The sequence below is a fragment of the Notechis scutatus genome, chromosome Z (genome assembly GCF_049901735.1).
Source record: "Notechis scutatus isolate UNSWTSFEM ecotype Mainland chromosome Z, rNotScu1.2, whole genome shotgun sequence".
Taxonomy (NCBI): domain Eukaryota; kingdom Metazoa; phylum Chordata; class Lepidosauria; order Squamata; family Elapidae; genus Notechis; species Notechis scutatus.
This window is the reverse complement of record NC_142025.1, coordinates 105,753,459-105,825,547: the sequence shown is the minus strand read 5'-3', so window position 1 is coordinate 105,825,547 and position 72,089 is coordinate 105,753,459. Positions and strand designations below refer to the sequence as shown.

General features: G+C 36.5%; 2 protein-coding genes and 1 pseudogene across 2 annotated transcripts; 1 reads left to right on the top strand and 2 right to left on the bottom strand.

Annotated features, from left to right (window-relative positions):
- Window positions 1-7,758: 7,758 nt before the first annotated feature.
- Window positions 7,759-8,594, bottom strand: LOC148129055 (olfactory receptor 5V1-like). Its single transcript, XM_087945931.1, is given in 2 exon segments — window positions 7,759-8,501; window positions 8,504-8,594. Coding segments are annotated over 2 exon segments (834 nt in total).
- Window positions 8,595-23,697: 15,103 nt separating this feature from the next.
- On the top strand, window positions 23,698-24,640 carry LOC148129054 (olfactory receptor 10A3-like; annotated as a pseudogene).
- Window positions 24,641-43,608: 18,968 nt separating this feature from the next.
- Window positions 43,609-61,548, bottom strand: LOC113426288 (cytosolic phospholipase A2 gamma). The gene is made up of 13 exons (XM_087945930.1): window positions 61,515-61,548; window positions 60,807-60,939; window positions 59,968-60,166; window positions 58,238-58,358; window positions 57,594-57,734; window positions 55,633-55,686; window positions 53,533-53,721; window positions 52,418-52,543; window positions 51,994-52,035; window positions 48,912-48,998; window positions 47,911-48,065; window positions 45,452-45,623; window positions 43,609-44,832 (listed from the first exon to the last, which is right to left on the bottom strand). The coding sequence occupies exons 1-13, from the start codon at window positions 61,546-61,548 to the stop codon at window positions 44,681-44,683; spliced, it is 1,605 nt and encodes a 534-aa protein (XP_087802056.1). The 3' UTR covers window positions 43,609-44,680.
- Window positions 61,549-72,089: the final 10,541 nt, after the last annotated feature.

Genomic DNA, 72,089 nt, shown 5'->3' with positions numbered 1-72,089 from the left:
AGACGTGTTGAGCCGCTCCCCCCTGCCCAACCTGGAGGACGACCCGGCACCCACAACATCAGCGCTGCACATAGAGACACTACCCAACCCACCCCTGACCGCGTCAGACATTGCCTGAGAAACTAATAAAGACAAATGTCTGGCGCGGGTCTTGAACTGGGTGGAAAAAGGGTCTTGAACTGGCCGGAAAACGATGGCGGCAAACAATTTAGAACTTTTCAAAACCGGCAAACCGAACTCTTTACACAGAAGGGTTGCATACTTTGGGGGACAGGGTTGTGATACCTGAAACTCTACAACTCTATGTTGCATGAGGGGCACCCGGGCATAGTTAAGATGAAAGCCCTGGCCAGGAGATACGCCTGGAGGCCAGGAATGGACAAACAGATTGAGACTTGGGTAGCCTCATGCAGGAAATGCCAGGAAACCAGACCAAGCCCTCCCTCCGGCCCAATCCTGGAATGGGAAATCCCCAGGGGACCATGGTCCAGGATCCATATAGATTTCGCCGGACCTACCAAGGGACACACATTCCTGATAATGGCCGACGCTTACTCCAACTGGCTGGAGGTAAGCACCATGAAATCCACCACTACGGAGGCCGTTATCAAAAAGCTAAACAAACTATTCACCAAGATCTTGTACAGATCTTAACATAAAATAAAGAGCTTGAAGTGCACTGATCTTGCGTCTCTTTTGTACCCGATCTAACAATTAACAAACATTTTAATGTGCATAATGTGATGTACTCAATGCAGCATGACTTTACTAAGAGCAGATTATGTCAAACTAACCTCTTTGACTTTTTTTTTTATCTATGCCAGAATTTTTTGGGACAAAAGTGAAACTGTGGATATAGCTTTTTTGGATTTTAGCAAAGCATTTGATACAATTCCACATGATGAACTCATAAAAAAGTTCTATAGGGTTTAACCACTGGGTGGTTAAATCAATAGGAAGTTGGCTCTTAGTGTGTGATTGTTAATGGGACGCTGCCTGAAGAGAGACTGAAGAGAGACCAGTCACAAGTGATGTACCACAAAGCTCAGTCCTGGGTCCTGCTGTGTTCAATGTGTTGGTTGTAACTGATGTAACAGAAAGGTTCAAAATTTTACTGATGACATAAAGATTTGTAATAGAGGTGACATTCTTCACTTTTTGTGTAATATGGAAAATGATTTGGCACAATGGGAAAATTGGTTAAAAATGTGAAAACTGAATTTTAATGTTTCTAAATATAAGATCATGCACTTATAATAATTATCTGGCAAATAACCTTCTAATGCTATATCCCCAATGCCTGTATAGTGTTAGATGGAACAAGAGAAGAAAAAAAAGATTAGCTGTGCACAAAGTAGATGACTGCAAAATGAGCAAACAATGTGGCCAGGCAGTTGTGAAGGCAAACAAAATTCTGCAATGCATAGGCTTCCAGTTTGGGTCTCTTCAGCGACAGACCAAAATCCACAATTGTGCACGGCTTCAATCTGTGCTCGCCGTTGGAGTGCCCCAATCCTTTGGATTCGGGGCTGAAGCCACCCTGTAGAGGTGGTGAAGAGGGGGGAGATTGCTAGCCGAGTGGAGGGGAGCCGCATCTCTCCTCCTTGGCTGGTCTAAACTTCCTTCCCTGAAGGCAGTTGCAGCGGTGGTCAGAAATGGCCATCTCAATGAAGAACCTGACAGGATAAGATTGTGCAGGAGGAAGACAAAGAAGAAAGCAGGACAGACTGGGCTAAACAACAGAGAACATCTAAGCAAGGTAACCCTGAATCTAAAAGTACCTAGAGGGATACTTCTGAAAGAAGATCTTTTAGAGAAGATCTTTTAGATCTTCCTTTTTAACCTTTATATTAACTCCTTTTTAACCTTTATATCTATTTTGACACTAATAGGCAACCTTAAGCTGAAATCTAAGTGTCAAAAGGAGAATAAAGATTTTTTTTCTTGGTCATTTTAAAGCCCTAAAAAGGTGAAGCATGGAGGCAAAAGGGTGGGACTTGGAATAATGGAAAAATGGAGCGCCACCTGGAAAAATAAAGAGGATTAACAGTGAAACTTTGAAAAGACTCCCGAGGATACATTGTAACTGAAATCTTATTAAAAGATACAATAATCCATGGAAAGGAAAAGTAAAGGAAAGAAACAAGAAGGAACAGTCTGGGATCATTGGGAGATTTAAAAAATAAGTTTTTGGCATTGGTTTTTTCTTTCTTTTTCTGTTTTTACTTAAAGTCAATTGGGTGGTTGTTCAAAAGTGTTTAAAATGCCATCACTCCTGGAGGAATTGGAGATGAGTCTTAAAAAACAGAAAGAAGATGCAAAAAGGGGAGGAAGATCCTTTGGCTTCGTATTTGAATTTTTTGACATGGAGATCATGAACTATGAAAAGCAAAAGGAAAAGCTTCAAGAGCAAGAAGAAGGGCGGGATGAAGAAGAAGCCATTTTCAATGATCAAATAATGCAAAGTGTGGTAATAAGGGGAAAAGGAGGGAAAGGAGTTAAAAATTTGAAATCAAAGGGAACAGCCAAAAAGAAAAATAGTCTGAAAAGGAAGTATAACAGCAAGGAGAAGCAGAAAAGAAAACCACAGAAGGGAAAATTAGTGAGAGAAGGGTATTAAAAAAGGGATGAGAAAAAGGGGGGAAAGATAGAAAGGGAAAGAACACATGAGGGACAAAAACAGGAAATAAAGAAAAAGGGGAAATATACTAGGATTAAAGGTATTTGCTCAGCTAGAAAACACAGAGACAATGGTTAAATTAAGTTAAGAGTGAGGATTCTGCAAAGGTACAAAAGATAGTGTTGTGACAGTAGAATACTGTAATGAGTTAGAAATGAAATAAGTAAATAATCTATGAGATAAAACTGTATTGTTATGACAAATTCCGGTTTGCTAGGCTTCAGCGGCGGCAGGAATCCGCGATCGTGCACGGTTCCTGCTGCGCTCGCTGCTGGAGTGCCCCCGATCCAGTTGGATTTGGAGGCTATGGTTACCCCGTAGAGGCAACCGAAGACAGGGGAGATCCGGGTAGGGGCTGGAGGGTATTGCAAACCCCTTCCTCAGCTGGCACAACTCCCTTTTCCAAAGGCAGTGGAGCGGCGGTCAGCAATGGCCGCCACAAAGAAGCTTGCAGCCGGACAAGATCGTGCAGGAGGAAGTCAGAGAAAGTAAAAGTTTTTGGCTGAACCGGGACAATAAGGAACTTCTAAATACCCTGGCAATTTAATCTTTTATATGACACACAGTTTCCCAAGAAGACCGTAAAAGCGGCGGAAGAAAGCAGAAAGGGAAAGTTATTTTTCTCACTCTCCTTCCCTACGGAAATAGCAGATGGAAATCCAAAAAACCTGCCCTGGCACAGAAGGTAACTAAACTTGAAAGCTAAGGGGATATTAAAGATCTTTGAACATTGGAATTAAAAACTAAAATTCTTTTGCTATAAGTAGGAAAGGAGAGGTAAAGAACTTATATTAAGATTTTACTGGAGGAGACGGCTTGGAGCTTATAAGACCAGAAATAAATGGCAATAAGACTTCTAAAAAATTATTTTGGAACTGTGTAATTGAATTTTACCCCAGGAAGAGAAAAAATAAAAAGAAGAAAGTGCTAAATGAAACAGTTTGTCCTGATTTGGATTGCTTTGTGATTTTGTGACTTTTGGAAACTATTCCTTGAAAGACTAAAAACATTTGGGTTGTTTTAAAAACATTCTTTTTCTTTATAATGGCATTATCTGTTGAAGAATTGCAAATGGAATTCCAAAAGTTAAAAGAAGAGGAACAAGAAGGCAAGGGCTCTTCTGGATCTATTTTTCACTTTTTAGAAATGGCGATTTCTACCTATCAGGAACTACAACAACAAGAAAGTTGGGATGATGAAGAAGAAGCCATCTTTAATGGACAAATAATCTTAGTTGAGGAAGAAAAGAGAAAGAGGGGGGAAAGTAAATGGAGAATTCAGAACTTTAAAAAGCAACCAAGAAAGGGAAAAATAAGGTGAAAAATAAGGTGAAAAATCGATATAATGTCAGAAAGCAACAGAAAAGAGGAATACATCAGAGAGGGGAGACTAAGAGAGCGGAGATTGAGAGACGGGGTGGTGGTAAAAAGGCTAGAACCGACAAGAAAGGAAGGGAAAAGGGAAGAGAAGTCACAAAGGCTTGAAACAAGATGTTAAAAAACAGGTTTTTTTAAGAGATAAAGGGTAAAATATAATTAAAAAAAAGATTCTGCAAAAGTACATAAGACTGTATTGTAGATATTAGTATTTGAAATAGAGTTAGAAAATTGGAATATTATATGAGTTAACAATATATTAAAGGGAATGTATAAAATGTCTAAGATTTAATAATAGAGTTTTTTGAACATTGTTTTTACTACATTATAAGCATAATTTCTCTTTTTTCATTATTTTAAAATGTAGCATTTAGAATGTACTAAGCATAATCAATATGGAAAGTATGTATTATTTTAAGTGTTAAATATAGGGGAAAGATAAAAAGGCGTTATACTTCAACCAGTATTACAGGAGAAATATTGTATTAGAAAGAAAAGATAAATAGATAATTGAAAAAGAACGAACAAAAGATGCAAGTATAACTATCTAAATTGAGATGAAATAAATAAAATAGAATTAAGAGAGTGAATAGAGGAGAGAAAACATATAGAAAATATAGAATGTTAAATAAGATATGAAATAGTATATAAGGTGAGCATGAATTTGATTTATGTCTGTATAAAAAGATGTAACCCGGGGTTAAGCCGCTTTCCAAAAAGAAGTTTTATGTATTTATGTTTTGTGTTTTGTTTGTCTATGTTTGAAAATTCTAGAAAAATGTTGGAAGAGAACAATGAAATTGTAAATAAGACAGATGGAAGTATATAATGAATAAAAAGATATAGAAATCAAGACAAAAGAAATATAATTGAATAGAAGGAAAGGGAGAAATAGAGAGAAGTTGGAAAAAGATATGAAGTTGAATATATAAGATAAATATCTATATCAAATTGTGTTTGTATGGAAATGTGATAATCAGGAACTATGCTGTTTCTAAACAAGATGTCTTATGTTCTTATATTTTATGTTTTGTTTGTTTGTGTATTGTTTTTTAAAAATTAATAAAATTTGTTTTTTTTAAAAAAAAAAACCTGTATTGTTATGTAATGGTATGTTTATTTATAATTAATGCAATAATAAAGAAGAGAGGGAAACATTGCAATTGTTTCTAAAGATTGATAAAATATTGAAAAGAAGTGTGAAAGATTTATAAGGAAATTTATACCAGTTATTAGAATGAATTTGAATAATTATTTTGTTTATTAATAGTAAATAATTTGTAAGATAAAACTGTATGACTATCCAATGGTATGCTTATTAACAGTTAAGTAATAATGAAGAAGGGAGGGAAACATTTCAATTGTTCTCAAAGATTGATAGATATTGAAAAGAAACATGAAAGATTTACAAGATTCATATCAGTACTAGAATGATTTTGAATAACTATTTTGTTTACTAATGTTTATATATATATATATATTGTTTTTGCTATGTTTTTAGAATTTTTCTTTTTACATTTTCAAGGGAAAGTACCAAGCAGAGTCTGATTGATGAGATCGACATGATATAAAATAGATATTAGAAATGTGAATGTTATAATTTTAGAATGCACAAATTCAATGTTTAATGACATTTCATATGATAATAATAATAAGATCTAAAGGTGTTGCAGTTCGATTGGCAATCATAGGGGGAATTTTGCTTCTTAAGAATGTTGGAAGAGAACATATGAAATTGTAAACAAGAAAGTATAAGTACAATGAATAAAAAGATATAGAAATTTAGGTAAAAGAAATACAATTGAATAAGAAGAAAATGAGATAACCATAAAAGAAAATTAAGAGAAGGGAGAAATAGTGAGAAGTTGGAAAAAGAGTAATAAGATATGAAGTTGAATACATAAGATGAATATGCATATGAAATTGTGTCTGTATGGAAATGTGATAACCCTGTACTCAAATAAGATGTTTTATTTGTTTTGTTAAAACTCAATAAAACTTTATTTAAAAAAATTCTGCAATGCATAATTTACAAAGATCACCAGTCTAATCCCTCTATATAGTGCTTTAATTAGACACGATTTGGAATACTGTGTCCAGTTCTGGAGACTTCACTTAAAATGATAAGATTGAGTGGTTCCAATGATAGGCAATAAAAATGGTGTAAGGTCTGAGGGAAAACATGTCAGGAAAAGTTGGAGGAACTGAATATATGCAGGCTGGAGGACAGAAGGGAAAGGGCAGACTTGATTTAAACCCTTAAATATATTTACTGTTTGAATAATGTTCTAGCAGGCAGTATTTTCAAAATTAAGCAAAAATCAGGAACACGGGGGCATAGCCTCAAACTGACAGGAGAGCACTTATAAAGTAATGTTAGAAAATATTACTTCACGAAAAGAAAAATGGCAACTTTAAAACAACTTTCAATAGTGGGTCAGTTATCAGTAACTGCGTTTAAACATGCTTGGAATAAACACATGCCCATAATCCAACTAAAATAAAATAAAAATAAATTAAAACAATAAATAAATAAGAAAATAAATAACTCAAATAAGTAAACTCAAAGGGCAGACTCAATGGACCACCAGATATTTTTCTGTTGTCAGGTTTCTGTGTTTGCATATCGACCAATATCATCTTGATCCCCTCAAAATGATAGGGTAAGGCCCAGGGGTTGGATGCAAATATTTTTACTACTGGTTCTGTGGGCATGGCTAGGTGGGAGTGGCTTCTTCTTCTTTTTTTCAGCACCCCCTGCTCTCCATTTTTTTGCCTCCTGGGCCTCAGGGAAGCCGCCTGGGTGAAGCAGTAAGACAGCAAGGGGGATCCCAGCACAGCTGATCATCATCAGGAGGGGGAAAAAAGAAATACCTTAAGGAGTGAATGGGTGGGGAGAATGCAATCAGCAATGTCGGGCATGCATGCAATGTCTTGCATGTATGATAAAGACTGACTGAGGGGAGGGGGAGGGCAGGCAGAGAGGGGAGCAGCTGGACAGGGCACAATTTGCCAGTTCTCTGAACTGTGCAGAATCATAACAACTAGTTCTATAGAACCTGTCCAAACCAGTAGAATCCCACCCCTGGTAAGGCAATCCTAATCAACCCAACCTCTCTGCTGAAAAAAAGTCATGCCTTTATGAATCCTTGAAAGCTCAATATGGTGGTGGTGATTTTTGAGAAAAACAATTGATCTCATAACAATTACTATATCCAACTTGTGAAAATAACTGTACTTGTTTAAGAAATATTTCATCCTTTTTTGCCAACTTTTTAAAATGTTTATATTTTTCTTTTTTAAAAAATAAAAAAGTGCCTCTAGCTTGGAATATAAAAAATTGCCAAATGAGATAATTAAAAAGTATACAAACAACTGGAATTAGAATATCTGATATTTGGACACATATTGAAGATTATTTTGTCATCTGATGTCATGTTTCTAATACTGAAAAAAATATCCTTCATTCAACCTACATATCATTTTTGGGAAAATATCTTTTAAGTAATTGAAATTGAGAGGTTCAGGTAATAGTTGGAGAATCTTGCATAACACAAGTTCTAATAAATAAAATACATTTCACTACAAATATAGGCAAAACTTACACATTTGTTGACATATGTGACATTTTAACAAAAATAAGAACCTAAAAAATGTAATTACCATAAAATAATTTCTCTGGATTAACTTTGTGACTTTTAATCATCTTCTATAAGGGGACAATTTTGAAGCAAACCTTCTCTTCAGAGAGTCATTTATCTCTTTGTTTCTCCAACTATAGATAATAGGATTCAAAGTTGGTGTTACAATGGAGTAAAGTAAAAATAGAAATTTATCTGTTTCAAAAGCATAGGTAGATCTGGGCCTCAGGTACATTGCACTAGCAGATCCATAGAACAAAGTGATGACAATAATGTGTGAGGAGCATAATGTGTGCCTCTCCTTGGCAGATGCAATTTTCAGCACAGTGTTGATTATGTGGCTATAGGAGAACAGGATTAACAATAATGGGATCAGAGTGATTAGCAGCCCAGCCATAAAGACTGTGATTTCATTGAGATAGATATTTCCATAGGCTAGCTTCAAGCGTGCTGGGATGTCACAAAAGAAATAGTTGATCCAATGTTCATCACAAAAAGGCAAAGAAAATATCAGAGTTGTCTGGCCTAGTGAAACTAAAATCCCACTAGCCCATGACCCAGCCACCAGACAGGCACAAAGCTGTTTGTTCATGATTAAAGGATAGCGCAATGGATTACAGATGGCCAAGAAGTTATCATAAGCCATAGCTGCAAGAAGAAAGCAGTCTGTAGTACCTAGTGAGAGAAGAAAATATAGCTGGGCAGCACATCCAACAAAGAAGATAGATTTGTCCTCTGAAAGGAAGTTTACTAGCATTTTAGGAGTAGTGACAGATGTATAGCAAATATCCACCAAAGACAGACTGCAATGAAATAGCACATTGGCATGTGAAGAGAAGGATCAAGTCTGATGACAGTGCTTATTAATGCATTCCCCAACAATGACATGACATACATGGTCAAAAACAGTATAAAAAGCAAGACATGCATTTCCAAATTACCAGAAAATCCCCAAATAATAAATCTGGTGCTTATATTCTGGTTTTCCATAGATGATTTTATCTGGGTGACGATCACAATAACAATAATATTTTTTTAAAAAAAATGTATAAGTCCACAATAAACAAGGGTCTCCAACCAAATGCTTATCCTGTCCCTATCATTCAGCACCTGCTCCATTCCCTGGGGAAAAGCTCCATGACTCAAGCATACCAGCAATTCCCAGTGGACAATGAGACTGCAGAGACCCAAACAATCATTACGCATAGGGGCACTTTCAAATGTAAGCATTTACAATTCGGTGTCAGTGTTGTCCCTGGCATATTCCAATCCATTATGGAATGTTTGTTATACAATATCAAGGGTGTCATTCCATATTTCGATGACATCCTCATTTCTGCTGACAACCCACAGGACCATTTGCACAAATTAAAAAAGTTCTCCAGTGTTTTAAACAGGCTGGGCTAAAATTGAACAGGAAAAAAATGCATCTTCGCAGTTTCACAGATAGATTTCCTTGGATATCATATTGACCATAAGGAAATTCACCCTATAGAATCCAAAGTACGGGCCATCCAGGAGGCCCCGGTCCCTCAGAAGAAAACTGAGTTGCAAGACTTTTTAGGACTTCTTAATTTCTACAGCTCCTTCCTGCCCCACAAGGCCACTTTAGCAGAACCATTGCACAGGCTATTAGACTCTTAGATGCAGTGGCATTGGGGATCCAAGGAACAGGCATCTTTCTCTGCAGTGAAATCCCTCCTCACCTCAACCAAGGTCCTCATTCAGTTTAGCAATGCTCTCCCCCTTTTCCTAGTTTGCGATGCTTCCCCTTATGGAATTGGGGCAGTCCTTGGTCATAAATTGCCAAATGGCCAAGAAGCCCCCATAGCTTATTTTTCTAGGACTCTCTCAAAGGCTGAGCGCAACTACAGCCAGATAGATAAAGAGGCATTGGCTGCTGTGGCCTCAGTCAAAAGTTTCCATGAATACCTCTATGGACACCAATTTGAGCTCATCATGGACCACCAAACTTTGTTAGGCATCCTGGCAGGGGACAAGCCCAGCCCACAAATCCTCTCCCCTAGAATGACCTGATGGACAATCTTTCTAGCCACTTACAGCTATAAGTTGACTTACAGGCCTAGCAAGAATGTAGCTCATGCTGATGCCCTTAGCAGGTGCCCTTTACCCCTTCTGGTCGCTGATCCTGCCTCTTCAGCCTCTGTGTTCCTGCTGGAAGATCTGCATTTGCCTCTGACAGCTGATGACATCACCTATGCCACCGGCAGAGATGTACAACTGTCTAAAGTCATGGACTGGGTGTGAAGGGGATGGCCCAGGGAAACCACCACAGTGGAATTCCGTCCATGCAAAACACACCAAACCGAACTGAGTGTGCTAAAAGGGTGTTTATTGTGGGGTCCCTGAGTAATTATTCCCAAACTACTAAGACCACGCATTATTGAAGTTCTGCATGAGGGTCACCCAGGGATCAACAGGATGAAGGCTCTGGCCAGGAGCTATGTGTGGTGGCCGGGTCTGGATGAGGCAGTCACCAATAAAGTTCAGAATTGCTCCATCTGCCAGATGTCCAGACCAGCCCCACCAGCTGCCTCTTCTGGAGCGTGGGAAGATACCAAAAGACCATGGTCTAGGGTACATGTGGACCTGGCAGGTCCCATGCAAGGGAAAAACTTCCTAATTGTGGTAGTTGCATTTTCAAAGTGGGTAGAGCTGGTTCTCCTCCAATCAACCACTTCAGATGCTGTAAGCAGAGCTTTAGACAAGATTTTCACTTCCCATAGGTACCCTGACATCCTGGTTTCTGATAATGGGCCCCAATTCACCTCATCCCTTTTGAATTGTTCATGGCCCAAAGAGGAATCAGACATGCCCTAGTTTCCCCATTTCATCCAGTCTCCAATGGCCTTGCAGAATGAGCTGTAAGATCTGCAAAAGACTCCCTGGGAAGGATGACAGAAGGGGACTGGTCTACCAGGGTAGCCCGGTACCTACTTACCCAACACACCATCCCAAGCGCAGCCACCAACCTCTCCCCTGCCGAACTATTAATGGGAAGGAGACTCCATACCACCCTAGAGGGGCTGTACCCTAATTATGCCCCCAGGGCACCCCTTGACTTGTCTAGCAAGACAAGGGAATTTAGGCCTCGGGAACCAGTCTACTCCCAAAATTATGCAGGGAATCCCTTATGGTTGCCCTGGTGGGTTGAGCAGAAAACAGACCCCAAATCCTACAAGGTGAGATTGTTGGATGGACCAACATGTGGACCAACTAAGAAGTTGTTGGAGTACCCCAACAGGTCCAGCTCAGAGGGAAACCGAGGTCACAGACTACGAATGGGGCAAAACTGAGGCCCCTAGCCGACTGACTCCCGACCAGCAATCTCTCATGGAAGATGTTGTGAATCAATAATAGTTACTAGCATAAATGCAAATCAGGGTTTGGGAACCTGCAGACCTGATTTGTCCTTATACAACAACTAGGGATTGGTCCATAAGTAGTCCCTGATTGGCCACTATTTGGACACTTCTCATTGGTTATAAGTTTGAACTTATTGCACATATCATTGGTTAACAAGGTAGCAGATAACCCTATAAAAGGGTTGCTGTTGCCCATAGCCTTGCTCTGTTCTATTCTATTTACAATTATTAAAGAGTTGAAGTCACTGGTCAGATGTCTGGTCTCCATTATTTCCCAAACTTAACACTGGCGACGAGGGTGGGATTCGGAGACCGAAGAGCTGACTGAGTTACAGAGCAACCAACAGAGCACGTGGTCAAACACGCACCATCAACGGCAACATGGCCAGCGGTGCCGTACCACCCGCTCCATTCAACCCAGAGACCGAAGACTGGGAGGCATACATGGACCGGTTCCAGATGTTTCTGGAGACCAACAATTTAAAAGATGCAACAACCGGCAAAAAAAGAGCTATCTTTCTAACTCACTGCGGGCCTACCGTGTTTAAAATGGCAAAATCACTTGCCAAGCCAGCAGAGGTAAAAGAAATGGACTGGGACGTCCTCGAGCCCTTACTACGGGCTCACTACGCGCCCACCGTGCCAACCTTAGTCAGAAGACACGAATATTACCAGAGGGACCAACGGAAGGCGAAAGCCTTGCCAATTACATCGCGGACCTCCGCAACCTTGGAGGCCTCTGCGGATTTGCCGACTTAGAAGAAGCCCTCCGGGACCGCCTGGTTCTAGGCCTAGAAGACGGCACGATCCAGAGCAAAATTATGGCTAAGGGGGACATGCCCTTAAAGAAGCCTCGGCAGCGGAGGCGACCAAGAAGTCGGCAGCCCGAATGCGCCGCACCAATGCACCGCTACATAAACTAGCCAATGATACCTCGCCTCGCTCAGAGAGACACCCGGTATCGACTCACCACGAAGACCTAGAATCCCCATCAGAAAGCGATGAGGAAGAGGTCAACCGACTCCGAACAGAACGAGACCAGTTCACACAACCCTCATTCCGACCGTGTGCAGGATGTGGGCGAATCACCCACGATCCAGCTGCAAATTCCTCGACGCACTCTGCCGAAATTGCGGGAGACGAGGTCACATCGCAAAGGTTTGCAGAAGCAAACAAAACTCCAAACCCCGACAGGCCGAATGCCAATCTTCAGGATTCTTCAGCACACACCGAGAAAAACTGAACCACCAATGGGGAAACCACTCCTACAGAAACAAGCCGTCCACCACTTCCACCAGGCGGGAAGAACCCAGGCGGGAAGAGACCCACCAAACAATCACCATTGGCCACGCTACATCCCTTGATGCCGGAAAATCCGAATAAAGGTCGCCATCGAAAACAAACCTTGCGTGATGGAGGTAGACTCAGGTTCTTCCCTCTCGATGGTGTCGTGGAAAACGCTCCAACAGCTCATTCCAACGATTCGCCGCCAAGACATTAACCCTCAAAGGGTTATACTCAAAGACTATCAGGGCAACCGAATTCCCGTCGTCGGGTCCCGCAGATTCCAGATCTCTTTCAAGGACCGTGCCGTCGCTCTGCCACTGACTGTCATGGACCGCGACAGGCCTAGTCTTTTAGGCCTTCAATGGTTCAGGCCACTCGGAATTACTGTAGCCGGAGTCCACCGAGCCGAGAGCAACGATTGGGAGGAGGCACTCGCAAGAATTCCAAGACGCTGCGAACGGACTAGGCAAGTACAAGGGGACCCCGATTTCGTTTAACTTGAACCCGGAGATAGCACCCATCCGCCTTAAGCCACGTCGGGTGCCATTCGCCTTGAAGCCTAAAATCGACGAACAACTCGATAAGCTAATAGCGCAGGGCGTGCTGGAACCCACCGACCACGCCCGCTGGGAAACCCCTATAGTGACGCCTATCAAGCCTGATGGGTCACTGAGAATTTGCGGAGACTACCGGGCCACCTTAAACCACGCACTACAGCAAAGTGCATATCCAGTGCCGGTAGTGCAACACTTGCTCCATTCCCTGGGTGGCGGGAAAGTTTTCACTAAACTAGATCTAGCCCAGGCGTATCAGCAATTGCCTGTAGACCCTACCACGGCAGAAGCGCAAACTATCGTAACGCATAGGGGCGCATTTAAATGCAACCGGCTCCAGTTCGGGGTAAGCGTTGCCCCCAGAATCTTTCAGAGTTTAATGGAAAGGTTGTTACAAGGGATCAGAGGGGTCGTACCATATTTTGACGATGTACTCATCGCTGCCCCTAACAAAGACATCCTAGAAAAACGACTCAGAGAGGTTTTACGAAGATTCCAAAACACAGGCCTCAGAGTTAAAAAAGATAAATGCCAGTTATGTACCGAAAAAGTAGAATTTTTGGGATACCTCCTGGACAGCCAAGGAATCCATCCCACCGAAGACAAATTAAGGGCGATTAAAAAGGCCCCCACTCCAAGGAACAAGGCAGACTTACAGGCGTTCCTTGGACTTATTAATTTCTATAATGTCTTTTTACCACACAAAGCAACGGTAGCAGAACCATTGCATAGACTATTAGACAAAAAAGCAACATGGGTTTGGGGACAACGGGAACAATGTGCTTTCCAACAAGTAAAGAAATTGCTAACTTCTGATTCTGTACTTATGCAGAACAACGAGACTCTTCCGCTCACTATCACGTGTGATGCATCACCTTTTGGGGTTGGGGCAATTCTGGCCCACGTATTACCAAATGGAGCGGAAGCCCCCATCGCGTTTTTTTTGCGAACCCTAGCTAAAGCTGAAAGAAATTATAGTCAGCTGGACAAGGAAGCTTTAGCTATTGTGGCTGCAGTTAAAAGATTTCATGAATATGTCTATGGCCGTGCGTTTACGATAATTACCGATCATAAACCGCTACTGGGGATCATTGCGGGTAATAAACCAACCCGTATATATTGTCCCCCAGAATGACCCGTTGGTCTGAATTCTTGGCGGCCTACAACTACACCTTGCAACATCGCCCGGGAAATCAATTCTCCACGCTGATGCATTGAGCAGAACACCGCTCCCAGACTCTGTTGTAGATCCAGCCCCAACCATCTCAACGCTACAGATCGAAGCTCTACATGCACCACCCTTGACGGCTAGAGACATTGCTTTTGAAACAAAACGTGACCCAGTTCTGCAACACATCCTGCGCTGGGTTGAACGGGGTGGCCGACGGACCAAATAGCACCGGAATGGGCACCTTTCAAAGCCCGCCAAACCGAACTGTTTTCCCAAAAGGCTGTATCTTGTGGGGCGATCGAGTCGTAATCCCTGGCAAATTGCAACAAACTGTTTTGGCGGTATTGCATGAGGGACATCCGGGTATTGTGCGGATGAAAGCACTCGCACTCAGCTACGCTTGGTGGCCGGGGAATCGACAAAAGAATCGAGGCCTGGGTCGCTACTTGTCAACGTTGCCAGGACGTCAGCAACGCCCCACCTAAAGCAAGCCCAACCGAATGGGAAACTCCGAGGGGACCTTGGTCCCGTATTCATATTGACTTTGCGGGGGCCTACCAAAGGACACACTTTCCTTATTACTGTCGACGCCTATTCAAACTGGCTCGAGATTCATCGAATGAATACAACTACAACGGACTCAGTCATAAATAAATTAAACAGACTATTTGCCACACACGGATTCCGGACGTGTTGGTCTCGGACAACGGGCCACAGTTTACTGCATTACCCTTTGAACAATATCTTGCTGATCGGGGCATCCGCCATGCGCTAACCTCGCCCGCGCACCCTGCGGCGAATGGACGTGCAGAACGCATGGTACAATTTGTAAAAAAGACCCTCCACAAAATGGAATTTGGCAACATCGACGAAAATCAATCGAATTCTCTTATTGCAGCACATCACACCCCACAGCGTGACCAACAAAATGCCCACTGAACTTCTTATGGGGCGGAAACTGCGATCGCACCTTGACCGGCTCCACCCCGCATTCGCACCGGAAAAGCCTTCCGGCTCCAGCAGCAAATGCCGGGAATTTAAGGTAGGCGATTTAATCTTTGCCAAAAACTTTTCCGGCGACCCATTATGGATACCCGCAACCGTTACCCAACTTACCGGGCCTAGATCTTACCGCCTGCTAACGGACGATGGGAGGGTGTGGAAACGCCACATAGACCAACTCCGCTCGAGATTACCACCCAGCACCCATGACTACCCGGGTTCACCAACTCAAGGGGAGGAAATATCGAGGAAATTGACTTTGATATGACAAATAGCAGGCCAACGGAAACCCTACGGCCCAGCGAAACACCGGAACTTGAAGCGGGAGGGAGTTGAATTTTTCAGGGAACTTTAATATGGGGGAAACCGAACTGCAAAACCCCGAAGAAACACGGAGTAACAGAGACAACCAAAGTGGAAGCAGCACGGAATCACCGTGCAGCGAAACTGTAGTTAATAAAGATCATCCAAACGTTCCACCGGAACCGGACCTTAGACCAAACCAGGTGGAACCACGGAAATCAGACAGACAGACCAAACGGCCTGTCTATCTTGAGGATTTTGTTACAGCCCCCTCAAACGGAACCCAAGGGGGAGGGGTGTTGTGAATCAATAATAGTTACTAGCATAAATGCAAATCAGGGTTTGGGAACCTGCAGACCTGATTGGCCCTTATACAACAACTAGGGATTGGTCCATAAGTAGTCCCTGATTGGCCACTATTTGGACACTTCTCATTGGTTATAAGTTTGAACTTATTGCACATATCATTGGTTAACAAGGTAGCAGATAACCCTATAAAAGGGTTGCTGTTGCCCATAGCCTTGCTCTGTTCTATTCTATTTACAATTATTAAAGAGTTGAAGTCACTGGTCAGATGTCTGGTCTCCATTATTTCCCAAACTTAACAGAAGACTTACCTGGGGAAGCCACGACACCAACCAGAGACCTCTCGCTGGCATTCGGAGAGGTTCCAGCGACACCAGAAGACCTTCCAAAGCCAGCTGAGAATGCCCGGAGAAGAGGGCCGACACCACCCTGAGGGGAAAATGCCAGCCTAGCAGCAGGTCCTTCCACATCGCAGCTTCCGGCAGAACTAAGGTGCTCCGAGCGAGTGAGGCATCGCCCCATCCATCTGAGCGATTACGCTTGCGCAGAACCATTGCACAGAAAGGAGTGTTATGGCCAGCAAGTCCTCCGTCTTGTCCCCTGTTTAAGTGGGAGCCGGGGAAGTCCCTGATTGGCTGGACCATTTGACAGCTCCGTATAAAAGGAGCTGTCAAACAGAATCAGCTGTCTCTCTCTCTCTCAGCTGCTGCTGCGAGCCGCGGCTAGCCACAGCTGAGTTACAAGTTAACAATAAAGCCTGTTAGAGCTTTATACTGCCTCCACCTCTTCTAAGCGCACCAAATATAAACATTTCTATTCAATTTTTCAAACATTCAAAGATTTCCATACATTAAGATCAAACCCTTTCCCTTTATATTTTGCTAATAATGAGTGGAAACAGTTAAATATACATCGTCTAGACATTTCTAGAAGCAGGAGTGGAAAAAAAATCAGCAAATATTCAGCTGGCTGTGTTACATGTTCATTGACTGGTTTATCATTTAACGTTCCTCTTTATGAAGCTAAAATCATGATCATATATTTAAAGTAATGGCTAATGTTTCATGTACAAAAGATGCAGATAGATAATTTCTTTCTAAACAGTCTTATATTCAGTTACATAGCACCAGCAAATATGAACAATGGTCCATATCCTGCAGTACTGCAGGAACTGATTTTTTTTCTATTTCTATAAAGTTTCATACAGAAGAAATAAGTGATTTACTTACCATTTTTCATAAGCTTTCATCTCCTTTAGCTATTAGGAAATCTTTTCACTGGTACACATACTTCTCTTATTAAGCATTCCCAAAGAAATAGTAAGGATGGATTCTCAGGAGAATAGAATTAATTAATTAAAAAGATTCATAGTTAGTTCATTGTATAATTAGGGGAATCCAAAATTCTATGAATTTTTATTTAAAAAAATGTAATTGTTAAGGCTGTCCCCTTTCTTAAAAGAGAATCACAGTCATTTTCAAGCATGAAAATTCTGAATTGATATGAAAGGAAGTGATTCCAGAATCAATTTAGTCAGTGGCGTCCTGTTAAAACTTGGTTATTTTTTTTCCCTAAAATGTGCTAAGATCACAGAGTAATTCTAACCTGGTTATTCAGAAGAAACTCCCAATGTGATCAGTGGAGTTCACTCCATGAATGTATATTACAATCTCTAATATTTATCCATGTGCATCTATGCCACCTTATAATTTTTCAAAAATATAATGAAAACATTGTAATTATATAGGTAGTTATATAAGTAGTTATGTATCAATGGCTTATACTACTCACTGTTGCACTGTGGTTTGCTTGATGTTTTTAGTACAAAGCAATTTAAATACTTTTTAAAGCAAAGTATGGAAAAATATTGTAATCAGTTCCCTGAGCTTAGTTACATAAATCAACCTGAGTAATGTAAATAATTTTAATAGAGGCTCAGATTATCAGGTTTTTCTGATTCTTCCCATGAGATATACCATTGTGAAAAGTCTACAACTTCATTTAATAGCTCTCCAAAGAATTTATAAATCTAGGTATTAGTTCCTATGTGATAAGTAGTTGATAAATTAATTACTTAAACATATTCCCTGTTTAAGTCAAAAGAAATGGTTGACTGCTATTATTAACATTTAGATTAGATTACAACAATCTCTAGCATTCAGATTTATGATTTTGGATGAGAAATTCAAGGATTTCTGAAATTTAGGAAGGCAAATTTAGAGGAAGAATCTGCTGCCTAAGATGGCTGATATATTCTGCCTAATGTGATTTTGACACAATGCCTTTCTGGATGCAGTCTGAAACTGTTTTGGTTGTTTTGGAAGTGCTTGCACATTGCTTAATCTGTAGTCTATCAAGACTTCCATAGCCTCTTGCAAAACCAACTGGTAAGCAGGATGTCAGCTCTGAGATGCAGCTGTCATAAGAATATATGTGAAAAGGGGAGGTGGGGGTGAGGGAGTTGAACAGTTCAAGGTTATTTAGTATGTCACATTAAAAATTCCAGCTGCAGTTAATTGGTTCTCATGATTTATGAAGTGTAGTAAGTGGGAGGAGATAGGGTGGACTTTGTGAGACATGCTGGGAAAGAGTTTCAGTTTTGGAACTTTCTATAGACATACCAGAGCTGTTCCTAATAAATCAATTGGAGATTATGTTATCTCAGAGTGATTGATTGCTATGGATAATTTCTGGATGACTAAGGTTTATTTCCAAAACTCAATTTTTCTTTTCTAAAGGGTTTGAGCTGATACCCTGGAGATTTTTCCCAGAGATGGAGAAAAATCAACAATCAACTGACATTGACAAGATGCACAGGATGAGGCTTGTACCCCACCTCCAGAGCACTAGCTGGATCTGTCAGCCCCTGTTTGGAGTAGATGATGGATGCCTTCAGAAGGGCAGTAGAAGAAAAAGACCTGGGAGCCAGGCTGAAGCTTTTCAACCCAGATTTAACCGGACTGTCTGAAGAAAAGTCTTCTTCCAGCCCCATGCATACGGTTATTGTCCTAGACATCCTTTTCCTGACCAATATTTTATAAAATTTTATCATTGCATCACATCCAAATTATTCATTTCATTAAGTTCAGAGGTATTTGATCCCCAAATATATGCCCATGTCAAACCTGGCAATTTAAACTTTCACTGTCAAATGATTCTCTTATTTTAGTCTGTTTCCTAACACTGAAATGAAATATTGCAATGATCCAATATCTTCTGCCTTCTAGGGAAGCAGATATTACATTTCTAATCATATCAAAATCTTGTCTATTAGGGCTATATATTTTTCATTTATTTTATATATTTCTTTAAAATTCTACAGAGTGGAATGACTTTTTTCTCCTTAATTCAGTTTAATTCAGTTGTAATGTCTTCTAGGATTTATAGTAATAAAGCATATCTACTATGGGTTCACATGCAGTTCTGGCTTCTCAATCTTTAACACTGAGATGCTACATTCATAGATGATCTCATTGAAGCTATGTGAGGGAGATGGGTGATTTAAAAATGTGATAAATAAATAAAATAAATTTGGACCAGGACCCCTTCAATGAGCAGCAGGGTCTGTCTTGCTTCAGCCCACATGTTGAAGAGGAGAACCATTGTTGTCCTTTTTAAGGGTATTCTATACAAAAACTCAATACATTACAATAAATAAGATTTTCATAGAGAAGAATTCCTGCAACAATAGATTGTTCTTAAAGACTAAGGTCATTTTGAGATTCAAAAATGTTCTCTAAAAACTGGTGTAACACTAAAAACACTCTCTTGGGTCTCTCTCTCAGCCCTAGGAATTTATTGCCAAATACATTGTGTGTATGTGTTTGTGCATGTGTCTGTGTTCAGTTATAAATCCTACAGGGCACCAGAATAAGTGTGCTATGCCGGGATCCCTAGAAGGCAGGCTGAATTTGTGCACTTTCTTGAAAAAACAGAGGGATTTTTTCTATAAAAGAAGCCAAATCATAATGATAATTTGACCATTTGAACTGCCTATCTCTCATTCCTTAATAAATTTTACCTCTGCTTCAAGTAACTGTCCCATATTCTTTAAAACTCGACTCAGAATGGACCACGATTTTTTTCCAACATATTTAAAAAAGAAGTTTTTTATTATGAAACTATTTTTACATAAAATACAGGTACACCTCAACTTATTATCACAATTTAGAATAGTTTAGAAGCCCAGCCAGAATTTATATTTTTGTGCCATGATTGTGAAGTAAATGATGTGATTATTAATCAAATCTGGTCTTCCCCTTTGACTTTTTTGGTTGGAAACTATTTGAAAATATCACAAATGGCAATAACATGACTCAGGGACACTGCAACTATCATAAATACATGTCACTAGCCAACCACCCAAATTTTGGTCACATGACTATAGACACACTGTGATAGCTTTTAAGCAATGAGAATGAGTTCTAAGTCACTTTTACAGTGCCATTGTCAATTTGAACACTGTCTAAAGGCTCCATGTTAGACCCAGTACTCTTCAATATCTTCATCAATGATTTATATGAGGGGACAGAAGGGGAACTCATAAAGTTTGCAGATGGTACCAAACTGACAGGAATAGTCAACACTCCAAGAAAATAGGCTCAAGGTATAAGAGGATATCAACAGATTTCAACTCTAGGTCTTATCTAACAAAATGTAATTAATAGGAAGAAAAGTAAGGGTCTACATTTAGGAAAGAAAAAACAAATGCACTGGTATAATATAGATAATACATGGCTCAATAATAGAGAAGGAACTTGGAGTCCTAGTGTACAATCAGTTAAATATGAGCCAGCAGGGTGTTGCACCTGACAAAAAAGCCAACATAGTCTTAGGCTGCATTAACAGAGGGACAGAATCAAGATCATATGAAAAGTTAGTACCTCTATATAATGCCCTGGTAAGATCATACTTGAAATATTGCACCCAGTTTTGGTCACCAGGATACAGAAAAGATGTTGACATTATAGAAAGAATACAGAGAAGGGCCACAAAGATTAGGGGACTGGAGGCTAAAACATATGAAGAATGTTCTAGTTTAATGAAAAGGACAAGGGGTGACATAATAGTAGTGTTCAAATATCCAAGGGGCTTCCAGACAGAGTCAACCTAGTTTCCAAAGCACCAGAAGGCAAGACAAGAAGCAATGGATGGAAACTAATCAAGAAGAGAAGCAACCTAGAACTAAGGAGAAATTTCCTGACAGAAAGATTGCCAATGGAATGATTTGTTTCCAGAAGTTTGGGTGCTGTGTTATAGCATTTCTTGCTTGAGCATGATGTTGAACTAGAAGACCTCCAATATCACTTCCTACTCTGTTATTCTGTTATTCTGTAAAAGAATAGTTGTAAGTTGAGAAACAATATCTATGGACTCTCTCTCCCTTTTTTTCTTTCTCTCTCTCCCCCCTCCCTTTCTCTCTCTCTCTCTCTCTCTCTCTCTCTCTCTCTCTCTCTCTCTCTCTCTCTCTCTCTCTCTATTTATCTACTCCATCTGCTGTTCCATGTTAAATAGATACTTCCTTGAGTATATAATTAATTTATTTAAATATTTTACATTTCATTTATTTAAATAAATAAATATGCTTTATATAAATGCCTCCACATTTATTTCCAAAGATTACAAGGTTAATTATCACAAATTTCAAGGGACAGTTTTCAACCTTAGGGCACAACATAAACAAGTTTTTTACAGTGAATGTTACAGTTATACAGAATTGCTTCCTATTAAGAAAATTAGAGAGTAATGTTGAGTCCACAAAGAAGTTTCAAAAGGATGTTTCTAGACATCATTTTCTAAGGAATGCATTCTGGTAAGTTGAAATCTTTTCAGAAGGGTTGTACATTTGTCCTTTGTTAGATTTTATAAATTTCAGGGAGAAAAAAAAATCTGCATCAGGATCTCATGTATTTGTAGAATTGAAAAGTTATGACTGAATTAAAAAATACATTCTACTGTGCTATCTACCAAGTTCTCCAAAATCCTCTGAACTTTATTAATACAAACATTGTTTGTAATTGGAAAGATAGCATCATAACTGAAGACCTTATTTCTGGGGAAAGACATTCTTTTTAATAAAAGATGTGAATATACAGTACATGTAGCCCTCAACTGACAACTATTCATTTAGTGATTGTTTAATGTTATAGTGGCACTGAAAAAAAATACTTATGACTTTTTTTCACACTTGCAACCTTTCTAACATCTCCATGATCATGGGATCAGAATTCCGATGCTTGGCTAATGTCTGTTGCAGTGTCCAGATGTCATATGATCACCTTCTACCAAGCAGATTCAATGGGAAAGTCAGATTCACTTAACAAGCATATTATTACCTTATTAATTGCCGAGAGTCAATTAACAACTGTGGCAAGAAAAGTCATAAAATGGGACAAAACTCACTTAACAACTGTTGTTCTTGGCAACAGAAATTTTAGGTTCAATTGCAGTCATAAATCAAGGACTATTTATACTTTATAGCAATCTGTAAATCATGTTCTTTTCAAACTGAAGATAGGCAATCTTTTTGCAGTTTTCCTTCTTTCTTTCTAGCAGAGAAGTGATATATAGTAATGTGCCAATGTCACTGGAAAGAATAAAGCTGAAATCCCTGTCCTGATTATTTGTCTGAAAATTTTAGAGGGCTCTGAGTGCCACAGAAATGCACCTGGGATTACACTCAGTTCACAAGTTGTTTCTTGCCCACTCTCATATTAGATGATTCTATGAAGAAAGGAGGGGAGGAAGGATAACATAGATACAAAGAAAACAAAATGTTCTGAGTTAGCCTGAGGACACAGGAAAAGTAAAAAGAACTGACAAATGTTTTTTTTAATCATTTTAAGATATGTTGCATGTTTAAAGTAGAATAGAGTAGAATAACAGTGTTAGAAGGGACCTTGGAGGTCTTCTAGTCCAACCCCCTGCTTAGGCAGGAAACCCTATACCACTTCAGACAAATGGTTATCCAACAAAAGAAAAGTAGTAAGCATCAGCAACAAAAGCACCTCCTCCTCCTTTATATTTACATATTGGGTTTATATATATATATATATATATATATATATATATATATATATATATATATATATATATATATATATATATATATATAATCTCATCTGCCATCATCAGTCTTGTGTATTGTGTTCATCTGTAAGTCAGGCTTTCACAGCCGTTTCTGTTTTAAGTTTGGTGCTAGCCTACTGTTTTAGAAGATGAAACCATAGAAGAAAAAAACATTCTAACACAGTAGTAGGCTAGCACCAAATTTAAAACAGAAACAGCTGTGAAAGCCCGACTCACAGACAAACACAATACACAAGCCTGATAATGGCAGATGAAATTCTGCTGAAACGTCACTACAACTTTAAAAGCACAACTATAATGATGTGGGAAAATACCTGAACAAAGCTGAATACCATATGTGTGTGTGTGTGTGTGTGTGTGTGTGTGTGTGTGTGTGTATCAGACTCTTGAAATATTACTTTAATGAACACAGGGAACAATATGGTGTAAAAGAAATGATGAATATGCAATATTATTGTCTTTATTTGGCAACAGTTCTCCAAATTCATGAATCCCCTGATAAATATTATAATAATGCTTTCCTTGGAAATCTGTCTATTGATCATAAGGCTAAAGATTAACCTCATAAGAAACAAATCAATGCATGGTGTATGTGTGTCTCTGTGTGTGTTAGAGACTTTCTGCAATTCAACTTCACTACTTTACTTTCCAATAAATTAATATTTTGCAACTGAATACACCGACATGATCAAACTTTTTTTGAGAACATTCAGGACATGACCTAATAATTTAAGTATTGCATATGTTCTTCTGAAATATCATAGTTCTTCATGGTCCATTGCAAGTTAAACAATGTCGTAATTGTTCAGCTTCTTAGCTATACTGATTTCCCTTCTTTATCTCCAGTTCAATTCTCTTAGTGAAACTAATGACATGACTTGATTTCTCTAGATGCAGCAAACATGACAAATGATACTACTATTTCTGAGTTCATACTGCTTGGATTTGGAGAATTCTCAAAACCACAAGTACTTCTCTTCTCACTCTTCTTAGTGATTTACATATTGTCTATGGTTGGGAATTTTATCATTATCATTTTGGTTGTGATAAACAAACACTTCCACACTCCTATGTATATTTTCCTTGCAAATCTGGCTTTCATGGAAGCCTGCTGTAGCTCTGCTGTAATATGTAAAATGTTGTCAATCCTGTTAACAGGAAATAACTGTATACTTTTTCAATCCTGTTCCATACAATTTTATTTCTAGAAGGTACTGAATGCTATCTTTTAGCAATGATGTCTTATGACAGATACCTAGCTATATGTAAGCCACTTCATTATGCTACTCTCATGAGTGTCAGGCTGAATTTCATCTTAGTAGCTGTGTCTTGGGCAGCTGGGTTGATGGTGAGCACAACATTGACTTTGAATATGTTATGATTATCTTTGTGTAGCCCCAATAAAATTGATCATTATTTTTGTGATGTTATTTTTAACATAAGAGAGATCTCCTGCAGTGACACTTACCTCGTTGAACTATCTTCCTTTATTTTTACCTATATATTTACCCTGCCTCCCATTTTTTCTCATCTTGGCCTCTTATGTTTCCATAATTGTTACTATCCTGAAAATGTAATCTATTACTGGAAGACAAAAAGCTTTCTCCACCTGTTCTTCTCATCTCATACTGTTTTGTTTATATTATAGAACAATGATGCTTGTCTATCTTCTGCCCAGAAACAAGAAATCAACACATGTTAAAAAATTCTTCTCTTTTCCATACAGCTTTGAGTCTAGTGATTAACCCACTCATATACAATCTTAGAAACAAGGAAGTAAAGGACGCCTTGAGCAGTGGCTTCAAGAGATTTATATTATATATGGCACATCATAATGACAAGTAATTCTTATCTATTAGGGTTGACTCACACAGGAAGAAATATATTCCTATGTTTGTTTATTCTTAATTAATCTCCTTTTTCTGCGTGGGTTTCAGACAAAAATATGATACGGAAGATTATCCCATAAGGAACTAGTATTATATGATGTTTAAATGAACATGCTAGATCTCTACAAAGCAATCCCTTTTCTTTTTGTGGTCACCATTAGCCAAGTTGCTACTGAGATTCACTATGTGGCATATTTTTGACATAGAAAACTCTCTGATTTGATGTTTCTACTTGAGACCAGGCAGGTCTCAAGTAGAGGGGTTAACTTTTTTTTTTCTTGCACAATGCTTTATCTCCTGAAGATGACTAGGACATTGGCAAATTCTAAATTTTGCATTATTATTTGCTGAGAACTTTTAAAAACAGGCATGATTGGAATAAGACTCCAGTCAATGTATCCTAATACAAAGGCTTCATGTGAAATAGATATTTCTTTCTCAGCTAATTAGGCTTAGGGTGCAATCTGTTGATCCAGGATTTTTAAGATATATTCTGTTATTTTGTGCTCCTCTGCTTTTTGAAGAGCCAAGTAGTAGAACTGGCCTGTATATATTCCATAAATAAACTGGCTGTTATATATCTATGTGAATAATTGATACAGAAAATTATTTTATAATAAATTTTCAGGAATGTTATTACTTTTGATGAGATATGCAATTGTCTATCATTTAGTGTCTTTATTTAAATAATAATAATTTAAATAATAATAATTGGATACTCAAAGAAGCTTCTATCCAGAAAATGCATAGATTATTAGGAGAATAGGGTGAGGAAGAAAGAGAAAAAGAATGAGAGGAGGAGATGAGGGAGAGAGGGAGAGATAATTTGCATTATGGCAATGGATGTTCTTTCTCATCCTCATCCAATTGAATAAAACTGAATAATCATAATTCAAAGAATTACTAAGTAAAATAAATAAACAAACAAATGTATATATGTGAAGATATTATATAGGAAGCAAGAGTAAATCACTCATTAGATCCTACAAAAGAAATAAATAAAAAATGTATACCCTTACTTTTTATGTAATATCTTTGTGTGTGTGTGTGTGTGTGTTTATTTATTTTACTTAGTGATTCTTTGAATTATGATAGTTCATCTTTATTCAATTGGAGGATGAAGCAGCAGAATGGAAGACAATAGTGCCAGCTTCAATGTCTGGATTTATTGCCATACTACTTTATTGCAAGGACTTTCCCTGCCTGTGCAAAAGTAATTAATTATTCATGATTGTCAATGGCCTTTTTTATTTCCTGTACAATCATTTGTTAATAAATTTTTGAAATTCCCCATTAGCTAGGAACTAACATTTTATCATGTTTGGTGGCTGTGTGAAAAACCTAGAAATCCCTACATTAAAATGCACACATTGATTCAAAGGAATATAAAGATTTACATTTTTACATTTTATTTGATTTGTCAATCGCTAACAAGACACAGGTATAAGAATAAATATAGTTTTGAATACATGAGATAGATACTTATAAGAAAAATAAAAAACAATAGGACAGGGATGGTAGGCACGATTGGTGCACTTATGCACATCCCCTACAGGCCTCTTAGGAAGGGGGTGAGGTCAATAGTAGACAGTCTAAGGTTAAAGTTTTTGGGGTTTGGGGAAGAAACCACAGAGTCAGGTAGAGTATTCCAAACATTGACCACTCTGTTGCTGAAAATGTATTTTCTGCAGTCAAATCTGGTGTGGTTAACCTTGAGTTTGTAGCTATTGTCTGCTCTTGTATTGTTATGATTGAAGCTGAAGTATTCATTTACAGGTAGGACATTGCATGTATGATTTCATATACTATATTTAGATCGGACCGGAGGTGGTGTAGTTCTAGTTTTCTAGGTCTAGAGTTTCAAGTCTGATTGCATAAGGTATTCTGCAATGAGTAGAGGAGTGGAGAACTCTTCTTGTGAAATATTTCTGGACTTTTTCAATTGTGTTAATATCAGATACATGATATGGGTTCCAGACTGATGGGCTGTATTCAAGTATAGGTCTAGCAAATGTTTTGTATACTCTAGTTAACAGTGTGATATTACCAGAGAAGAAGCTATGTAGGATTAGATTAACAACTCTTAATGCCTTTTTGGCTATGTAGTTACAGTGGGCTCTAGCACTTAGATAATTTGACATGAGTACTTCAAGGTCCTTTATAAAGTTTGGATTCTCAACAAGGTCTTCACTATTTAGCTTGTATTTTATTTTCTGATTTTTTCTGCCAATATGTAAGACAAGGTATTTATTTGTTGAGATTTGAAATTGCCATTTGATTGACCATTCTGACACATAGTCAAGGTCTTTTTGGAGGGTAGTAGTATCGTCTGTTGCGTTGAATAGCTTTACATCTTCAGCGAAGAGAATGCAGTTGCTCTTAATATGACCACAGAGGTCATTTATGTAGAGTATGAAGAGAGTTGGTCCTAGAACACTGCCTTGGGGGACACCATTGTTAACAGGTACAGAATTTGATAGGACACTCCCAATTTTGACCATTTGTTGTCTGTTTGACAAGAACGCTTCTATCCAGTTATGTAGGTGTCCAGAGATACCATAAGATTTTAGTTTTAGGAGTAGTTTGTCGTGTACCACTGAATCAAAAGCTTTACAGAAGTCTATGTAGATTGTGTCTATTGCTTTGCCCTGATCAAGTTGTGTAATCCATATGTCCATAAGATGAACATACAATTGAAACCAGAGGTTTTTCTTTTGGGATTGACAGACAAACATTTGGAAAAAAAAGTTACAGAGCATACTTTTAAATATAATAACTTCAGAAAAATTACTGAATGCAGAAAGATGGATGGATTTGGTATGTAATTATGGAGGAATGGATGGGGAAGATGATGTAAATTCCTGAGATAGTTAATTTACTTTTTTATTTATTTTATTTATTTATTTATTTGATTTGTCAATTGTTTACAAGATAATAAGTATAAGTGTATACATAGTTGTGAATACATGAAATGGGTACATATAAGAAAAATAAAAGAAGAATAAGAGAAATAATAGAACAGGGACGGTAGGCACGTTGGTGCGCTTATGCACGCCCTACAGACCTCTTAGGAAAGGGGTGAGGTCAATAGTAGACAGTCTAAGGTTAAAGTTTTTGGGGTTTGGGGAAGAAACTACAGAGTCGGGTAGAGTATTCCAGACATTGACCACTCTATTGCTGAAGTCGTATTTCCTGCAATCAAGTTTGGTGCGGTTAACTTTGAGTTTGTATCTATTGTGTGCTCTTGTGTTGTTATGGTTGAAGCTGAAGTATTCATTGACAGGTAGGACATTGCAATGTATGATTTTATATATCATGCTTAAATCAGACCGAAGACGGCGTAATTCAAGGTTTTCTAGTTCTAGAATTTCAAGTCTGCTGGCATAAGGTATTCTACAACGAGTAGAGGAGTGGAGAACTCTTCGTGTAAAATATTTCTGGACTTTCTCAATTGTGCAAATATTAGATACGTAATGTGGGTACCAGACTGATGAACTGTATTCGAGTATTGGTCTAGCAAATGTTTTGTATGGTCTGGTTAGTAGTGTGATATTACCAGAGAAAAAGCTACGTAGGATTAGGTTAACAACTCTTAATGCCTTTTTGGCTATGTAGTTGCAGTGGGCTCTAGCACTTAGATCATTAGAGGTGAGTATTCCAAGGTCCTTTACAGAGCTTGGGTCATCAACAAGATCTTGACTATTCAGCTTGTATTTTATTTTCTGATTTTTTTGCCAATATATAAGACAGAGCATTTATTTGTTGAGATTTGAAGTTGCCATTTGTTTGACCATTCTGATACATAGTCAAGATCTTTTTGTAGGGTAGCAGTATTGTCTGTGGTATTGAACAGCTTTACATCATCAGCGAAAAGAACGCAATTGCTCTTAATATGATCACAGAGGTCATTTATGTAGAGTATGAAGAGAGTTGGTCCTAGAACACTGCCTTGGGGGACACCACTATTGACAGGTACAGAATTTGATAGGACGCTCCCAATTTTGACCATTTGTTGTCTGTTTGACAGGAATGCTTCTATCCAGTTATTCAGTTGTCCAGAGATACCATAGGATTTTATTTTTAGGAGTAGTTTGTCATGTACCACTGAATCAAAGGCTTTACAGAAGTATATGTAGATTGCGTCTATTGCTTTGCCCTGGTCGAGTTGTGTCGTCCATATGTTTTTGCAGTGTAAGAGTTGCAGATTACAGGATAGTTTTTTCTGAAATAATTGATTCCATGACTTTACAGGTGACGCAGCATAAGGAGATTGGTCTGTAATTTTCAATTAGGCTTGGGTCTCCCTTTTTGAAGATGGGGATGACTGTGGCTTGTGACCATAGGTTAGGCAAGGAGCTGGTCCTGAAAGATTTTTCAAAGATTATGCTTAGAGGTTTGGCTATGGCAGTGGATAGCATTTTAAGAAGTAGGCACATATTCCATCCGGTCCAATAGATAGAGATGGTTTTAGATTGCGTAGTGCTTTTTCAACATTGTCTTCTGTAAAATCAATATGTATTAGATCATTGTTGTTATCTGTGGTATGGCTAGGAAATACTGGGCATGATCCATTGCTGTTTACAAATACTGAGCCGAAGAATGTGTTAAAGATGTTGGCTTTAATGGTGTCGTCGTTGCAGTCTTTACCATCAGGTCCTATCAAGGGTGGGATGGACCTTGAGTCTTTTAGTTTGTTGTTTACAAAATTGTAAAAAGCACGGGTGGAATTGGTGCTTAGAAGGTTTTCCTCTTGTTTAATGTGATAATTGGTGCATTCGGTCTTTATCTGGTGGCATAAATTTTTGTATCGGCTTTTGAAATTGGCAACGCGACCAGATTTGTTTTCCGCCAGAGTGATCTCTTTTTGGATTGAAGTTTCCTTATTGTTATGGGTAATCTTCTTTTTTGTTTTGTTTTGGGAGTTGTTGTTGGTACATATAGTTTGATGACTCTTTTGACTACAAGTAAAAATATGTTGTAATGGTCTTCAACAGTATTGCATCCAGTGAATAGAGATTGCCAATCAAGGGATGAGAGATCGTTGTCTATAAGATCATAGTTGCCTTTTTGAAGTTACAATTGGGGATTACATCATTGTGGTGATTTTTGTGTGGGCGTATGTTGAGACAAAAGTCAATCATATTGTGGTCACTGCTGGAAAAGGGTTCTTTAGTTTGTATTCCGTAAATTAAATTCAAACTATTGCAGAAGAGGAGATTGAGGCAGTTGTTTAGTCTAGTGTTGTTGGTTACTAGTTGTTCCAGTCCCAGATTTGTAATAGCATTGTAGAAGGTTGTGTGTATGATTTCAGTTGTACAATCATTTACGGTCCAGTCAATATGAGGTAGATTGAAATCACCAAGAATGATAAAAGGGTATGGGCAGGATGCAGCCCATGTTAGTAATGTATTTAGCTTGTTTACATGTTCGATGTCATAATCAGGTGCTCTGTAACATAGTAAGAATCGAATTGTGATATTTAAGGATAGTTCACAGATGATGGTCTCAGGAAGAGCAAGCTCCTGGGTAACTTGGATATTTTTAGATGTAAGGACTTTTTATAGAAGATAGCAACACCACCTCCTCTAATTTCACGATCTGATCAGTAGACATGATAGTCTCTTACTGTGGTAATGGAGTCAGGGAGAGATGCATTGAGCCATGTTTCACAGACAAATATAATGTCGAATTTAGCCATATTTAGTAGGAGGAAAAATTCAGGCATTTTATTCACGAGGCTTCTTGCATTGAGTAGTTTGCATTTAAGGCCAGCAGTAGTTGGAATTGAGGTAGTTAGGGCGTGCATGCCTAGTCTTGGGTGATGGTGGATCAGTTGAGGTAGGGTTGTGGTTGAGGGTTAAAGCTGAGTTGCGGGTTGTGTGGCTTACTTTTGATACAGTCAGCATGGTAGTCAATGTACAGGTCCTTCTCTCCATTGTCTAGACATTTTTTAAGTTCAGTGCGGAGTACACGGGAGCGGGCACGTTGCTGTATGGTTAGGTCAGGGCGACAACGGAGGTTCTTATGGTTGGTGTTGGTTTTGGCGAGTGAATTTATAGTGTAAATGAATTTACGTTTGCTTGATTCAATTTTGCAAATGACCCTGCACAAGCGTGGGGCCACAGAGCCGTCTCTGTTTTTGAGCTCTCGGCCAATGCGGGAAATGTCAAGTATTTCATCAGCGGAGATGGTTGATGCTTGATAATCACTGATGATGTTTCGGACAGTTGTGATGTCATCATTGTCATTGATGTCCTCTAGACCAAATAAGATGGCGTTTGGACATTTCCGTTCACGCTCAACAGCTTCTCTGATGAGGATTGGGATATCAATATTTGTCTGGGTTGTGTTTTTTTGTGGATTGGGTTTTGGATTGGGTTGTGGTTGTTGGGTAGAGATGTGGTTTGTAGCTATTGGATGTTCAGGTTTTTGCGTTGTGTCTTTTTTTTCAAGGTTGGATATTCTTTCTTTTACGGCGTCCAGGGATGCTACTATGGTGTTAAGGGATGTTTCAATGGTTTCAATGGTATCAACTCTTTCCAACAGATCCAGTTTGGGTTTGCATGATTTGCAGAGATATGGAAACTCATTGGATGATTCCAGGTATTGAATAAATTGCTTGGTTAATCCCAAGCAGTCATGATGAGCGTTTTTTGATCAGAGAAAAGACATTTACATGTATTGATGACTGGAAATCTCTTACAGATGCATGATAAGCATAAAAATGAACTTATAGTTTATAGTTTTGGTGCTTTGACAAAATAGATTTTAGAAAAAAGAAAATTGTTATAATTAAAGAGTAAGAACTAAATTTATAATTGTAGTTATAAGTGTTGTAAATAAGATCAGAAGCTACATTATCATAGCTTTTTTAGTTTTATTTTAATTTTTTTGTGCTTTTAGCTTTCCCTTAGCATTGTTTCTTCTTTTCTTTTTCTCACTTTATATCAGCTTGTAACAGTTTTGTCTTCCATTTAAAAACTATTTCAATAAATATGTATGTGTGTTATTTAACTCATATGTTAATACTACTTATTCATTTATTTCATTACATTTATTTACTGCCTATCCCTCTATGGGGCTACTCTGGGTGCCTTTTAACAGTAGAAGGTAAAACTATAAACAATGTAAATAAAACAATAGTAAACAGTGAAACAATACAAATTAATAATGAAACTACCACAATATGAATTAAAAGATGGCTGAGGACAGAACAAGATCTGCAGAGTGGGAAGTGGGATTTGCAAATAGTCTAATAGACATATCCAGTGTGATATTCTCCCATTGGGTCCCCAGGTCAATCAAAAGAGCCAAGCCTGCAGGCTCTTATAAAAGGACAGGAGAGAAGGGGCATGATGTTTCAGAGAAACAATGCTAGGGCACAGAAGACTGGAATCCATCAGCCAGAGTTCCTTGATTGACAGGATCTGCATCAGGACTCCTTAGACAGTCCTAGCAACATGAGATAGTTCATCAAGTAACCTGGACCCATGTCATGAAGGGCTTCAAGGGTCATAACCAACACCCTGAACTACATCCAGAAACAAACCAGCAGCCAGTACAGCTCATGGAACAGCAATGTAACATGGGCCATTCTAGGAGCCCCAAAGACTGCTCATGTTGCCATATTCTCCAGGAGCTGAAGCTTCCAATTGCATTTCAAAGGTAATCCTACATAAAGTCCCACTACCTTTATCTTTCTGCAAATTGTGGACCAGTGGATTCCATTTTGTGCTTGTTAACTTGAACAGAGACAAGTCACAAGTAGTGTAACGCAAGACTAGAGTCTTTTTCTGAACCCTCTTGCAGTATACTGTATTTGGAGTACAGGATAAAACAGAACAAAAGAAAAACAAAAGAAAAGGATCTCAGTGTGTTCATAGCAGATGGCTGCAAAATGAGTAAACAATGTGGCCAGGCAGCTGTGAAAGCAAACAAAATTCTGGGATGCATCCCTAGAGGGATCATCAGTTGGGTGTACTAATCCCATCAAATAGGACTTTAATAAATCCCCTATATTGAATAATGTGTCCAGTTCTGGAGACATCACTTTAAAAAAAATATTGATAAGAGTGAGTGAATTCAGAGATGGTGCAAAGTCTGAAGGATAGCACATATCTGGATTGATTGGAGGAACTGATAAGTATAGCTTAGAGACAGAAGGGAATGGGTGGGGGGAACACATGATTGAAACCTTGAGATATATTAAGGGTGTGAATAAGTTTCTAGAAGACAATATTTTCAACATTAAACAGAAATCAAGAACATGGAAGCATAACCTCTCATTGACAATAGGGAAGTTCAAAAATAATGTTAGAAAGTATTACTTCACAAAAAGAATAGTGGAAGCTTGGAACCAACTTCCAGCAGAGGTAATGAATCAATCATCAGTAACTGAGTTTAGATCTGCTTGAGATAAATATGTTTCTATCACCTGATAAAAATAATAAATACAAATAAAATAAATCATAATAAAATAAAAATAAATTAAATAATTAAAAATAAAACAAAATAAAAACCAAACCAAAAAACTCAAAGGACAGACTCAGTAAACCACTGGGTCTTTCTCTGCCATCAGTTTTCTATGTTTCTAATTAGAGACAGTTTCATCTGAGAAATTTTTTCAGGTTACAATTCTTTCCCAGACTGAGGGCTTTTTCCTTTCTATCTGTCTACCTGACTGTTCTCGTAGTGATAGCTCTACACAGACTCAATCTACCTTTTTGTCTAACTGCTCTTATACATATTATATATGATGATATGATATATGATATGAATTCAGTATTCAGACCACAGCCAGTTTGATATAAAAATGAGAAGACCATGAGTTCTAGTTCTGCTGTAGGTATGAAGCCAATAAGATAATTGTGAGTCTCTGAAACAGGCAATGGGATATCACTTAAAATCTTTCCCAGAAAGGTGCAGGGACTTATCCAGGGAATTACAGGAATCAAGAATAAGTAAAATAAATAAAGGGGGAAAATAAGTCTATGGACACAAATCTGGGAGGAAAATGAAATTCCACACCAACCAGAGGTGTTTTGTTTTTTTGAACAACACAGGGACAAGTATAAATCTAATTACTAGAATTTATTGGATAATTTGATTAACTGTGCAATATGAAGAGCTATCATTAATTCTTAATAGATTTCAAAATAGATTGTATATCTAACTGGGGATTTGACATAATTTTTCCCCAGATTCATAGTCACTAAAAATGTGCTCACCTAAAAAATGCAAGAAAAACATTTTATCAATGTCATTAATGCATTAGAAAAGGAAATTGTAATTATATGCATATATATATTTTTTCTTAAAAGCTTGTGGAAATTTAGAGGTGAATTCTCATTTTGTCAAATTTCAGTTGTATCCAATCTTTATAGTCAGGTTCTCACTTGAATTCAAAGAGGATCACAGTTTTATTCCTTGAAATTTTTTAGATGACTTGAACAATTAAGATAGAAATCAAGCCGGAACAAGGAGCTTCCCAAATCTCAGTCAGGAAAAAGTCCAAAAGTAGCCATGGACAGGTAAAGACTTGGGCAATAAGAACAAAGTATAGCAACGGTGACAACAGAAGTTAGTTTATTTTATTGTCATTGCACCTCGTACAATGAAATCAAACACCATCTTCAGTGCACATTATGACCATGAGCATGAAAATAAACACAAACATACATCCTTCACCCTTCACACATTGAACCGGAAACCCCCAACACCACACCAACACTGCACTATACAGCAGAATTCAAAAGAGCTACTGCCCTGGGATAGAAGCTGTTTTTCAGCCTATTTGTCCTTGTTTTTATTATTCTGTACCATCTGCCAGATGGTAATAGTACAAAAAATGGGTTCCAGGGATGAGATGGATCTTTGAGAATGTTTTGAACTTTCTTAAGGCAGTGGGAGCTATAAAACTGTTCCAAAGAGGGGAGAGGGCATTCTGTCCAATGACATTAACTCTTCGGAGTGCTTTCCTATCTGCCACTGTGCAATTGGCGAACCATACAGAGGTGCAGTATGTTAAAATGCTCTCTATGGGGCAATGATAGAAGGTCACCAGCAGTTTTTCATTCAGTTGTTATTTTCTGAGAAAATAATTTTTTATTAGTTTTTAAAACAAACATAAACAAACAAAACATAAAAACATCAAGTCATCTTCCATATATGTACATATAGTGTGCCGGTTGGTTTACAAATTGTTTTGTGCTTCCATTTCATAGTCTTCGATTATAATTACATTGTATATAATCTTGTATTATCAATCAAATGTTAAATACATTAATATCATTATTAATCAAACATTTGACTATACTTTTATTCATTCATGTTTTACAAAATGATCATATTTTACTTAATTTGTTTTATGACAATTCATATTATCATCCCAGATCTATCCTAGAATCATTTTGCAGATATAATAAGACAATAATACATCTTTATATATTTATTATTTTCTAAAAGTCTACATATTTCATTACTATATTTTATTGTCTAACCATTGATAGAATAGATCCCAAATTTTATAAATTTGTTTATCATCTTGTTCTCTAATTTCAAATGTCAATCTACTCATTTCAGCACATTCCAATATTTTCTTAATGATTTCCTCCTGTGATGGTATTTTCTCATTTTTCCAATTTTTAGCAAATACAACCCTAGCCACTGTTAATACATTTACAATCAGGTATTTCAGTTCTTTACTATATATTTCAGGTAAAATTCCCAATAAAAATATCTCTGGTTTCAAATCTATATGCTTTTTTGTCATTTTTCCAACCACATGTTGATTTTAGTCCAATATTTTTAGCATCCGCACAAGTCCACCACATATGGTAATATGAACCAGGTGTCTGATGACATTTCCAACATTTTTCAGATTTATTCTTGAACATTCTTGCTATTCTTGTCGGGGGAAATGCCACCTGTAAAACATCTTATACAAATTTTCTTTATATGCTGTTGACATTGTCATTTTATAATTTTGAGACCACAATTTTTGCCATTTCTCTAGATCAATCCCATATCCAAAATTCTTCCCCCAAGCAATCATAGTTTCTTTAACTTGTTCTTCTAGTTTAATTTCTAATAAATATCCATACAATTTTTTAATCACCTTTTCATCAGTACCTGTCAAAATCTTATCTAAGTCAGTCAATTTATCATAGTAACCTTCTGTTTTAGAATCTTTATCATATCTTGAATGTATTTGCGCATATGAAAACCAATTCATCTTTATACCTTGTTCCTCAAGTTTTTGTAGAGCTTTAAGTTCACCCTTTTCATTCAATATTTCACCATATCTAACTGTTGGTTCCTTTTTGTATGTTATAGGATAAGAAAATGCTTCAATAGTCGATAGCCAGACTGGAATTTTCAAATAACATTGTCTTTTAATCTTCTCCCAGTTTAACCACAGAGAGTCCCGTATATAATGTCTTTTAAAGTACCCCTGTGTTTTAGTTCCTTTATACCATAAAAAAGCATGCCACCCCAACAACAGATCATGTCCTTCTAATGTCAACAATCTAGTATTTTTTAATGTTATCCATTCCTTAACCCACATCAAATTTGTAGCTTGGTAATACAACTCCCAATTAGGCAAACCAAATCCTCCTCTTATTCTAGCATCTTGCAAAGTTTTAACTTTATTCTCGCTTTTACCTTGCCATATATATTTCAACACAATTTTATTAAAATCTTCAAAGTAGTCTTTTCCAAGCCTAATTGGAATTGTTTGAAACAAATATAAAATTCTGGGTAATATATTCATCTTGATTGTTGAGATTCTCCCTATTAATGACAGTTGTAAATTTTCCCATTTCGCCAAATCTAAGCGCTATCTGCTGTTTAAGTTTGATATAATTATTCTCTTTTAGTGTACTGCATCTTGCTGTCAAGTATATCCCCAAGTACTTGATCTTATTCGTGATCTGAATTTTCAATAGGTCTGCCAATTCTTCCTTTTGTCTTGATAGCATATTCTTTGTCAGGATCTTTGTCTTATCTTTATTTATTTTCAAACCAGCCACCTTTCCATATGTCTCTATCTTTTCTATCAATTTTGATGCTGTTTCTAATGGGTCTTCTAAGATAAAAACCAGAACATCTGCAAATGCTTGCAACTTAAATTCTTCCTTTTTAATTTTCATCCCTTTTATATTCTTTTCATCTCTAATATTTCTATTTAGCACTTCCAAAGTTAACACAAACAACAAAGGTGATAGTGGGCACCCTTGTCTTATTCCTTTTCTTATAACAATAGAATCTGTCAGTTCTCCCTCTATCGTTACCTTTGCCGTCTGCTTATGATATATAGCTTCTATTGCTTGAATAAATTTTCTAGCAAAGCCTATTTGTTCCAGCAGTAATAACATGAATCGCCAATTCACATTATCAAATGCCTTCTGTGCATCTAGAAATATCAGAGCCATTTGTTTTTCAGGATGTGACTTGTAGTATTCCAAAGTGTCCAAGATTACTCTCATATTGTCTTTGATTTGTCTCTTTGGCAGAAATCCATTTTGATCAGGATGGATAAAATTATTTAAATATTTTTTAAATCTTTCTGCCAATATTGAAGCAAAGATTTTATAATCTGCATTTAGTAGGGAGATAGGTCTATGGTTCTTGATTTGTAATGGATCGGTCTCCTCTTGTATAATATAGTGTAATATAAGCTTCTGACCATGATTTAGGTATCCTCTTCTTTAACATAACTTCATTCATAACTTCTAGCAGTGGAAAGTTCAATGATTCTTGTTATGCTTTATAAAATTCTGCCGGAAGTCCATCAGGGCCTGGTGCCTTTCCATTATTTTTCTTCTTAAGCGCTTCAGTTAACTCCATCATCGTTATATTGCTTTCTAACATTGTTCCAATCTCTTTAGGTATCTGGGGTAAATTAGCATTCTGTAAATACAAAGTGCAGTGTGCTCTTTTTATTCTTTTTAAGCTGTGCTACCCCTCCTCATCAGTTTACTTTTTTTTGAATTTCTATGTCTGCTTTTTATTTTAAAGGAAAAGCTTTAGTATTAATGTTTCCCTTCCTTTTCTTTTTAAGGGAGTAGCCTTTTTCTTCTCTCCCCCTTCCTGGTATTTTTGTCTTTCCATCTACCTTCCATATTGGTGTTTTTTTTTTGGGGGGGGGGGGTATTTTTATGCATCGTTTTATATTTGAGACCTCTTAATTGGATTAAGTTGTTAATTAGAGAAATTAAAATTTGATATAATCTGCCTACAAGAAGTACATATTAAAAAACAATATGAACAATTGTTGATATAGCCAAAATTAGGGAAAATATTTACCTCCTTGACACAATGTAAGAAAAGAGAAGTGGTTTTATATATTAAAGAGACCATCCCTGTGAAATTGATTTATACTAATGATGATGGAAATATGGTGGAAATAGGGTGGAAATTAATGGTGGAAATAATGGACAATAATACGAAAACACTCCTGATTGCAATCTATGCCCCGAATGACAATCAAGAAGAATTCTATAAAAAATTACATATGAAAATAATTGAACTGGACTATGTTAATATAGTTATGATGGGAGATTTTAATGGAATTGTAGACAATAAACTGGACTATACAGCACAGAAAACAATAAAGCAAAAAAAGAAAGACTCTCCTTAAATCTTTTTTTAAAATGGTAGATGAAATAAACTTAAAAGTTACATGGAGAGAAATAAATGCTAAAACTAAACACCTTCTACACCTTCTACTCAAATAGACACTCATCATGGTCCAGAATAGATATGATATGGATGTCAACAGAATTGTTAACTAATATTCAAGAAATAAATATTGAAACAAGTACTTGGGCAGATCACAATCCAATGACAATTAAATGGAAAGGACAAAGAAGAAGATCTAGATGGACGTTAAATAATACTATTTTAAAGGAAAAAGACATCGTGGATGGAGAAATAATTGGCCTTTTTCTTTGGAGAAAACAAAAAAGAAGATACATCAATCCAGAATGTATGGGATACAATGAAGGCATATGCCAGAGGCTTGATAATAGACTATACAAGGAAAAGAAATACCATGAAAAGATTAGCCTCTAAGGCCTTAGAGGAAGAGTATAAAGGACTTGAAAAGAGCTACAGAAAATGCCACAGAAAAAGGACATTAAGTTAAAAATGGATATAACCAAACATAAAATGGGTCTAATAGAAAAAGAAGAATTAGCACAAAAAATTAGAGGTGCTAAACAGAACTACTTTGAAGATGCAAACCAGGTAGATGGTTAGCATATAAATTGAGAAAGGAGAAAGAAACAAGGAAAATATTGCAATTAATAGATGACCAAGGCCAAGTTTGCTATGGTAGTAAAGAGAAGAAGGAAATCATTCGAGACTATTATGGGAAACTATACACACAAGAGAATATTGATGAGGAAAGAGTCTGCTGGGCCCTTTTGACCAAGACCAATGTGGACACCCCAGGTCAGGTCCTCTTTTAGGGTAACACCCAGAAACTTAAAATTGGCCACTTACTCCACTCGGTCTCCATTGATAAGCAAGGGCTGGATGTCTGATCTGTTCCTTCTATAATCCACTATAAGCTCCTTGGTCTTATTGGTGTTGAGGACCAAGTTGTTGTCTCCACACCATGAAAGCAACTGGTCCACCTCATCTTGGTAGGCAGACTCATCCCCCCTGGAGATAAGTCCCACCACTGTTGTATCATCTGCAAATTTAGCAATAGTATTACTAACGTGAGTGGGAATGCAGTCATGCACATAAAGAGTATAGAATAAGGGACTCAACACGCAACCCTGTGGTGTACCAGTGTTAAGAAAAGGGCTGAAGAAGTATGATTACCTAATCTGACCCTCTGTGAGCAGCCAGACAGGAAATCCATAATCCAAAGTCAGATTGAATTAGAAAGCCCAAGGTCCAGAAGTTTAGACACTATGTGGAAGAATTGTGTTAAACGCAGAACTAAAATCCACAAAAAGCATCCTCACATAGCCCTCCCACTGTTCTAGATGAGTCAGAGCAGTGTGAAGAGTGATGGCTATAGCATCCTCTGTAGATCTATTTTTTCTGTATGCAAACTGTTGTTTATCAAATGTATGCGGAAGACCAGAAATGATGTGCCGGCAGACCAATTTCTCAAAGCACTTCATGATGATAGGAGTGAGTGCCACTGGTCTGTAATCATTGAGGTTGATAGGGAACGTCTTCAGAAGGAAGGAAGGGAGAGAGGGAGGGATGGAGGGAGGAGGAAAGGGAAGGGGGGAGGGAAGGAAAGGAAAGGAGAGGAGAGGAGAGGAGACGAGAGGAGAGGAGAGGAGAGGAGAGGAGAGGAGAGGAAATCACCACCTAATTTTTTATATGACTTTAAATTAAGATGTGAAAAGAGATTATACACAGAGAGTTTACAGGTGGTCCTTGACTTACAACAGTTCATTTAGTGACCATTCAAAATTACAATAGCACTGAAAAAGGAGGAGAGCAGCTGGCCAGCCGGGGAGGCCTCCCGTGCTGCGAAAGAGGCAGCCAACGATCTCCGGCGCCGTCCTGCTCCACGCGCTGGCTGCTTGGACTTGCTGGCCCGGCACATAGAACAGGGCGGTGCCGGATGTTGGAGAAGCCGAGCGGAGCCGAAGCCACCTCGGCTCGCGTTGTTTTCTGAGCCTGCGAGCCTAGCGCCAGGGCGCTTTCATTGCACAGCGGAGCTTCTTGTCTCGGGAAAAACAGGCATCGTTGCTGCCCCCTGAGGGGGGGCGATTCTGGGCTGCGCGATTGGGGACTTCTTGGCTTTGGGTGGGAGCGAGGATGGACAGAGTCTGTGAAGTGGGGCTTGCCTGCCCTTGCTGGCTGCCTCTGCTTCCTTGGGGCGGGAGGGGGCTCATCTGGACCAAGGGTGAGTCTCCCCCTCAGTTTCCCTGAAGGATCTTCCGTCGCTTTTGCCTTCTCCCTACATCTTCCCTCTGTTAAAAATCCCCCACACACACACACACTTATTTTCGGGCGGATAGATTTTGTGTCTGAGCATTCTCACATGACAGTGGGTCTTTCCCCCAAAACAGTTAAAAAAAGAAAAACAATATATCCTCATGCAAGAACTTTTCTGCTTCCGATTACCCCCATGCTTAAAAGTTGCAAAGGAAACACGGAAGCAGGGAAGCGCCTGCCCAGCTCCGGAGCTCCACACCATTTTTTTTCAGAGGGGAATCTTGCACTCGAGTATAAGCCGAGGGGGTTTTTTTCAGCACAAAAAATGGGCTGAAAAACTCGGCTTATACTCGAGTATATACGGTATGTCATTGTCATGCCCCTGGTGGAGACTGACTCTGAGGGAGAGGAGGAACAGCCGACAGAAGTGGAAGTGTGGCTCTGGAGATTGTGGAGGAGGCTGGGGAAGGGCAGAGGCCAGCTGAGCAGTCAGAGGAGGTCCCAGGCCCATCCGCTCTCCATCCTAGGGCATGCAGGGAGGAGAGGATAAGGGAGAGACTTGGTCTACTCAGAAGGAGAGGGCCTTGATCCTCTTCATGGGCTGTAGCAGTGACAACTTTATAAGAGGACGGACATGCATGCTGGCGAGTGCTGGAAACAAAGTGTGGAAATATCTCTAGTTCATGGTTCCTCTCTGAGTTTGGCGCCCTTCCCAGTGTGTGTTCTGTTATCTGTGGATATCCTCCAGCCCTTATCTTGCCTGATTTGTGTTATTTTTTACTCTTTATAATTTAAATGGCATTTCCTCATTCTTGTAACTGCTTGTGTGGGAGGGTTTTTTTTTTTTGTCTCCAGTCAAGGATATTTGGAGTTTGGAAGTAAAGTGAAGGAATAAAAGAGGCTTCACATGTTTTTTGTGACTGTGTTTATTTTGTATCCCACCCTGGGTCATCACAGTCATATTTTCATATATTTATATAGTTATTTACATATTTATACATAAGTATACATAGTTATACCTATTCATATCAAATTATTTTATCACACCATAATGTTTCATTTCATCTCTCTATTTTGTGTCTACCTTGCAGCCAATTATACAATAAATTCCAAATTTCATAGTACTCTGTCTCTTCTCTCTCCTTCATTTCCATTGAAAAGCCTATCCATTTCTGCACACTCTAAAACCTTTTTTATGTTCATAATATCGGAGAGAATGCTGCCACTTTTCCAATTCTGGGCAAAGGCTATTCTTGCTGCAGTTATTATATGTAATATAATATATTGGAATTTCTTACTTATTTTATCTCTTAATATACCCAATAGGAATATCTCTGGTCTCAATTCAATTTTCTGTTTTGTAATTTCCTCCAGCCATTTCCTAATTTTTTAGCTTGAGGGCATGTCCACCACATATGGAAATAGTTTCCTTGTTTGTAATTACAATTCCAACAATTTGCTGATCTATTAGGGAACATCTTAGCCAATCTTGCTGGGTGTAAATGCCAACGATAAAACATTTTGTATAAATTTTCTTTGTATGCTGCTGATAGAGTTAGTTTATAGTTTATTTCCCATAATTTTTCCCAATCTTCCAAATTAATGCTGTAACCAAAATTTTTCACCTAAATTATCATGGTCTCTTTTACCACTTCCTCTTCCATTCGGTATCTTAGGAGATAATTATATATTTTGGTAAACATTTTTTTCATCTGACTCTTGTAATATTTTATCTAATTCCTGCTGATCATTATATATTCAAAATTCTTCTATGTCTTTCTTATATCTTGTTTGAATTTGTAAATAGGGCCACCAGTCTATTTTTAATCCCCTGTTCTTCAGTTCTTGATTAGTTTTTAATTTTCCCTGTTCATCCAATAATTCTTTATATCTCACTATTTTATTTAAGTCAAGGACATTGAGATACATCATTGCTTCTATGGTGGATAATGAAATTGGGATCTTCATGTAATGGTTTTTCTTGATTTTCTCCCATAGAGATAATAAAGTGTCTCTAACTTTGTACCTCTGGAAGTATGAATGGAATATATTTTTCCCTTCACATATAAATGCATGCCAACCAATCTGCAGATCATGGCCCTTTATTGTTAATACTCATTTATTTTTTAGATTTACCCAATCTTTGATCTATGTTAAGACTGCGGCCTGGTAATAGAGCTCCCAATCTGGGAGTCCAAAATAGGACATATTATTTGATGTTTATATGTGTTTATATGAACACATAAATAATAGATCTCTATGTCTAAAACACATTTTATTATTGCTTCCTCTGATTCTTGAATTACAAAGTACCATAATTGGTTTGCATACTATAAACTATTAGGCAAATATTTGTCTATTTGAATAATTGTTGCAGAAAACTATTTTATAAAAATTGTTCAACGGTATTACCATTATCATTGTTGAAATATGTGTCTATCATTTAGTATGCTTATCTAAATAATAATAATTGGATACACAAACAAACTTCTATAGATACAGAAAAATGGATAGATTGATAGGAAGATATGGGGAGGTAGAGAGAGAGAGAGAAAGGGAGTGATTCATTTTGTATTTTGCCAATGGATATTCTTTTCCATTGCCTAATCTGCATAAAAATGAATTATCATTATACTTCAGGGAACCTCTAAGTAGTAGAAGTAGTTAGACAAATAAATATATTTACTTTATGAAGTATAAAAAGAAACAATATAAAACCTTAAATCTTTCTCTAGAGTACCTTAGAAACTACCTCTCCGAAATAGCTTTCTTACAGTAAATTCCACTTGGGTTTAACCAAAGGGGAGTTTTTCTGTTTTAACAGTACAAAGGTATTTTATTTATAAGATAGGAAAGATATGTTTCTAGTAAATTTTATACTTTCAGTTTCTTTGGATCCTGCAGAAGAATAATTTATTGCAAAAAGAAACAAGTAAAATGTGTTAGTCACACTATTAAGTTTTATTTTGATCATTAACCAGCATAAAATGTTAGTACATGACGACAATTTAAAATCATCCTAATATGAGCAGTTTTATGTATGTGTTGTGGGAAAAGTAACTAAATTTCAAAATTACTGAAAAAAAATTACCTGCACCTGTTAAAAGTGCAAGTTCTTCTGATCTTGCCTATTGTTACTTTGCCTAAAATAACCACTGAGAAAAAACTAAGATTACAATGCATTTAGCCTGGTTAGCTAAATCAGTTAGGGTTTTTTTTTTTTTGTATAAAGTAATTCCATATAATTGAAAATCCATTATTGATTATTTGATAGGCTTCATTCAATTACTGTTGTATTTTCTATTTCATCAATTTCATAAAATAGTTAATACAAAATAATGGTTATAAGTTGCATGTACTACTGATATTGAAAATTATGGTAAAATTATTAAATTGCCAAAGAGTATTAATATGTTTAAAATAAAAATAAAAATTCAAATAATTTTAAAAAGCATTTCACAATATATAGTTTCATTTCTCAATATATGCACCTATCTTCTCATTCTAATGGACATAATGCATTGGTATACATTCTGGTGAACTCTGTTTTGTAATTTGGGAAGCAGACATTATACACTGATTCACCAGCCCCACCCTTTCAACTCTAGAATACTTTAACAAGGGCAATTACAAAAGAACAAGCACATGGATTCTTCTAGTGATCAACACTCACTGCCTCTAAAAAAACAATCATCAAGTGGGAATTAATAATAATTTGATAATTCTGATAAAAATAACCACGTTTTTTTTTAAGCCACCAACCTATTATATCTATGGCACGTTCATTTGTTTTCCAGCTACCTGTATTTGTTCAAATAAGAAAAACATAGAATGATAAAAAGGAGTATATGAATGTGAAAATATATATAGTCATAAGAAGAAACATAATTTTAATGATCCATAGTCAACATTTTTACCTAAAAAAGCATTTGCAAAATTTAAAAAAACCTAAAATATAATGATTATTTAACTACAAGTTATGAGATTTTAATATAAATACCCTTTAATTCTGGGTTTCTTCAAGGTTTTTGGCCTTTAAGATAAAAATAATATCAACATTCAGATATATGATGTAGAGTTGTTAAGGATTTGCTACAGCTTTCAACATTTGCAGGATATTTTTAGTATTATTTTTCACATTTTTTTTTGTTGCTTCTAGAAGATTTTTGATGTCTTGCTCTGGGTAAGATAGGCTGAAGGTCTTATACCTATTGCGCCAGTCTGATATGTTACCTTGGAAAACAAAAAACATGAAATTCAGTAAGTAAGGAAACATTTCCTATAATAACATGTTTTTAACATGCTTTCAGTTTATAAGTAAATGTATATCTGTATTTTGTTTGGTACTTTTCAACATAAATTGAATGAAATATAAAAGGAGGTAAAAATCCTTTTACACAATGAGGTCATTTTTAAGGACTTAGAAAAAGGTATTTTGTAAGCATTAGAAAACAATCTTTGGAAAGATTGCCATAGAAAAATAATGTAATAATAATTATATAAAATAGCAACATTTTAATCACTGAACAGGGCAATTAAAGCTATATCCATAATCCAATCCAACCTGTCAATCCAGTTTGGGGAATTTATCTGAATGGGAAATTATCCATCATCAATCATCTTATGAAGCATAGAAATTAGAGGAAAGTTTCTTCACTAAGTTCAGTGTTGCAAAAAAAAAACATAAAAAGATATTAATTTTAATCTTCTTGCTCAGAAACTACAAACTGACTGGCAGGTCAAAGTTATCCCAGAATATAGGAAATAAATAGTTACAAAGTATACTTATTATTTTGCCTAGGGAAGATTGACACATTCATTTTGAAGTGTTTATCAAGAACATGTGATGTACCTCCACAATTCACTTTGTTGAAAAGTGGAAAGTGCATGACAGTTGGACAACCATTGCCTTTGAAGATGTAACAGTCTCCAGGGTTGTCTTTATCCTTGTCTAAATTTTGGGCATCAATTTCAGGAAATGGAAGCTTGTTTTCTTCGCAGTATTGATTTGTTTTCTTGATAGTCTGTAGTAAGAGAAGATGGAAAAGTGATACTTAATAAAATCAATTCAAACTGCAGGATTCTATACTACAGATGAGGTGTATACACTGAGAGGGGTTGTATCTATGCAGCAAATAATAATTATGCCATGTATCAGTAGTAGTAAGTTAAAATACCTGAGCTAAAATAATAACAAATAATATATTAATCATCCTGGTTGGGCTTTCATGGCACACTCAATAATCACATTGTAGTTTAATATATTATGCAAAATGAACTATTATGAAGTGCTGCATCCTAATAAGAAATATTGATCTTGGTTAATTTGTATTGGTTAATCCATAAAAACACATGTTGGTTTGTTTCACAATTTTTGTATACCAGCCCAAATTTAGAATTCTGGACTGTACACAACAAAAATAAAACAAAATACATTTAAAACATATAATTTAATTAAATAATCCTAAACATATTAGAATAAAGTGGTAATGCATTGGATGTCCCAAACCACACTATAAATCAGTCTTAAGTCTTACTGGAATAAATGTCTTCAGGGCCTTGGTGGTATGAGATTTGCAGCCAACTACACTTCTGGGGAGAGTATATTCCAGACATTATTATTGAGAAAACCTGACAGCTTGTCCATGTCCCCCGAACCTTCTAGGAGAAGAGTATAGTAGGCCTTCTGTCAATGTCCAAAAATAAGCAAACAGAATCCTGCATTGTGAGGTGTTCATGATATATTTCACCAAATAAGGCTTTATGATAATGGCTAGCATTTTGAATTGCAGCCAAAAGCTTATTGAAATCAATTATAGTGGCCTTAAAAGAGATGTGATTGTACAATAATGGGTTTTACTAGCTAACATATACTAGTTTCCACACCAGCTGCTTATTGTAAAGTGTCTTCACAAGCTGCATCATGTATTTACTTGTAATAGTTCAATCATAATAAAATCTTCCATTGCAGTCCAAGTAAATACATATAATAGCTAGACTGACCAGTCTCAATTATCTCTCCCAAATATCTGATATCAGAAATTGCACAACTCAAACAGCAGCATGCCACTTTTTTAGACCCTTTCTCACTGACCTCAGCTTGGGAATAAGACTAATTTAACAATAGCACTTAGACTTATATACCATTTCACAGTGCTTTAAAGTGGTGTCTAAGCAGTTTACAGAGTCAGCATCTTGCCCCAACAATCTGGGTCCTCATTTTATGAACCTTGAAAGGCTGAGTCAACCTTGAGCCAGTGAAGCAGTCACTGGCAGATGGCAATCAGAAAAATTAGTTTAAAACACTGTATTTTGACCACTGTGCCACCATGGCTCTTTTAATTAAATTAACATTTAATTGTTAAACAGTTGAGCTACACTGTATTAAAATATGTACGAATTTCTCACCTACTTTCATTGCTTTGACCAATTTATCACTGCAACAATATGCCATTATAGGATCCTATAAGTAGTGTATCTTCCAGTTTCTTTTATTCTAATAACAGCAATATATGTGTATATATTTTCTTAGCACTTTATTCTATATACCTGATGAACTATACTATGATCCTCAAAAATTTAGGACAAAATAAATTGCTCAGATATTCAGGAGTCATGAGATATTTTGTTTTTGCTATAAAAGACTAAATGCAGCTAGCTTTTCATGTTTATTTTGGAATGGCCTTTAATCTATTTTTTGCAATTTTTATGTGATTTGTTGCATTTCTATGTTTTCTATTACTTAACACAGCCATGTTGAATGTATTTTTCAGCTCTCAGTTGCATCACGACATTTTGAAAAATGTGGATCTGGATATGGCAAAGAAGATTTTACCAATAGGAATGGTATTCATACATTAGATACATTTGTGTAAAAAGGAGACCTTAACTGATGTCCTTTCTAAGATATGCAGAACTTTGAGAGGGTGATTCATTTCACTGATCATGCAAGTGATCTGTTGCTGATCTGAAATAGCTCTTGAAAGCAAATATGTGCCCTGCTTTTAATTAGCAAGAGAGAGCAGATATGTCTTATATCTCAATAACACAGGCATGATTCATGTATAAAAGTACTGATCACAAGTTGGGATGATCATTCAAAGAAGATTGGTTGTATATTTTTCTACCAAGAAGAACTGGACTGTTACAAGAAAGCAATTTATGAAACTGAATTGCCTGCAATGTGACAGTTACTATGACTAACTCCTAAAATGCACCATTAAATTTCAGCTTGAAGAATATTGTTAGTATCTCAAAGTACATATATTTATTATAAAAAGAATAAAAAAAATGCCAACATGAAAAACCTACTTCGAAAGGATCTCCGTCACTAAAATCAAAAGACAAAATGAGTTCCACTTTTCTTTCTGGGCGTAAGATAAGGGGGTAAGCAGAATTTATGACTATGCTAGCATCTGCCAACTGAATATCTGTCTTATCAGTCAAGTTTTTGTCCTTCAGGTCAACTAAGGGGGAGAGAACAAAATATTTTCTTTATCACTTATCTAGAAATCACTTTGAATGATTCAGATACATGATACAAACCTAATCTGGAACTGTGGAAATGGCTTGTGCTCCCATCTATCTAAAATTCTTAGCTCTGATAAGCATTATCCTTTCCTCTCTTGGGTAGAAAACAAAATGATTCAAAATAATTGAGAAGTTATCGTAATATTACCCCAATGTTGTCCTTACATTTACAATCACTTCAAAATACTGTATATTGTACCAAATCCTATCAAATGTCTACAATGAACTTTATCTGGTTTTAAGGTCATAAAATGAGCTCTTTAAGATAATTCCAGATACCTATCTAATTCAATGATTAGGAAGCACATAAATGTAGATTTGCCTCACTGCTACTCCTTAAAAACTGATTTTTAAAGCACATCTTTGCTCATTGCAGTAGAACACAGTTATCCAGTAGCCGTTTTGTTAAAATTGTTTATTTTAACTGGCCTACACTTTAAGTGTCAGGGAACTATTAGTTGGCATTTTAAACATGTTGTTCAAATATTATGCTGCCAGTAGTTTAGTGTAGTTGTTAAAATACCAGTCTAGAAATCAAGAACTGATCAGACTTAGGCATGTTTAATATTTAGATGTGAACCACATGGAAATTACTAGATTTTGTAGGTAGGCGAATCATTTCTGAAACCCTGCCAAAAAAACTGTGTGGGTGTAATTAATAGGGTTTAATTTTAACTTAAAGTTATATTTTTCCATTTTGTTCTGATCATAAAAGACTGTCACAACTGAAGATAAATAAATTTAAAGGCATATGCATTCATATATACTTATGTTATTCTTACTGTATTTGTAAGTATAGATGTTTCCCCATTTCCATTTAAGGATGCAAGTAAGAGTTTTGTACATACATTTTATGATGTCCCATATACCTGGAAAATAATAACAATAATATTAATAATATGAAAACAATCCATTTATTCAAATGTTTTTCCATTTAAATGCTGATATCCCATATACATGATCACAATTTTCTAGGGAATCTGTGAGGAGAAATCTTGATATGGTGGCTTCACAAAAAATTAGCCTGAAACTATGGTTAAAAATGTAAAATAACAATAGCAATATACCACTTTATAGTGCTTTACATCCCTCTCTAAGCAGTTTACAGAGTCAGCATATTGCCCCCAACAATTTGGGTCCTCATTTTACCCACCTCAGAAGGATGGAAGGCTGCATCAACCTTGAAAAATCAAAATTTTGTAAATACTTTCCATGTAAAAGAAAGGTGAAAGTATCAAAGTATGTATGGAAAATAATAGTACTGAATATTTAATTAAATGTATTACTTGTAATAGGAAATTAATTTAGTTGTCCTGGTCTGATTCACTAGTTTTTGAGTCTGGCTTTTGACACATAATTCACATTAAACCAGTTTTTGTCTAGAAAAAGCTATTACACCCCATAACCTATTCATCCCATAAATTGGTCAACTTGTTGGTTAAAGTTGAAGCTATTTATCATCCTAGAATATTAATGGTACCATATTTAAGATTTTGAGCATAGAATTCCCAACTTGACTTCTGAATAGTAATCTTCACTGTACTCATTTCCAGTTCATTTATGACTAATAGCAGAAGTTTGGAAACAGAGCAATAATTGTTTAATGAACAGTTTTTACCATTACAAGCATTACTTGTAATGGTTTGTTCCGAAATTCTGGTAGTAACTTAACATTGAAGGTGCTGTAACTTTCTTTGAAGTGAAGGCTGCAGAAAAAGTAGTTCATTCTTTTTGAGTTCAGCAGTGCCCCAAAAAGAAATGCTCTGTCTTACATATTGGCAAAAAAAATCAGAAAATAAAATACAAGCTGAATAGTCAAGATCTTGTTGATGACCCAAGCTCTGTAAAGGACCTTGGAATACTCACCTCTAATGATCTAAGTGCTAGAGCCCACTGCAACTACATAGCCAAAAAGGCATTAAGAGTTGTTAACCTAATCCTACGTAGCTTTTTCTCTGGTAATATCACACTACTAACCAGAGCATACAAAACATTTGCTAGACCAATACTCGAATACAGTTCATCAGTCTGGAACCCACATTACGTATCTGATATTAGCACAATTGAGAAAGTACAGAAATATTTCACAAGAAGAGTTCTCCACTCCTCTACTCGTTGTAGAATACCTTATGCCACCAGACTTGAAATTCTAGAACTAGAAAACCTTGAATTACGCCGTCTTTGGTCTGACTTAAACATGGTATATAAAATCATACATTGCAATGTCCTACCTGTCAATGAATACTTCAGCTTCAACCATAACAACACAAGAGCACACAATAGATACAAACTCAAAGTTAACCACACCAAACTTGATTGCAGGAAATACGACTTCAGCAATAGAGTGGTCAATGTCTGGAATACTCTACCCGACTCTGTAGTTTCTTCCCCAAACCCCAAAAACTTTAACCTTAGACTGTCTACTATTGACCTCACCCCTTTCCTAAGAGGTCTGTAGGGGGCGTGCATAAGCGCACCAACGTGCCTACCATCCCTGTCCTATTGTTTCTCTTATTCTTCTTTTATTTTTCTTATATGTACCCATTTCATGTATTCACAACTATGTATACACTTATACTTATTATCTTGTAAACAATTGGCAAATCAAATAAATAAATAAAATAAATAAATTGGTCAACTTGATGGTTAAAGTTGAAGCTATTTATCATCCTAGAATATTAATGGTACCATATTTAAGATTTTGAGCATAGAATTCCCAACTTGACTTCTGAATAGTAATCTTCACTGTACTCATTTCCAGTTCATTTATGACTAATAGCAGAAGTTTGGAAACAGAGCAATAATTGTTTAATGAACAGTTTTTACCATTACAAGCATTACTTGTAATGGTTTGTTCCGAAATTCTGGTAGTAACTTAACATTGAAGGTGCTGTAACTTTCTTTGAAGTGAAGGCTGCAGAAAAAGTAGTTCATTCTTTTTGAGTTCAGCAGTGCCCCAAAAAGAAATGAAGGTAACCATACAATCTATATATTTTAACTGAATCTTAATTGGTTACAGATAATATGCATTTGACTACACACCAATCAAATATGCAATTTCCTTGTCTAGCTGCACTGTAAAATGCAATTTTATTTAAAAAAAATCAATAGTCATTTTTAGGGCTAAAAATATTTGACAAAGATAAAACCTGTTTTAATAGTTCATTTTTCATAGCAGAAAACTGCAGATATGCATTAAAGGTTAAAGTTATGTTTTATGAATTTCTTTTAGCAGCTGAATGTGGCAAGGTCATCAGAATGGCAGAGCTGTCAATAAACTTTTAAAAGAATAATTGGCATGTTTGAAATGGTGATATTCTGATCTTTATCTTCCTTTTTGTTAAACAAAGAAATTTATCTATTTATTAAAGTTCCATATATAGCTAAATAACCATGTGACTGTGCAAGGATTTAATTGAAAGATTCGAGGCAAAGACAATTCAATCATCTCATTTAGCTAGATTATTTAATATGTTGGGTGGGTGACTATAGATTGATTGGAGAAAAAAAACTTCTTGTACATCAAAGGGAGAATTTAAATCAAATCACTTTGGTTAAATAAACTAAAAAGAGAATAGAATTATATCTTTCCTGATCCATCCTATTAATTTTAGCTCTCTTTAAAAGTCTCTTTTCCAGACTTTCCAAGCAGATGTAGTCTTTCACACAATTTCTATCCATTCAGAAATATTTATGAAAGTCTTTTCAGGACTTAAGGTGAACAGCTTACATCTATTATCTAAAGTAGATATGGATTTAGGGAGTTCCAAGTTACTTCCCCCAATTTAAAACAAAGAATGAAAAAATTAAGGAAACTTACTCAAATAACAACAATGATGACATTAATGTATATATGATACCTACTTGTTTTAAGTTCTTTGTGATTGATGATTACTTTTTTTTCAGCTGTGCAAATACACAAATAATTTAAAAGAAAGTTAGATGAAAAGTTAATATGTAGTAAAATGATTCTGCAAGAAAACAATTGTATCATGGTTCTTGTACAAAGAACATATTCTAACTCTGTATATTCTGGGCCACCCCCATAAAAACTAGCTGATTGACTTTGACCCAGTCTCTCTCTCAGCCTAATTTTGCAGCATTGTTGTTGTTAGAAATATAGAAAACAGTATTACATATGTCCATCATTTTTTAATTATTTATAAAGGGGAGAAAATATTATTGCAATAATAAGAACAATAAGAATAATTTAAGCACTATCAAACAAAAGGGAAGGAACTGGTCTATAGGAGAGTTTTAAAATATATACATTGTGAATCATATTTACCTGTAAATTCTAAGTGTAAGGTCTCCACCAGTTTCAAAAAGTGTTTTCCATTTTCAGTTAGGTCTAAAGAATAATCCATTTCCTTCAGGGTACAACAAAAGTTGTAGGTATCACTGGATCCATTGTCTTTTTAATATAATTGGAGATGAGAAGAATTGATTAAAACATTAAACTTAAGATGCCATAAGTTCAAATCTTTGGAACCTCTGCTATTCATATTTCTGAAATTGCATACCAGATTATACTTTCAAAAGTTCTTCCAAATTGAATTTAGTGAAATCTTAGTTTATAAAACAGACTAGAACTAAAATAGATGCATGAAGAATAAAGTTAGCAGATTATTAGCTGGAGGATTTTGAGACTCATAAATCCAATAATACTGTATAAAGATGGCAACCAGCTATGGAAGGCTCAAAGGTATCTGTGATGGATGTCCAAAGTGTCTTGATTCCATTGGGGACCAAAATATCAGTTTTTAAATAAGATTACGCAGTCTTGCCTTTTTGGGATCTCCCCCACCCAGGAAGCACTTGAATTATTTCAATTAATGAATCAATCCACAAACATGATGAACGTAATGATACTTTGCAAGAGTTCAAAGATCTGAAAATGTATAATGAATAGTATTGGCATTAGTCTGTTAGTCTGAACCATATTTCCTTTTCTTGTTATCACATGGATTCAATTTTTTGGCTTACTATTATTTTCTATTACTATATAGAAAAACAAAACTTTGCACTTTGCATAATGCTGCCTATTTCAAAAGAGAAACAGAATAGGTAGGATTGTAGACATGCACACATATATTTTAATTGCCAATTATCTTTTTTTTTTTTAGTGAAGACACAAATTTTGAAACTCTAACAAGTATTCTGACTCAAAATTCAATCTAAAGCTAAATGAAATGGACAAGAAATCCCTTCACTTTTTAAACTAAATACACACATCTAATTCTACAAGAGAATTCACTACTGTTTTCCTGCTGGCAGGAATTTGTCTTCAAGTTATACATCAGAAGTAGAAGCCACTACTGAAATCATGATGAATTTCTGAGAAACAGAAAAAACCTAAAACCTACTATTCTTTAAGATCAACTTACTTTCTAGGAAACTTACTTTTTAGGATTTCTGTAATGTTTGTGATATACTTCTTAACATCTACATGCATTTTATTTTCCACAATACATATTTGGTTTTCCATAATATGCTCAAACAATTGTGTTGTCTCTAAAGCAACTTTACAGTAGTCACAGGAACATCTGTATTCTTCAAAAATAGAATGACATTGTTGAATTATTTTTATACCTACAAAGTGAGTGCCCATTTCTTAAGATACAGCATAAAAAGGCTTGCCCAATTCCACCCAGATTTCAAGCTACAGTTCAGACAATCACACATTACTTTCTTAACAAGTTGTCCCATGTTTGTTTTTGAGTAATTGAAAGGTCATATTATGTTTCAGAATGAAAGGCAGTAGATTGTAAAAGTAGACTGGCTATCACTTGAAGCAAAAGGAAAAGCTTTACCTCTTGCTGGAAAGAACAATTTGGAATGTCATTAGTGAATTAAAGACTACCTGAATAGCCATCCTATGCCTAACAGCTGTATGCTTCCTTGACAAGGTGTTTAAAGTGTAACAATATGTTTTTACCTTTAAGGCAAGGGTCTTCAAATTTGGCAAGTTTAAGACTTGTGGACTTCAACTCCCAGAATTCCTGAGCTAACAAGACTGCAGGAGAAATTCTGGAAGTTGAAGTCCACAAGTCTTACAGTTGTCAAGTTTGAAGACCCCTGCTGTAAGGTAATGAGACAGAACATTTCCTGTTAAGACATTGACATCATTTTGGAATTTTCTCTGGTGTTTGATTAGCTGGATGAGAGTTTTGTGCATGTGCAAAACATTTTCTAGCATCTTCAGGTGATGACAAAAAGTAGAGTTTGGAGAACACATACTGAAAAAAATCACTGTATCTGTTTGTCTTCTATTGTCTTTATCAATCTTTTCTGGTAACCTTATAGTTTCCTAACTTTGGCCATGGCTGCTTTCTCACATACGTAGCTTTTTCTCTGGTAATATCACACTACTAACCAGAGCATACAAAACATTTGCTAGACCAATACTCGAATACAGTTCATCAGTCTGGAACCCACATTATGTATCTGATATTAGCACAATTGAGAAAGTCCAGAAATATTTCACAAGAAGAGTTCTCCACTCCTCTACTCGTTGTAGAATACCTTATGCCACCAGACTTGAAATTCTAGAACTAGAAAACCTTGAATTACGCCGTCTTCGGTCTGATTTAAGCATGGTATATAAAATCATACATTGCAATGTCCTACCTGTCAATGAATACTTCAGCTTCAACCATAACAACACAAGAGCACACAATAGATACAAACTCAAAGTTAACCGCACCGAACTTGATTGCAGGAAATACGACTTCAGCAATAGAGTGGTCAATGTCTGGAATACTCTACCCGACTCTGTAGTTTCTTCCCCAAACCCCAAAAACTTTAACCTTAGACTGTCTACTATTGACTTCACCCCTTTCCTAAGAGGTCTGTAGGGGGCGTGCATAAGCGCACCAACGTGCCTACCGTCCCTGTCCTATTGTTTCTCTTATTCTTCTTTTATTTTTCTTATATGTACCCATTTCATGTATTCACAACTATGTATACACTTATACTTATTATCTTGTAAACAATTGGCAAATCAAATAAATAAAATAAATAGCCCCCTTTGAGTCTGACAACCAATAGGATATATTTCTTGCAAGGTCCAAGAGAGGGTATAAATATATCTCACTTTCCACTACATGTGGTAGTCATCTACCCAGAATCACACATGCTTGGTGGTTCTGCTTCATCATTAAACCATCCTTCCAAGCAGCCTCCATGTTTTCAGTGTCTTTCTTCTCACTTGGAACTGAACCCAGATGGACATTTCTTCCAACACATGTAAGAGGGCATAAGAGTACATACTGTATGTCTGAAATTAATTTATTCATTGGAAAGTAATTTCCCTTCACTTTGCATTTGGCAAAATCTGTAGACTGACATTGTCCCAACAGTACACATATCTTTTAAGGAAGAAAAGTTTTTTTAAAAAGAAAAATATCTTTTTTATCTAGCTCTTCTGGAATCCTTTGCTCAATTGGGCCACATTCCAATTTCTGATAACTTTTTTTGCATCCAATATGAAATATACAATACCTATTAAAACTGTCATGTCTTCTTTGAAATTTGCAACAGCACTTCCCCATAATCCTGAAAGAAAAGAAATAGTTTTCTAGAAACTTAGCAAAATATGCAAGCATATGTTATGTCAGATATCATGCTTAAATGAAAGGCTACATTACATTTTCTGGATCAATGTGTGGGTCATTGCCTCCCAAAAGTAAGACATAGTAACTGGAACACAAATAAATACAATTCTGTTCTAGTTAAAATTAAACTTTACCATCAATAAATATAGTGAATATAATTATTATCTAATTACATATTTAATAATTTTGCCTCTTGGTCATATTGAAAATAACAATTTGGTCATAATTTGGAGAGTTCTCAAGTGAGATATACATTTGTATGTCTCATCTGAGTTATTTGTTATTTTAATCTTTCCCATCACCTCAAGTCAAATGTTTTCTTACCCTAAAGCATTCTGGGAGCAACTGATGTGAGCCTGCATTCAGAAGTATGATAGGTGGATTTCCAGACTCAAAATATACATTCTTTCATCTCATTCAAAACTGGTGTAGGCATGACTCTCATAAATAGAAGATGCATTGAATTCCATTTCTTTTGGCTTATTTTCAAGTACAACGTGTTTTATATCTCTATAAAAAAATAGTGATTCTACATGGAAATATAAATTTGCTTATAAGGATAGTTCCTTTTTTTGACATCACAATATCTTATTTTTCTGTTTAAAAATCACTGCTTGTGCTTTATACAAGATAAAAATCATAACAGATACATGCTTTTGTGGTATTTTGGATTTCTTAATCTAAAAAAGTTATAAACTATAGTTTATAAATTGCATAGTACTGTATTCTATAAAATGAAATAAATCATAGCTATAAATGTAAAGTATTAGAAATAAATGAATGTGTGTGTGTGTGTGTGTGTGTGTGTAAGGGTTGACACCTTTAGTCACCACATGTCTCAATATTATACATCTGGAAAATGATGCAGCAACAATAATTTATTTCATTATAGTTCATCATACAGTCATTTGAATGTTTAGACTGCATGCATATTTATCCACCTTTCAAGTCCCTCCCTAATCCTAACTGTGGGATAGACAATTTTTGTTATTTAATGAGCACTGTCTCATAACTTTCCAAGTAAAGCTGCCTTTTGCAATTGACTGATGAAGATTTTGTCAATGCTGACAGTGTTTAAATGATTTAAATAGTGCTCCAGATGTTTTGGGATTGTACCCAAGTGCCATTTACTCTCTTTTTCCACAATCATTCTACTTCTATTTGCAGATCTTTGCATTTTGTGATTTTCTCGTTTATCTTCTATTCTGCTGTCTACAAATATATTATTATCCAACAATATCAGCAGGATATGAGACCTCCGTCTATCACATAGAGTAGAGGTTAGGGTTTTATATTTTACCTGTGAAATATTTGGTTTTATATTTCACCTGTGCACTTACCCTAACCCTAACTTATTACAGAATGTTAAAATAGGAGATGGAAGGAACTGGAAAGAGAACAATGAAGAAAGAGAACAATGAAATTGGTAACCTTATATAATCCCTTAATGCTGTCATTCCCCATCCCTTAATTTTATAATAAGATTTAGGAGTTTTAGTACAAGTCTAGAAATATGTACTGCAAAGTAAATATCTATGAGTCCATAATCTTCCTAATTTATTCTCAGAGATGTGCATATTAAATTGCAGATTTATTCCAATACTACTGCACAATAGTATATCTTTTCTTGTATGAACCATTATATTTATTCACATTTTACTTTGGTGTTTCAATCTCCATCTACTTCCCAAAGATCCTAACATAGCTGCAAACATATCAGTAACCTTGCACAATTTATATATAGTAGTCTGTCCAATATTCCAATTAGAGTGAAGATTCTATGTAATGAAAGTCCCCTCCCAGTCTGCATATTCTACATCAGTATATCTCTATCAAAAGCAATGCTACCTCTCAGATAAGTCATTTTCATTTCATTCTTCTTTTCTTTCAGTTCACCATTCTCAAACTTGCTTCCAAGGAAAGTCACATCCACAAATTCTCCAGGGTTAAAGAATCCAGCCTCATGTGGTGTAAATTCAAACCAGATATCTTTAAAGAGATTGAAAAATTACAATTTGAAGATGTAAGAACTACTGTTACAAAGCAGAGTATCTCTTTTCATCCCCTGTTATTGTATGAAGTTTGGTGTCATTTCTTACAGGTTATCTTCCTTTTCCAAAAATTTATTTAGCAGCCAATTACAATCAACTTTCAGGTTTATGACCATCAGTGCATCCCTATGATTACATTATCAGAACTTGGGCACTTGGCAATCAGCATGTATTTACAACAGTTGTAAAGACATGTGATCATTCCTTGTGAGCTTCTCAGCCAGCTTCTGACAAGAAAATATAACAGTGGAAGCTGGGTTTGCTTAATAACAGCATGATTCCCTTTACAACTGCAGTGATTCACTTAACAACTATGGCAACAAGATCATTAAATTGGACATGACTTATTTAATATATATATATTCACACACACACAAAATCCAGCACGTGTTGATTTCAAAATGAAAGTTGTGATAAACATAGATAGATCTTAGTGTTTACCTGAATGGATTTGATTTGCAGCAGCATCTAATTTGGTTGCATCTACTGCTGCATAGATTGGGTAAGGCACTATCCCATTCTTACAAATCTTCTGTTCATCAGACAGATGATGATCATCCAGCTGTTGAGAAAGAAACTCATAAGCAAATAATCCAAGCCAAGTTACATATCAGATGTAAACTATATGGGCTTAATAAGCAGTTTGGTATATGTGAGTTCTGGGATACTGTGAGTCCTAATCCTGCTTTAGGCACAAAGTCAGCTGGGTAATTTCTCTCAGCTCTGGGAGGCAAGAGCAAACCACTTCCAAAATCTTTCCAAGAAAACAGGGCTTGTCCAAGCAGTGACTGGAAGTCAACATTGAATTGAAGGCACATAAGCATTTGTGTACATGCATACACACAGACACAAACTAAGAAGGGAAAGAATCAATCCTGGAAGTATAAATCATGTGATAAATTACTTCAATATGCAACTTAGAACATTTGATGGCAAAATCTCTTCCACACAAAAAACAAGCACAGTCTGAAGGAAACATTAGTTTTCCTATTAATACAAAAGTCAACTTTAAAGAAAGGATTTTAAACCAGTAGGGAAGAGTCCATGTAGGGAAGAGTTAAGTTTTACAAACACTATTGTTACACTAATCAGTCCACTCAATTGAAGCTACTATGTTAAAATAAGAAAGGGAGGGAAATCTCTTTTATCTCATTTAACTTCACAGACAAGTGATTATTCCTGAGAGTCCAATGAAAATTTTATATGCTTAAGGATACTCACTACTGATACTGCTTGAGGGGAGGGGGAAGCTGAGAAATTTGAGTGGGATGGAGTGGCTTGGTGTGGTGTGGCATGGAATGGAATGGAATGGAAGAGATGAGTTGGGACTTTCCACCAGGGGTGGGATTCAAAATTTTAACAACCAGTTCTCTGGATGTGGCTTAGTTGGTGGGCGTGGCTTGGTGGTCATGTTATTGGCTGGGCGTGGCCAACTCAATATCACTCACATTGAAGCACGCATCTCCTCACCTGGCCTCTCATGATTGTGGGGATGCTGCAACAGTCGTAAGTGTGAAAAATGGTCATAAGTCACTTTTTTCAGTGCCATTGTAACTTTGAATGGTCACTCCACACAAGCAAAATACCAGCAAAGGAGGGGAAAAAAACCTCCAGAGAGGTTCCAGAGACAGGAAGTCTAGTCCTGCCAAGAATGTAATAAGGGTTAACAGAGAGGCAGTTTCTGTAAGCAACACCAGAATGTTTCCTTCCTGCCTTCCTTACAGGATTAGGCCAGTAATTTCTTCTAACAACCGGTTCTCTGAACTGCTTAGAATGTTAACAACCGGTTCTACCAATAGGTGTGAACTGGTAGAATCCCACACCTGCTTTCCACTCCACAGTATTAAATACAATCTCACGGGTTCTATTTTTATAATAATAATTTTGTTTTCTTCCATAAGAAAGTAATTGTCCATTATTCTCCCTACCTACCTACCTACCTATCTAGCTAGCTACCTAGCTACCTCCCTCCCTCCCTCCCTTCTTTCCTTCCTTCCTAAAAGAAGTTGTGGCAAGTGTAGTGAAAAAATGGGTTATGCAAAAGGTATTGCACTATTGTTTCTTGAGAAGATCTTCATGTTTGTTTCTTAAATTACTTAAAACAGTTGCAACATCCATCATATTTCTAGGAAACAACAAAATATTTATTAAAAGGAACTCTTTATACTCACTTCATGCATTATTATGTAAACTACAACGATACCCCAGAAATCAGTTAAGGAGTATGTGTCATCTTTACTTGACTCAACCAGGCTTTTTAAGGCTTTGTTCCAGTCCCTGTGTGGATTTACCAGTTTGTGACACAGCTTATCTTCCAAACTTGATAGCTGTTTTCCCCATTCTTCATGTTCATAAATGTATGACATACACCTTGGAAATAGATAAAACTGTTGGCACAGCAATGGTAGAGGACCCCAACCTGATAACAAAGGGTTAAAAATGCACATTTCCCAACTTTTCCATTTTGCCTGAGATAGTAGCAGGCATGTTTCTGCCTGGAAAAATATGTCCCAGGATTTCCCAATAATTCTTTTTAGTTCCTAGTTCAGGAACAGAAAATAGTGGTTACCAGAATTCTGAGCAGAATGTTAAAAAAAGTTGGCATGTGGGCTTGATGTATGTCTCATTGGGAAAAAAAATAGGTCATGCAAGAAGTTTTTTGTTTTTTTTTCATCTGGATGGCTGTGGGAGAAATTAAAATTATATATAAAACATATAAAACTACTGGCCAAATGTTTAAGGTTGGTTTACTCAGAAGCGTTGCTTAGTGAAAAAGCAATTTATTTTCAAGAATTGACAAATATAATTTTAAATATCAAGACATTTCAAAACTCCTCTCTTCTTCCAGCGATGGCTCTATCCTGTCAAATGCCATTGCCCTGTCATGGATTCACCCACCTACAGCCTGCAGAATTGGTAAAGGCAATTTTATCCGCCCCCTTGCTTTATGTTCAGCTGCTATGTCTATAAATGTACAAATCATCCACCAATATAACTTATTGCCACTTACCATGTAGAACCTGACACTCCACAAAGATACATCACTATATCTAGCAGATGTTGTTCCTGCAGCTCTCCCAGTATTCCCTGCAGTGCAATCATAGCCCTCAGGCCCCCACCTGAACCCACTTTATCTAGTGTACCTTATAGAGAGAAATAGAGAGAGAAATATCCACCGCTATGTAGGATTGAATTCACAGCCTCCTGATCATGAAGTGAGATCTCCACATCTAGGCTATTGCACCAGTCTATCTATTTAGATTGGGGGGGGGGAGCTTTTGGAAATATCATTTATGACAGCATTAAAAATCTGTCGATTAGAACCTTATTTTAGATCTAATATAATGTGTCTTTTGTCTTTTGAAATTTAGCATGTCATCTTCCTACCACTTTTTCTCTTCCATTTCTATCTATAAAATGATCCCGTTCATGTGCAACTAATCACTAAAAGTTAAATTTTTATTATAATAGTAACAAAATGCTGAATGAATACCACTGCTTTTTATACCACAAATTCTTACTCAAACTGTCCTCAAATACTTATCAATATATAATAATGTTTGTTACTGTGGCTAAATGTATTGTTTGAACCCAAATGTTATAGTTTGTAAAATATCTTAGCATGTTGTGTGAAACCAGCTATTATTACATGATCAACAAACTGCCATGAAACAAGTCATGATTTAATACCTTGTATGACTTCAGCACAAAAATACACTTTTTTCAATTATCAAGCTGCTGTTGAAATACATTCGACATTCATTCAAATATTTTTCATTGTCTCCTATTTTTCCAATTCATTCTTCCTTCCAATCTCTCATGTGGATCCATTTATTTCTGCCCTGCTGTGGTCTACTTTCTTGCTCTCTACTTTCCTTTTTTAAAACCAGCTTAAATAAACCATAGTTCAACCAATGGCAGATTTTCAACTCCAGGCAGGTTTTAAACCACTGCTAGAAATGTTATCAACAATGGAGCCATTAGTTTTCTGCTTTCCCTATCAAAGAGCCATATGCTGTATAACTCCACTTGTGCCTCCAAACCCTAGTTGTAGCTCATAAGGCTCATTTGCTTCTGAGTTCTGTTTGAATGTGAAAAAAGTGTTTACAATGATTAACTATGTAGTATGTTGTTGTTGTTTAACTTAAATTAAATCAACATTAAATTAAAGCAAATTCTGACTCTTTCCCTCTCCCAACATTCTTAGCATGTCATTCAAATATCATGTTTGAAAAGAAAAAAGAGGCTGCATGTCAGTATAGAGTATGGATTTTTACCATGGAACATTCAATATTAAACTTCTGAAGTCCTTTTTTCACTGAGCATTTTCTTGCCTCTACAATTTGTTTTTCATGATTTGATATGTCTCTGGAAATTCGGATAAGGTGACTATTTGGAAAGAAACACAGAAAAGCAGAAATCACTTATTGTTCAAACACTTCTTTAACAACAGTTGAAATCTTGACGTTACCTTTCGGTCCCTTAAAGATTTCAAATGTTGTAAATGCAAAAAAATATAATTGTAAAGAAATAGAGGTGGTTTTTTTTTCTTTGCTTGCATATCCTGTTATTAATAAGTTAGAAACAAAGATTACATTCTTAATTGTTTTCTAAATGATTATATCTGCAATTTCAATTTTTTTAATTTTCAGAAAGCATATGTCAAGTCTATACATAAACATATTGTAGTCAAGCTAGGAAAATTGAGGTTATTGGGACAATGTCTGAGAACATAGTGGTTTGTAAATTGAAAAGAAGAAAGAGGAAGTATAATTGGCAAATATCTTATTTGTCATCATCAAGAGAAGGTGTCAGCCAGGTAGCAGAATACAATATTAATTTCCTTATGTTTGATAATATAAGCCATTCATGTATAATAATGCTAATTAATCAAAATTAATCAAAATGTTAGTGACACTTTGTGGACATATTTTATTGAAACCAAAAGTCAAACGAATTGATAGAATCCCTTATCTGACAGACTGACTATATAAAAGCTAATTGTAATTTAACACATTCCTCTGAAATCTGGATAGTAGGTTTATGACTGCCACTTTGATGGAGCAAATTAGCATTAAGGTTTATACCTGCAGTGTCAATAAATAAAAAACAAAAGAGAAGATTAAAATATTTTCTTTACCTGTTGGTGGAAGCTGACAGTTTAGAAAATTTGTCCTTCATTGAGAGAAAGAGGGGTAGGGAGAGGGAAGGAGGAAGGGGGAGGAAGAAAAAAATAGATTTTATAAATTTTGCACAGGCAACAAATTCAGTCAAATTTTATACTGTTCAATTTACTCCTGGCAGTGCACATTTGAAGGACAGCAACATCTTAAATATCGTTTTACATGAAGAAGTAGATGCTAAGTATCACAGAGGGGCCAGTCTCCCAAGACTATTGGTATTCTTTTTTCCATTGTAATATGCTTGCTTTAGGGCTACAAAAGAGTCAAAAACTGATTCTCATTTTCAGCAATCATGATTACAGGAAACTCTGAAAGTTGCAATAGGAAATGTTGAAGTCACATACCTCACTTTTATTGCTTCATGCTGAAATTTACTTAGTTCTGAAGACAGTAAACAATTACATATTTCAGGTAATAAGAAATAAATTTTACATAGATTCTTACCATTTTTTCTTCTCCTTTTCTTCTTTGAATAGCTAAAGTTTTCAGATATTTCTGTGGGAAAGAAACATTTTCAGAATTTTTATTTATTTATTTTATTTATTTATTTTTGTCAATTGCTTACAAGATAATAGGTATAAGTAAAAACATAGTATGAATACATGGATACATATAGGAAAAATAAAAATAAAAGAAAAGAAACAATAGGACAGGGATGGTAGGCACGTTGGTGTGCTTATGCACGCCCCCTACAGACCTCTTAGGAAAGGGTGAGGTCAATAGTAGACAGTCTAAGGTTAAAGTTTTTGTGGTTTGGAGGAAAAAACAGAGTCAGGCAGAGTATTCCAGACATTGACCACTCTGTTACTGAAGTCGTATTTCCTGCAATCAAGTTTGGTGTGATTACCCTTGAGTTTGTATCTATTGTTTGCTCTTGTATTGTTATGGTTGATGCTGAAGTATTCATTGACAGGTAGGAGATTGCAATGTATGATTTTATATACTATACTTAGATCGGACTGAAGGTGGTGTAGTCCTAGGTTTTCTAGGTCTAGAATTTCGAGTCTGGTGGCATAAGGTATTCTGCAATGAGTAGAGGAGTGGAGAACTCTTCTTGTGAAATATTTCTGGACTTTCTCAACTGTGTTAATATCAGATACGTAATATGGGTTCCAGACTGATGAGCTGTATTTGAGTATTGGTCTAGCAAATGTTGTTATATTATCATTGTTTGTTGCACAGTCAGCTACATGTTTAGAATTGATTTAGTATTTTTATCTACCATTGAGTCTTTCCCAAAGTCCTGGGATAGGGAGATGTTGCTTGATGATCTTAAAATATCAGGATATGAACTCTCCATGTGAAGCTGCCTTTTGCAATTGATTGTGTGCAATTGGTTGTGTCAATGTGGGTGTTGTTCAAGTGTTGCTCCAGATGGTTTGGGATTGCATCTAAGGTGCCTGTTATTATCATGTTTCTCACAAAATAAGGCCGGGCCTTATTTTATTTTTTGAGCCCCGAAAAAATGGCTAGGACGTCTTTTGTGGGGTGAATTAATTTCTCCCCCCCCCCCCGCGCACCAGCGCCGTCTCCAACAACAGCATCTGAGTTGCTCCCACTTTTCCCCCGTCCCCATAACAACAGGAAAAAAAGATTTTGAGGTACCTCAAAGATTTTGAGGTACACCGCACTGTGTTTTGGTGGAAGTTATGGAGGTGGCTTTCCCACCCGAGAAGTGGCTAAAATGCTTCCACGGTTCCCGCCACTGCTGCCGCTGTTATTGGAGACAGCGCTGGCAAGAGAGGGACAGCTGCAGCTTTGCCTGGGTGCTTGGAATGCAGGAATGGGCTGCACACCGGGACTTTTGCAAACTTGCAGAGCCCGAGGCTGGAGCACCAAGGGTAGCAGCAGCAGAGATGCTCGCTCGGCTCTTCTCACGCCCACCCAGCCACTCAGGATTAAACCAAAATGCAGCACGCGGCGCTCCCAGGTACCTCAAAATGTTTTTTTCCCTGTTGGTACGGGGACGGGGGAAAAGCGGGAGCAACTCAGATGCTGTTGTTGGTGACGGCGCTGGTGAGAGAGGCGCCAGCACTGGTGGGAACTGTGGAAGCTATGGAGGCCTAAGAAGCGGCTGAAATGCTGCCGGACATCCATGCCGACGCTGCCCACCTGCTGACCCGGGTAAGGGAGGGGTAAAGGAGCTCTCCATGTTCCACCATGGTGTTAGGAGCAGCTGATGGTGAGGCGTAGCTGCCTGCGGGGCACTCCTAATGGCAAGTTCCCCCTGCCTCCCCCCCCCCAATTTTGCATGTTTTAAACTAGGCCTAAATTTGGGGGGAGGGGCTTAATTTCATTTTATGCCTAGAAAACATGCTGGGTCTTCCTATTGGGGGAGGGCGTATTGTTGGAGAAACATGGTATTAGTACTAACATGGCTTTATGTTGTCACAGTCATTCTATTTTATTTGCGAAATACTTTGCAATTTGTGATTTTTCTTCAGTTCTTTTTCTTGTATTCTGCTATTCCAGATATTATCAAGTCCACTATCCAGAGGTTGTTTTTGTTGTCATTCTTATCAATAATTATTTAATCTGAGATGTTATATGGTGGATGCTTATTATTCTTTTTTAATTGCACTATTTTTAATAATTGAATAGCTGGGATTTTGTACAGGGAGTATGAAACCACATGCAATTGTATAATTTAAACAATGGAAAATTTTACTGCATTTCTTTCTTTCTTTCTTTCTTTCTTTTTTTGGTGGTGCTATTTTTTTTTATTTTTTTTTTAGATGCCAGAAATAGAGTTAGTCAGCACAGCCCTATTCAAATAGATAGAAATAATTTTGGCTTTCGGGGAGAGAGTTTTTGAAGATTAAAGTAGTTACTACTTTTAGTATTCAGAAACCTGTCCATAAGCTTAGCATGGTGTATTTCACCAGTTTCCACTGAAAACTTACATCCACTGAAGTCTTACATTACACTACACACAATAAGAAATACAAATAAAGAATAAAATATGGCAAAGATTACACTAATGGATATACATATCCATAAATGGACATACCTCCAGAGCTCCTTCCCTATACATGTGGATTATTTTGATGGAGCTGGGAGTTTTTAAATAGCAAAAAGTGTGACTTAAATGTAATAAAAAAATTTCATTTGAAAATCCCATCTGTAAGGAATTAATCTAGTCTACTCACCCACTATCTTGGAGCTACAGAAAAAATATCTGTATTTTGTAAACCCAAAGAGATGCAAGTGAAGGTATAAAACAAGTTGATGAATATTTGATATTATTACTAATCAGCATTTATTTTACAATTAAAGTTTCTATGAATACTTTTCAAGGGGTCATAGCTTTGTAAGGTAAAGGTAAAGGTTCCCCTCACACATATGTGCTAGTCGTTTCCGGATCTAGGGGGCGGTGCTCATCTCCATTACAAAGCCAAAGAGCCAATGCTGTCTGAAGACTTCTTCATGGTCATGTGGCCAGCATGACTAAATGCCGAAGGTGCACAGAATGCTGTTACCTTCCCACCAAGGTGATCCCTATTTTTCTACTTGCATTTTTACATGTTTTCAAACTGCTGCGTTGGCAGAAGCTGGGACATGTAACGGGAGCGCACTCCATTAGCTAGGGATTCGAACTACTGAACTACTGAACTGCTGACTTTCTGATCGACAAGCTCAGCATCTTAGCCACTGAATTATTGTGTTCCTTCATAACTTTACATACTGTCCCTATTACTTTTCCAATAAACTTGGCTCAAGCAACCTAGTTAATTTGAAATTTGGGAAAATGAGAATTTTCCCCTTTCACAAAAGAAAAAGAAAATTATGAAAATAATTACTACAAGAAATGAAAACCTGTAGATCCTAGAATAGAGTTATCTATTATTTTAATATAGATTAATGTTGTTTAAAGTCATCAAGACAATGGTGAAATATCTACCAAGTGTTGTATCACAGACAATAGAGCAATAAATAAGTATACACCTCTGGTAACACACTTCTGTTCTGGTTGTTTATGGTTTTATTTTTGCTAATGGCAAAGAATCCAATCAAATGATACTTAGTCTATGAGCCTTCTGAGTAAATCAGGTTCTCAATAATGAGTTCATTGTTTCAGAGATGAAAGATAGAGACATGCATGATAAAAATGTATTTTTTCTTGTATTACATTAAAAGTTATAATTTTGTAATCTGCCTTAAAGTATCCATTATAAACTTATTCAAGTCCTTTGGAAAATAAATGTGCTTTGTAGTTTTAGTATGCTATTTTTTTCTTTGCGCAGCATGCTTATTGCACAGGGCCCCAACAAAAGAATTCAATATATAAATTCAATTCAATGTCAGCATGCTTATTGCACAAGGCCCCAACAAAAGAATTCAATATATAAATTCTGTACACATGATTTATCTGTGAAATATACATATGCACATAGTGCAAGTTATGTCTTAGTATATAGGATTTCATATTCAGCCACACAATCAACTATGCCATTAGACTGAAATATAAACCCATCCATCTGTGGTAGCACAGGATACACATGTCATGATTATACTCTAATTATTTTTCTGCTATACATGTTTCTCTCAAGTATAATACAGTCAGGTTATCTATAGAACCATCCTCATTTTATTATTTTGGCCTGTCCTATTTGGTTAGGTAGGGAAGATATCTTGTGGACCCATCAGCTAAAGAATTTTGAGTGGCAGAGTCCAGGAAGAAAGACTTCTCTGCCTTTGCCATTGCTTTTTGGAACATTCTAGGCCATCCCAAGGATAACCCCCACTCTCCTGATTTTTCAAAGATGTATACAGACCTAAGAAAGCTGAAGAAGCTTCTTGGATGAGAAGCAAAACTTCTTCAAAGAAAAACCAGAAAGTCCAGTTGCCTCTTGAAAAAAACACCTTTGGGAACTGGCAATGCTATATAAAGACCCGAGGCTGACTAGCCTTCTGAAATCCCTGTTCCTTTTAATTAATTTTTAATTAATTAAATTGAATTTTAATTGAATTTTAACTATAGTTAAACTATAATTTAACTATATTGCCTCTATTTTAAATTTTTACATTCAATTTTATGGATTTAATATATTATTGATACACTATTAATTTTCCCTCTCTGAAGGAGATTGTCAGTTTCTAAATTTGATAAATAAAATAAAAATATAATGTTTTTTATCATGTTATTTCTACCTCCCATTCTTACTCTTAAAGCCCAATATAAATAGAGAGTCTGGGGAAAAAGTAAAAACCTTAACTCTACCTTTTCAGCAACTGGCCCAAGGTTAACTGAGTATACATTCCTAGTTTCTCTTTGTAAAGAAAATATTTGTAAAGAAAAATATTCCCCAAATACCCATACTCACATGAAGTCAAAAGAATCACATTCATCTACAATTTAGTTGAAACTCTGTCTGTGATTGATGAAGAACGAAATATATACAGGATGTACCGGATATGTACAGGAACCGCATCATTTCATAAACTAGTATCCTTTTTCCTGATAATTGGGTGCATTTTGAAATCTTTTCAGAAGAAGTGCGAGCTAATTCATGTGTAAAGTAAATTTCTGAAGAAAAATTCAGAGTCAACAATTCCTTTGTAGAACTCTATCAGCAGCTCCTTGGGTAATCTGAACTTTCTGAGTTCAGACTGCCCAAGAATGTTGTGCTTTTTTATTGCATTTTGATGTTGATGGTGTCCATTTTAAGTCTTGAGATATTATAGTACCTAGAAACTTAAAGGTCTCTACTGTTAATACTGTGTTGTCTAGTATTGTAAGGGGTGGTAAAATAGGAGAGCTTCTCCTAAATCAACTATTTCTACAATTTTGAGATTGTTCTGGCCACACCACATCTGTATGTATGCAGATTCTTCATTTTTTTTGAATGAGAACAATAACTGTTGTATTATCTGCAAACCTTAGTATTTTAACAAAGGAATCCTTTGAGATGTAATCATTGGTATAGAGAGAGAAGTGGAGAGAGCACACAGCCCTAGAGGGGGAAGGTGCTATGCTCACTGTACTCACTGTATGATGTAATTTTGCCTAGCTTCACTGTTGCTTCCTTGCATTAGAAAGCTTATGATCCACTTGCAAGTGTGCTTGGGCATGGCTAGCTGAATCAATTTAGTTAGAAGAATATCTGGAATGAAATTATTGAATGCTGAGCTGAAGTCTATAAAAGGAACCCTTGCATAGGTTCTTGAAGATTCAAGATGCTATAGTATGTAGTGCAGTGGCATACTAACAGCATCATCTGCCAATCTATTTGCTCAGTAGGCAAATTGCAAGGAGTCTAAAGTGGATCTGTGATGGTTTTCAGATGGGCCAGCACTAGCCTTTCAAATTTTTCATAACTGTAAATGTCAGAGCAACCAGCCTATAGTCATTCAGCTCCTTGATGGAGAATTCCTTCTTTCTTCTTCAAGCACCGGGAAGATAATAGAGCATCTCTACTTATTTATTAAAGATGCAGATAAAGATGGAGACAGTAGGTCAGCACAAACTTTCAAGTAAGAGGAGTTACCATGTCTAGAGTAAACTAATTTCACAATAGAGAAATATGGACAGCTCTATTTAATGAGCATCACTTCAGAGGAAAAATTTATTCAATTGCTACGAGAATTATCATCGTAAATTTTATTATAATTTATTATAATATCCAAGACACCAGAATTCATCATAAAAGCATAAAATAAGCTACAAATAAATGGGAGAAACAAATGATACTGCAATTAACACGTCCAAAAGCATGTGAGGGTGTTTTTAATGCTGAATTTTATATTCTTTGAACTCTATATTCTAAAAACTAGAAATAAACTCTAGGTTGTCCGCAATTGTTCCCAAACCTCAGGACACTGAAGTAACTGTCAAAAAAAAAAAAAAAGACTTTAGTGCCCTAAGACTGTCATTCAATTCCAGTCATTGTTTTTTGTGCAGTTTTATTTTGCTATTGATAAGATCATGCTATACTAGAAGTCACCAGCAATTTGACAGGATCCAAGGAGAGTATGAAACTAAATAGCTCCTTCATTATTAAATGGTTAATGAGAGAAACATTCACTTGATCAAGTGGTCAATGACAATCTGAAAACTGCCACTCATTGTGATAGGAAGGATGCTCTTCAATTCACATTCTTCAGCATTCTAGATGAAAATACTGAATTGAATGATATCCATTCTAATGCTCTAAAGCAGTGATCCCCAACCTTTTTATGCGCGCCTGGTACCGCATCAGCTGGGCGCCGCGGCCCGGTACCGGCATCAACTGGGCGCCGCCATCTTTTTGACGAAAAAGTGCTTCCGGTGACCTCACCGGAAGCACTTTTTCGTCAAAAAAGATGGCGGCGCCAGCGCTCGATGAGCTTTTCGGTAGAAATGGCTTTCTACCGGAAAAGCTCACCGAAGCGCTAACTCCGCCATCTTTTTGATGAAAAAGTGCTTCTGGTGAGCTTTCTACCCGGAAAAGCTCACCGGGCACTTTTTTACCAAAAAGATGGCGGCGCCTCTTAACCAGCAGCCCGGTAAGACTTGTTCCGCAGACCCGGTACCGGTCCGCGGACCGTGGTTGGGGACCCCTGCTCTAAAGGAGAAGGAAAATGTTGGTATGGAAATGCCACATCTGCATCATGATAGTCAAAACTGTTGAAAAAAACAGAACGTTTAAACAAAATGTTTTTATGCTCCCTTCAGTAAGCAAACTCAGTTTTATATTAATCAGAAGCAATAAATGAAAGGACAATGTAATAAAGAACAAATATTTTCATGCAAAGGATGTATAATTGTAAGGAAGTATTAAGATAAGAGCTGAAGAAGCTTCTTGGATGAGAAATGAAATGTCTTCAAAGAAAAACCAGGAAATCCTGTTGCCTCTTGAAAAAGCACTTTTGGGATAACCATGACCTGGAGGACTGAGAATCTCCATAGATATTTAGATGATAGTTTCCCCCAGGCATTAAGTTTTACTTAATTTTACTGCATTCAGATTTTTTTTTAAATGACAAATGTCATATATCAATTCCACATGGAATTTGAAATGTTCTGGTTTAATATCTTAATTTATATAAAATTTATGAATAAGGCATTTGGAAAGACCAAAGATGAAAAAATTACAAATCTTGAAATGACAATCAAGGTATTCCAAAATATGTCTGTAAATGTCCTGGAGAATGTTCTAATTGTTGTCTAAGCCTTGACTATTAGGAAAGCGCGTGCACGTGCACACACACACACACACACACACATATTTAATGTCATTTGATTTTTTGAATTTTACTTCAAAATATAATGATATTTATTTATTTTATTAATTAGATTGGTGTGCCACTCATCTTATCTAGAGGCTAGTGGCTTTCCTGAGGGCATCCTTATATTATCAGTTTCTCAAGCTGTAAATAAAAAGGTTAATTACAGGACTATGTTAAAAAAAAACAGAGAACACTTTGTTCAGATTGTTCTGCTATCTGATAATGTGTAAACAATTATAAAGCTTCCACAGAAATTGTAACCACAACGAGATAAGAAGAACAGACAGGAAATGTTTTTCTGTGATGGAAAAAAAATCTTAAAATGGTCTGATGATGCAAACATAGCAAATTAAGGATAATCAATAGGTTTTCTTGATGAGTGTCACTGCAGGCAAGATATAAGAGTGGTGAATAATCATAAAAGAAATGGTCCATTTCATTTAGATCCAAAATGTTAACTGAGAAGCAAGATGTATAGAGAATGAAGTAGCCATAAACACAAGATACTGGTGACAATTGGACACATTATCTGAGATTCATGACTGTTACATAGGACAAGGGCTTATATATGACTAAATATCTGTCATAAAAAAACACTATAGTTAATACTCAAGGCAAACAAAACAAACCTTGAAATAGAATTGAAGGAAACACCCACTAAAAGAAATTCCATAGTAAACTATTTAAAGCCAACCAAAATCCTAGGAGCAATTACAACTATACCAAATATCCCCCCTCCAAAAAAAGAGGCAGGTTTCCCAGAAATAAAAAAAATGGCCTTCCTGGTCTTCTGGTTTGGGCTTCTTTGGAGATGGACCAAAATCCATGATCATGCACGGTTTCGATCTGTGCTTGCTGCTGAAGCGCCCCAAGCTGCTTGGATTCGGGGCTGTAGGGGTGGT

Excerpts from the sequence above, each read along its gene's own strand:
- LOC113426288 (XM_087945930.1), bottom strand. The coding sequence starts at position 61,548 with ATGTATTTCAACAGCAGCTTGATAATTGAAAAAA. Across the intron at positions 55,687-57,593 it reads GAAAATGACTTATCTGAGAG|GATTATGGGGAAGTGCTGTT; the intron begins GTAGCATTGCTT and ends CTTTTCTTTCAG. Across the intron at positions 45,624-47,910 it reads GTGACGGAGATCCTTTCGAA|ACTATCAAGAAAACAAATCA; the intron begins GTAGGTTTTTCA and ends CTCTTACTACAG.